We start from the raw sequence: 59,929 nt of genomic DNA, 5'->3' as shown, positions 1-59,929 counted from the left end.
CTCTCTCTCTCTCTGTGTGTGTGTGTGTGTGTGTGTATGTTCCTTTTCTAAATGCTAGCACTTACACCTAAGAGTGAGAGACCACTTGCCCATGACGACAGCTGATCTTCAGTACCTTTGAATAAGCTCATCTGTATATGGATTGGAATCATATGTTGAAGTTTTGCCCTCAACAACCAACCACCAAAGGGCAAGCGGTGAACATGATTTCTCTTTCTTCATGACTTTCTTCTATTCAAGGTGAAGATACTTTCTGCCAAAATGATGTCTTTTGTTTTCGGTTCGTGTCTGGATAGAGATGGTGAACGGATTCGCTCCGGGTTCCACATCTCCTTTACCAGCATTCTAATTGGCAGAGCCCAGGACAATGTGCCCTTCATCTGTGTTACAGGGCAGAGCTAGACACCTTTAGACCTTTCCACTCTTAATTAGCCCTGGCTCTCTCCCCTTCATAAATCGTGATAAAGATCTGAGTGGACCTAGCCGGGTGTTCTCAAACACTCTAAGTCACCGGGTGGAAACAAATGTGAAGATTGTGCTGGCAGTGGGGAGTTTCGTCTGAGCAGATCTCCGACGTACTCATACATTGCCTCACGCATGTGTGCGGCTAGGCACTGACAAGTCCTGTGTAGGCAACAGGTGAACAATTCCTTCTGCAGCACCTTCTATGTCCAGACAGCGTTAGAAGGCGGGGGAGTAGAGTAATTCTTAAGATCTAGTCTGGCTCGTCCTATGTAGTCATGACTTGGGAGGATGTCAACCTGGTTTGGAGAATAAAGACATCCTGTAGGAGAGAGAATGTTTATGTAAGAGGAGTGGGAAATGACAGTGGAACTAGGGAAGTACGAAGGAAGTTCCAGGAAAAGGAACATGATCTCCAAAACCCTTAAGGCAGAGGAGGAAAAGTCGCTTTAAGGACAGTGCAGGTCATTCACTGAGGCTAGCCCACGGACAAGGAAGCCAGAGCAGCCCATGCTCTCGCAGTGGAGGGAGCCACCCATGGAAGGTCTGGGAACCCGACTTTGCTCTGAAGACATCTGTATTTATCATCTCATCTTTCACCATGAGATTCGCCTTTTGGGAGGCTCATGAGTCTGCGTCACAAGAACAGACGGAAGGATGAGATCAAATGAGCCGGAGTGAGCCTCAGCTTTCCAGGCAGAGAGACGGAGCCCCCTGGAGAGAAGGGAGCCGTAAATTTGGAGGGAGAATCCAGGCACACTGTTGCTAAAGAGGGGGACCTGGCGGGTGGCTGTGACATGGCTGAAGGTGGCCTTGGGCGGGGTGCTTGTTTGGGCATCCAGGTTGTACCCATCTCTGATGGTGGGAATGAAGGGACGGCTTTGAGAGTCTGTTGGGTTCGCTAAAATAGGCATGTCTGATATCAGAGTCCGGTCTGTGATTCCTTCCGAGAGGTTTCTGAGCACCGATTAGAGAGTAGAACCACACACGGGTATATGGCAATTTAACCCTAGCTCCGGCGAGGATCGAGGATAAGAGACTATATCATTTCCAAGGCATTCATTACGCTGACAAAGTAGACTATTTGTCGAATTCCTTTTAGTACCTCCCCACCCTACCCCAAAGGCATGGCACGGATCATAAGATACATCTCCAAAGCACACTGCTTCCTGAAAGTTTCAGAAAGCATTTGGGAGCAATAAACTCAAACTACTCTCATTAGGCCCCTCCTAACTGCAGGCAGCCCGTATGGTTCTGGGTGCAGAGATGAAAGGTACGTGAGGCCTGCCTCCGCAGGACCTACCCACAGTACGACGAAAATTAACAGATGCTTAGCGCGATGGGAGTAGAACTGAAAGAGAAAGGCTTCAGGCGATTAGGGGAAGCTTCATGGAACTGGCCACCTTCGAGTCTTAGGAGAGATTCATCGGGCATTTAGAGACCTGGAGATGAGAAGAGAAACATACCCAAGGGCACAAAATGGTCTCACCTATTTTCCATTCAGAAAGCAGCAGGGAGTTGAGGATGCCTGGGAGAAAGCAGAGCTGAACGGCTCCGTCTTAACTGCCCTGCTTGACCACAGCAGAGAACAGCGGCAAAGCCTGTTGGGAGGTTGCAGACCGAGGCAGGAAAACAGGTGCTCCTTCTAGAAAGACGCCCGCCAAGACGAGGAAAGCGGAGATGACAATTTTAGATGTGAGCCGAAATTAACACTGCAGAGCAGCAAGAAGAAAATGATCTACATTTACGCTCCTTACAAACTTGCACATGAAGTTAGAAATGCCAGAAATGGCATCTGAGCCTTTGAAATGATGGTGAGGTCATCTAACTACGTCCTTCTACAGGAGTTCTGGGAACCCTGCTGTCAGTGGTGGGGCGGGTTGGAACTAACGAACAAAGAGATTATCTTGTAGTGTACTAGAGTAATATGCCTGATCCTTGGGGCATGGAGGATGTGCGCTTGAAAACTGGCTTCACTTGATGACTGTACAATTTTGATCTCAAACACAGAGTTAACGTCATATGGGTGAGGATTGTAACATTCTCCGGACCTTCAGGGACAGGGAAGGGTATGTGCGCATGCGCTTGCGTGAGTGCGTGCATGCGTGGGTACGTGGTACGTGGGTGTACTTTTAAGCTGGATAAGACAACAGTGAATAGAAAGCTTTTCTTATTTTTCCAGGGAGTTGCTGTGACACGAAACCAGCTTCCAAGTCCGTAACAGGGAAAGGCTCACACGTCCTTGTCCATCACTTGGCAAGCATTCCACCTTAGTCAAATGCCTATAAACATTGCCAGGCTGGCTTCAACTAGTCAGCTGTTTTGGTTACTTTAAAAACTGAGGTTGGAGGGTGGATACCAAGCAGTTCGTTCACTGAAGGTTCTGTAACAGAAAAGAATCCTAAATGATTGAGTAACAGAAGGGAACTGAGAGTTTTCCCAGGCCACACTTAAACCTGCGTTCATTCCTGCAGGAGGCCCTTGGAAAACTCCCAGGTCACCCATAGAAAACATAGACACACATTTTCCAAATTGTTCATATTGCCTTCACCAGATTCTGCTCTCAACAGAACCTACTGCCTCTAAGTCCTTTACATTTCCCAAGAACTTAATGACATCTATCATTCAGAGTCTGAAAACTTACTGATGCTAAACATACACACTTGAGAGCATACGTCCAGAAATAACATGTGGGAATACTTCCATACGTCCATGTATGCATGCAGGCAACTGTCATACAGGCATACTTCCAAACAGATGTATGTATGAATGCAGATCTATGTACATATATGAAGGCATATTTCCACACATACAAGAATACATGTTTACATACATACAAGCATAATTCCATACATATGTGCAGGCATACTTATGTACATATGTGCAAGAGTACCAGCAAATGTATGTTCAGGCAAACTTCCAAACATCAATCTAGACATGCACACACACACACACACACACACACACACACACACAGATACACACACGTGTATATATACATGTGGTGTATGTACATACACATTTACATACATGTACACATGTGTATATACATATATGTTCACATGATGTGGTATGTGTACATACATATGTACATGCACCTACATACACATATACATAAATATATATACATATATGTGTATATATGCATCCTTCCATGCAGGCATATTTACAAACATGCCTGCAGACATGCTCCCATATGTACATGATGCATGCTTCCAAACATATCTACAAACATACTTACAGGCAAGCCTGTAAACACACTTTCATATACATACAGGCACGCATATATTTCTGCACGTTTGGAATCAGGTGTCTCGCCCTTGGGGCTCGTGGCTGCTTCTCCCCCACTTTCGCTTGTGCTCTTGCATCACTGGAGCTGGTGTTTACCCTGAAGCTGACATTTCCACGTCATCCCACCAGGTGTCTAGAGTCGCCTCCCCCATGACACTCCTGTAACAGATGGTGCAAATGGTCCAGCACGTGGATTCTAATTCATGGCAGGAAAGCAAACTGCCAGACGGCTGATAAGCAAGGAAGAAAAAAAAGCAAGTGGCTGCTTTAAAAAAAATTATGAATTATCTGTCACATGGTGACTTTGCATTTGTCCCTGCTTAAAGATGATTAGTAATTTATTTAGGCAGATCACGAAAAGGCTTTCAGAGGCCTGCGCTGTTCGCAAGGCCTTCCACTCGTGGCAGGAATGTGTCAGCATGGAGCGAAAAACAAACAACGGAATGCTCGAACAAAATAACATTGAACGCAAATTGATTTTTAAAATTTAAATTAACACGTGGGTTAGTAAACATGCTTATATTTTTTTTTCTGATACGAGTTCCAGATCTCTAAAACCAAATGGAACCTTAGTATTGCCAATAGTCTCTGGAACTAGAGAATATTTCCCAAAGACATTTGCAAGTTCATTATTTTGTGGGAAGGGCTTCATTTTTGGCTCTTTGGGAAAGGCTATTTGAAAAGATGATAGAATTCTGCTGGGCAGAGAAGTGGGTGTTGTATTAACAGAGCCTTCCAGTTAGATACTCAGTTTCAGACCACGCCCATTATGTGTGCTACTCTTGCTTTGAATCACTTTGAGAGCTGAAAGCTCTCTTGGATCTTTCTAAGCAGCTTCCTCTACACTCACTTCCCCTCCTGTAGCACAGAGGCTAGGCTGAGCCACAATGGCAGCAAATTAAGGATGTGCTGACTTAGTGCTTACCTCTCCATTGACTTAGTGCTTACCTCTCCATTGACTTAGTGCTTACCTCTCCATTGACTTAGTGCTTACCTCTCCATTGACTTAGTGCTTACCTCTCCATTGACTTAGTGCTTACCTCTCCACTGACTTAGTGCTTACCTCTCCATTGACTTAGTGCTTACCTCTCCATTGACTTAGTGCTTACCTTTACATTGACTTAGTGCTTACTTCTACATTGACTTAGTGCTTACCTCTACATTGACTTAGTGCTTACTTCTACCATTGACTTGGATATTGCCTTAAATCCTCCCAACAGTAAACCATTTCCAGGCACTCTGGATTTTAGAATCTGTACAGCAATAGATAAGCCCATTACAAGTTGTCCAAAGTGCTCAGGGTCCCACATGATTACCACCAGACTATCAGTAATAGAGAGAAAATCTTCAAAGCAGCTATAACATTACATATAGAAACATGTGAGCACACATATGTGCACACACACATACATTCACACACACACATACACACATTCACACATATATACACACTCACAAACACACACACACATACACATATACACACATTCACACACACATTCACACACACATACACATACACACATATACACACATGCACACACACAATACACACATCCACATGCACATACACACATATACACACACACACATACCCACATTCACACACACATACACACATTCACATACATATACACACTCACACACACATACACACATTCACACACATATACACACATGTACACACACATACACACATTCACACACACACACACACACAGAGCAGGGGGAGGAGAGAAGTTAAAAAAGAAGAAAATTGGGAACAACAGATTTTCTGTTAGAGAAATGTGAAGGGTTTGGTTGGGAGCAATCTCCCCATCCTATAAACCTTTGGGTTGCAGAAGGCCTCAGTGCATTCCCAGAACTTGGTGGCTAGACGTCCCCCCTGCCTTCATTTCCTTTGCTCTGATCCTTTTCATATTAGCCACTCTCGAAAGACTATGAGGTCAGACTACAGCCAATGCAGAGAAACCCACAGTGACCACCCACGTGAGTAAACCTCTGTGCCTCTGTGACCAGTTTGGGTTCTGATGACCTTTTCACAAAAATAACTGCCTTGTGGCGTTCCTTCCATTTTGTCCCTTTGGGTTATACTGAGAATATTCTATTTCTTACAGAAGGAATATAAATAAGAATTAGAATTCTGTGAAAATATCTTTCAGTAACAACAGTGAAAGCGGCCATTGCAGCCTTACGTGGAAAGTGCTTCTACAAAGATGTCTGCCACCTTTCAGGTTTGAATTGACCCCACCCCACTATGCTAATCACTTTCCCTTTGAAAATATTGTCTTTTCTCAGCAGCCTTCCATGTGTGTGCATATATATATATATATATACACACACACACACATATATATATATATATATATTCAAAGCGTTTTCTCAAAGAAAATACTGACACCAGTTCAATTTCACTGAAAATTAAAAGCTTCTAGTCTTGATGAATAAACCCATGAAAAACATTCTCTATCACTGGTCACTAGGGAAACATAAACCCATAATAGCACACTACTTACTGTACATCTAGCAGAGTGACTCTAGTTAGGGAGACTTAGCAAAAGAAAGTTCTGGAAAGGATATAGAAACTACAGTGCTCACCAGTTGCCAACAGAAGTGTAAAACTATATAATCGCTTTGGAAAAGAAGTTGGCAGTTTCACAGAAAGTTAGACACACCTATTCATTCTCCTCCTAGGCCTTTACCCGCGAGGGAAGAAAGCACACGCTCCTTCCTATAAAGACTTGAGTACTGACGCTTACTACAGCTCTATTCTAGACACAAAAAAGCTGGAAACCTGCTAAGTACTCACCAGAAGATGCATGGATCAATGCTTCATCCATAAACCATTGTATGACTCAGTGGTTAAACGGTAGTACAGCATGGATAAATCGCAAAGTAATTATTCTGAATAAAAGAAACCAGGTACAAGGAAGAATCCATACATTCTTCTTTCATTTACATAAAACGGTGGAAAATTCAAACTAGAGTCTCTTGGCAAAAACAAGTCTTTGGCCTGCCAATGCCATAGAAGGTGGAGCGAAAGAAGCTCCGGGGGTGATAGACACATTATCTTGATTGTAATGGTGTTTTCATGGTGTGCATGTGTCAAATGGATAAGAGTGTGTTTCTAATGTCTGTCAAAAACACACAAAGCTATTTGGAAACAAAATACTGATATACCATTGTCTGCTATATGGAAATACTACAATCCTATTTATCAAAGATATCACAGCAAATAGTTGTGTTTTGAGGAACTGAGACAGACATTATCTCCTTATCTGCACTGTTACTGATCCAGAAATGCGGGGTTAATAAGGGCACACAGCTAGAAGCTAATAGACATCTGGATCACCTATCCTCTACTATCTCAAATATCCATGTACTTTTCTTGGATTCCTCACACTAACGTTGCCAAGTGCAGATGTTTCCCAATGTCCAAATCTCCATATAGGTAGGTAGACTATCCTAGACGAATCTAGTTGATGAACATTTCCCATCCATGGAACCTTGTTGTGCAAATCATAAGAGGTTAGCAGGGTGTAGACTATATTTGGGGATTCATTTCTCCAACTGTGGGAAGTTAAATTTAGCTAAAACAAAAATGCTTTAAAAATAAATCGTGAAAAAATATGATAATATAGGCTAGTGGTAGCTAGGTATGGTGGCACAACTTTTAACCCCAGTACTCGAGAGCTTAAGGCAGGTAGATCTTCTGAGTTCCAGGACAGCCTGGTCTACATAGGACAGCCAGGGCTGTGTAGAAAAACCAAAAACCAAAACAATGAAAACTAGCTGTGGTGATGATCAGAGGCATTGAAGTCAGACAGTTTCAAATTCCTCCTCCTATGGTCCCAGTGACAAACAGAGGCAAAATTCCACAAAAGTTGATATTGGGAAACAAATTAACTTGTCGTTTACTTACAGAGCAATGGGGGACGGGTTATGAGCAGGGGTGTAGGTAATGTTAAGGCTGCCATAGATATGGGAAGGAAGGTCTTTATCCACCGTGGACAGTGACTCCCCCATGGTGTTGTAGGGAGAGTCACGTACCCAAGTGCATTCTCCACCTAGATACTCTAGAGCTGTCACAAGACTCCAAGGCCATCTGCAATTAGGGCAACACTGCACGCAACTTGTTGGGAGGGATGGCTGAGGAAGAGTGTCCATGCCACTCCATGTCCTTTCTTTCTAAGAAGGGACGTAACAGTCAGCAGGCTCAGCTATGGTGATCTTGGTGAGCAGGTCAAGCCCAACTCCTAAAGGTGGTGGCAGTGCAGCTCAGAGGGTAGCCCTGTGCAAAGTGGCCGTGGGGGTTAGAAAACAGAAGACAGACGTTATGTTCCCAAGAGTGGAGCGGAGAGAAGGCACAGATCAAACTGGACCTGGAGTACGAGGAAATGTATTTCTTCTTGACTTAGAATTCTCTTTGTTTCAAGGAGAACGAAAAGTGAATAACGAAACTGGAAACAGACTTTTATTTCATCCCTAAAACTTAAAAAGTAAAATGAAAACTTAAAAGTATCTAGGAGAACAGATTTCTCAGAAAGTAAAACCCCGTTGTACTGAACTTCTGAGAACTTGCACTGTTTTTAAAGAACAAAATACCTAGATCGTGGAGCCCCTATGGAGTACAAGAGCCTGACCTTCGGGTCTAGATATTCAGCCAGTTATCTGTGAGACCTCTCCATGCTGACCAGTCCATATGAGGATGCCCAACCTTGAATCCTTTGTCCTTAGACAGTCAAAACTACCTCCACAACATTCACACATGCACACACACACACACACACACACATCACACACACCTACACACACCACACACATCACACACATACACATAAACACACATTAACACACACATCACACAAACACACAGATCACACACACCTACACACACCACACACATCACACACACATCACACACTTACACATAAACACACATTAACACACACATCACACAAACACACACATCACACACACACATATCACAAACACATACATCACACACATATACACACAACACAAACACACATCACACCCATGCACATAAATACATACATTAACACACACACAGAGTTCTCTCCACATTGTTACACCTGTGGCAGCTTCTGTGGGACAGTGACTATTTCTCAACAACAGAAAACCAGAGTCAGCTGGATCTCTCCTCTCGGCAGTCTCTGAACTGGCTCTTTGAATTCTCTCCATTTCCCACTTCTCTTCTTTGCTCTCCTCTATCAGGTCTTCTTCATTCTGGAAGTGACCAGAACATTATTAAATATTATTAGATTTCTTAAATATTATTAGAGCAGATTAACCCTGTCTTGCTCTTCACCGAATCAGCTTCTTTGATGCTTAAAAATCTCTGCAAATTATAAGGACAACCAAGGCACTGTACTGGTTCAGTCACTTAACCCTGTCCCAGTGCCTGCAGTGTAAATGTCCTCACAGAGTCTACTACGGAGAAATTGAAGTATTCATTTATGTTGACTGTCTTGGGCAATCCTATCAGGACATATTTATGTGACTGTCTATAATACTCAACTATCTATACCTCAAGTGTGGAGACTGAGTCTTTTTATTGACATAGCCTCATTGCCTAACTGAGCGCCTAACATACGAACTTAATTTAATATGACTGACCAATCACCCCTGGATCCAAACATGTGAATAAAGATAATATTTTTGGAGGATCTATTCTAGGAATGTCCACATGCCTTGGCTACGGTGCCTAATAGAAATCACTTTAAAACAAAACATTCAGGATCTGAGGAGATGGTGGTTCAACTGATAAAGTGCTTGCCACACAAGCATGAGGACCTGACCGACGTTAGAGCCCCAGAACCAATGTCAAAGCAGGGAGACATGGTGACCAACTGTAATTCCCACAGTTAGCTTCACACGCACAAGCGCACACACAAATATGCACAAATACCACACATATGCCAACAACCCTCTTCAACTCTTTAACCCATGGATGGATGACACTGCGAAAGATAGCATCTAGGTACACAGCCCAAAACGATGTCCCTACTAGAGTTCCTGCTGCAGGACAAGATTGTGCCCACTCTAACATTATAAAGACGGCAGGTAATTTGAGAAATTTGGAATTCACTGGTGTCGAGATATTATCGATCAGTCCGTGGCTCTCTATGGCTCATCTCTAAAGGCTCTGTTGAGATGAGTCCAATGTTTACTGCACTGAATCAACAGCTCTAACTCCACTACTGAATGCTAACAACACATCACTAAGGAACAGCCCAGCTCACCTGACTCCCTGTGGCAGTCAGCATTGCTCTGGGAACATTTAAAGGTGCTGTTCCTAAACCAAACAGGATAGGCATGGCATCAGTCAGCTCCTGATCTCCTTTATTACAGGCCGTGACTGTGTAATAAATTCTTTAAATGCTCCCAGCATTTCCTTCACCGGCTTTAAGGATGGCTTCTTTCCTGCTTTGACTTTCTGAAACGTCTTTCCTCTCTCAGTCTTAAGGCTGAGGGAGACATGGGAGTTTTTATGTAAGTTCACCAAGACAAAACAAGTTAAAACTTACTAGCATGGAGGGATCCTTTCAGGCCAAAGACTCAGCCACTGGAGTCGATGCGATAGCAAGAAATGCCAGTTCCTCCTACAGGGCTTTGATTCGTGAACATGTTCTGTGAAGGGGACACTCTTGCTCCACTCAAAAATCCAGTCCTGTGTTTCAACAGGAAGATCTCTCTTCACTAATAGAGTCCAACATTTAGCGAAACCCCTCGAATGGGATTTTCTGTGACAATGGGGAAACTCCCCAAAATGGAAAAAAAAGGTACCCTATAAGAGAAAACTCTACCCAGATATTTCATGAGAGACCGTGTGGCAGGTCATTCACTAAACTTTCACTTGTGAGGACCGTGGTGTGTTTAGTCCATCTCCTGCAGCACACTGTGTAAGCCACATTTTATTTTAATTCCACTTCAGCAGAACCCTTGACCTGGAATTCAGTACCTGCACCCAGGTGTTACTCAGCAAGCAAAATGAATGTTCGATCTAGGAGAAGACACAGGGGAAACTGAACACGTTGCCAAGCGAAAGAAGCCATCAGAAGGATGCATCCTATGCAGTTCCACCTGGAAGACATTCGAGAAGAAGGCAAGAGAGCTCAGTGGCCAGGAGGAAATGGAGTTGAGCTATACAAAGCACAGACACTCCTGGAGGGACAAGCACCATAAATGCAAGGTCATTCATTACATATGTATGCATTTCTCCCAACACACAAGATGTTCAATATCTTAATTTAGAACTCTATGGCAGGTTGGTCTCCTCTCCCCTTTCTTTAACATTTTCCTAGAGATCAAGACGGAGGCAGGACAGAAGCACCTTGAAAATGAGAGGGCGTAAGAGGAGTGGAAAACTCAAATCCTATCAGTATAGTTGAAGCAAGTCAGGCAATGGCTGTTTAAGACCTTTCTCCTTTCCCAGCTGAGAGCCTGAAATTTTCAAGGCATCTCAACAACAGCAGCCCCATTTCCAGTAAAGGGCATGTCTTAAGCCCCTTGGGCAATCCCAGAGGCTCCTGGTTTTACCTTATCAGGTTGTTATCCCTTCTGAGGCATCTCCAGAGCCATCCCATAATCTCCTTTATCAAAAATAAAGGAAAAAGCTTCTTAGCAATCTCTGGGTTGTAACGTCAGAGCCACCAAGATAGGATCTATCTCTACTGCTAAGGCACTTACTTGTGACTCTTCCTGAGAAACACACATGTGTGCTTGGGTAGGTCCCAGCTCTTCTCCACGTGTCCCTCAACAATTCCTGTGTTTAAAGTCTAGGTTTAAAAGGTGTTTTAATAGGCCTCGATTGCTTTGAGAAGCCCATCCCATGTTCTCGGATGTAGTTTCCTCTTTCTCTAAGGGCTCGTCTTTCTATTTAAAACAAAACAAACAAACAAAAAAAACAAAAACAATAGCAAAGATCTCTAACTCTGCTCCAGACTGACTTACCCGGAAATTTTTTTCCCACCTAAAACCAAAGAACCTAGATTTATGTGACTTGAAGCCCTTGACATTGATAGCGTCGGGGTGCGCCTTTGTCTGCGTTGCTCTGACAAACCTCGGCACCCCCTCTACGTTGGAGAGGCAGCCTACCATTGAACTCCATTCTAGCCATGTGAATCCACACATTTGCTCCCTTAGGGACACAAGGTAGCCCAGGTTGACCTTGAACTCAAGATCATATAGGTTTCACCACCAGGATACTGCTTTTCCCTTACCTGTGCACTGCTACACACAACTGGCGATGGGTGTGATAATAGTGGTGACGGAGTATGTGGAGGGCAGGATGGGAGATGGAGGAATCTCTATTGTGATTTGGTTTATTTTTTTTGTGAACCCCGAATTGTTGGAAAAAAAAATAGAGTCGGTTAATTTAAAATGTTAGGTCCTAGTCCTCTGCAGCTGGTTGTGCAGGGGGAATCTGTTCCCTCTTTTTCTAGATCATTCCACAGCCTTTTATGTAGAGAAGAGTCTTAGAATATCTCCCCAGATTTCTACCCTTAATTGCAATAATGTTTCTCATACCTGGTCCCACACAGTCCGAGTATAAGAGCCAGGGCTAGACTAAGAATAGCTCAGGCTTGCTTGGTTCACTCCCTTTTCAGAGAGCGGTGCGTCTCCAAAGAGCAGTTGTAATGGGATTCCATTTGAATCCATATAATTGTTGCTGCAGTGGTACCAAACATTGCATTCACAAATACAAAATTCATAGAATTTTGCTGCAGAGGGAAAAAAAAACTCTTAAACCAAATAATACAGATTTTCCCAGCGTGCCACAAATGTTATCAGGGCTGCACACACCGTTTCTCAGAGTCTATGCACCCATCGTAGAGCCAGATGCACTTTAAATCAAGATGAAACCCTCAAAGGCGGGCGAGCTTTCTTCTACCCTCCACCTCGGGCTCACTGCAGCACAGTGAGCCAGCTCGCTGCTTTCTCCCACACTTCTCCTGGCTTGTATTCAGCTACAGAATAAAACCTTATTTTAGTAAACCATAAAATTAACCGAAACTCTTAGATGCATCGGAACTGCATGCAGCGGTTTTAAAAAAAGTATTTTTTTCCCCTAAGAGATCTGAGTATAAGCAAATTTGAGCCAATTCCTTAAGAGTTTTACAAGGTTGCATCTAATGCCTTTCCCAGCAGTGCAAACTTGATGTTGCTGGTCTCTCAGAACTGAGAGAGTGGAGGCCCCCTCATGAAAGACAGCAGAACACTCAAGCTGTTTTACATGGGCAAAGATTTCCTAATTATTTCCCCACGTGTCCTCTGATTTTGTAGCTTTCATTGGAGCAGGTAGGGTGGAGCCCATTTCCCCTCTGGCAGGCCTTCTGCCCTTCTCAGGTAATAAAACTCGGACCTCCCTGATCGAGGCGCTCCCTCCATGTTTCTCACTGTGCAGCAGCCCTCCCGAGAGAACAAACACACAGTTACTGTTATGGGTTCCTTCTTATGCGCACAATGCAAATGCTCTCCTACCACGCATGCGCGGTCACGTAGGCGATTTTTTTTTTTTTTCCTCTACCATCAGAGATTTTCATAGCCAGGAAGCACAAAAGTATAATGGCAGTGTTCTGAAGGTCCAGGGTGTGAGGTACAAACCAAATGCTTTGGTTAGACGATTGTTTATCTTCCCTCTCTGGTACCAACTGTCTGTGAATAGTTAAGGGACCCAACAACTCTACCTTGAGCTTGTAACTTCTCTGTGGCATTCTTGGACTCCTCGGGAAAGAGCTGTCGCCAGTGCTGGCAGGCAGCTCTGGGAACGGGTACCCCAGGTGGTCCACACCTGCTTCCTAGCCAGTAAATCAGCAGCTGTTATTCTAGGACTCGGTCTGAGTGGTTCAAATTTGGTTGGTACATTTCCATGGGCCCATTTGTGGCGCAATGTTTATAGCTCAAGACCATGTGAATTGCTCGTATTCAGCATACTACCTTCTACAGCCTAAGCCCACTGGCCTAGGAGGGGCACGGTCCCTGGACTCTGGACTCTCCCACACACCCTACATCAAGAAACTACCCCACAGACATACCCATAAGCTAATATGAGAGAATCAATGTTCCGTTTTTCAAGGTAACTCTGGTGTATGTCCAGTCCACAAAAACCAATCAAGACAATTTGGAAGAAGGCAGCTACAGACATTTGGAGAAAATAAATAAAGGCGACTTGAGTCAGGTTAGATTTTGTTGTTCTTTAGTTTGGGTTTTGACAGTGGGCCGTCAGTAGGGCTTCAACGGGGGATTACTTCACGGGTGTAGCCCGTGGGCAGCAAGCATAGGAAATTCCAGCACAACGGGATCCCCAGAAAGCCACCACAGCTCACAAGTATACTGTTTGAGAGTGTCATCAGGTGCAAGGCCGTTCGCAGGCTGATTCCCCTCTTCTGAGAAGCTGCCCATGAAGGGGGAGCAGAGAGGAGGAGACTCCTCCCCAGGTGGAAAGGGATGGAGTCCGGGGAGCATGTGACAAGGTGTATCACAACTGTTACCATGTTGGAATAACGGCAAGTGGAATTATTTGCTGACGTATCTGATGGTTGCCTTGGGCGTATCATCTGTGGTATAAATAGTAGGTTCCTATATAAAGAAGAGGGTAGGGAGAGGGAGAGTGGTAGGAAGATAGGAGAATTAGCAGGCTCAGAAATAGCAACTGTGGAAGTGGAAAGAAAAGGAAATGAGAGAGATGCAGTAGCTTCCGGAAACCGAGGCTCTGTGACTCCCCACAGGCCAGATGCACGGATCAGAGGAGGTTATGGGGCTTCTAAGCCATCTTCCTGTTTGTAAGAAAACTGTAAATAGTCTACATCAGGAATTAAGTGGGGCAATATGGAAATGGAACTCAGAGCACTGTCTGAATTATAGGTCAACGATTCTAGCCCTGGTGATAAGTTACAGGAAGTGCTGGAGGCCCAGGCAACAGCTATTTTAAACCTCCCAAACACCTCTTATCCAGAAGAACACAAATACGTTTGGTTCTAAATTTCTTACTCTCCCTAAATTTAATGTGTGCTCCATTTTCTATCTGTTCCATTGATTAATTCATGACCAGCTCCTGAAATATTCTAGCGCACAACAGATTTGAATGAATTCTGCCGAGGATGTTAAATTAACAGCAGTAGACTTGGTATGCTCTCGAGATGTGGGTCACGACCCCTTTGGGATCACATGTCAGATATTCTACACATTTACATTACATATTTACATTATAATTCATAACAGTACCAAAATTATAATTATGAAGTTGCAACAAAATTATTTTATGGTGGGGGCCACCACAACACGAACTGTATTAAAGGGTCACAGCATTAGGAAGGTTGAGAGCCAGAGCTCTAGACTATATCCTCCTTGAAAGGCAAAACTGGTGTTTCTAATCCTATATTCGCAAGATCCAGAGGAGACTGGACTCAGACAGCAATCAATACAGGTCTGATTTCCAAATGATTAAACAAATGAAATCATTTGACTTCTCCCAGCCTAGGGCTCCTTGCTTCTAAATGCTATGTGAAGAGGATCCAGAAAACTGGGCCTGGTAACACTTGCCTGAAACTCCTCCTACACAGACAAGGCATTGTGCTACAAAGAGAGTTCAAGGATGGTGTAGGCAACTTAGTAAGACTGTCTCAGAACAAAAGTTACAAGGGAGCTAGAGGTGCAACTCAGTAGCAAATACTTACTTCCATATTCAAAACTCTAGGTTCAATCTCAAAGGAGGGAAAAAAGAGAGGGAGGGACAGAGGGATAGAGGAACAGAGGGACAGAAACAGAGAGATGGTTCTAAAGCTTAAAGGAAATGACAAATTTAAAGCGCTCAATCCAAAACCAAACACATACTGGAGGCTTCTGGTGGCTTCCGTTTCCTGTGTCCTGGAGAATAGCAACCATGGATGACACACTCAAGATCCAGTGTCGTCTCACTAAGCCAGTAAATTGGAGGTTTGGAAGAAAGGAGAGGTTGTTCTTACTCCCTAAATCTATATTCCCATTGGTGGTTGCTTGAATTAGGATACCACTGTAGGCTCCTATATTTGAATAATTAGTCACCAGTAAGTCGAACTCTTTGAAAGGATTAGAAGGATAATAGGGGAGTCACTGGAGGTGAGCTTTCGATCTCAGCTAATTCTTTAACACCATCTCTGCCTGTGTGCCACCATGCTTCCCATCATGATGATAATGGATTGAACCTCTGAAATTATAAACAAGTCCCCAATTATTCCTTTATAAGAGTTGCCACGGTCAGGGCATCTCTCTGCAGCAGTAGAACAGTGGCAAAGACACCAATTCTGTCCTCTGTACCTCTACAAGCCTTGGTTTATAGGTGGCCATGTGCTGTCCATGACTTGCAACAAATTTTTTCCAGGCCTCAAATCTTGTTCATTTTAAGTAACAACTCTATTCCTAATTGTTGCAACCGGTTTCCCCAGTGAATTCTCAGTTGCCTCATAAAAATCCCAATGGCAGCAAACTTCCCAAACTCAGGCAAAGGTGGTTACTCCCTATATTCAGAGCAACATTGTAACCAGTGACTGCTGTAGGCCTCTGCCTCGTCATTCAGAAGTTAGGGGATCTTGAATGAGTTTTGTTCTTTTTATATATTTTGAACTAAGCATACACACACACACACACACACACACACACACACACACACACACACACACCACAGGACCAGAATTCTGAAAACTGGAAATCTTTCAAGCCAAACTGCAACTGTATCAACAAATACAAATTAACCTTCCTTATCTTGGCTAGGTCCTTTGTAGACAGAGTTAACCTAAAGCCCAGTGCTATGGAGTCACCTCCTCTGGAACTCTAAGCTACACTCATTCCTTCAAGCCTCCCAAGTTATGAGCCATAGATAGATAGATAGATAGATAGATAGATAGATAGATAGATAGATAGATAGATAGATAGATAGCTGGATAGATAGATAGATAGATAGATAGATAGATAGATAGATAGCTGGATAGATAGATAGATAGATAGATAGATAGATAGATAGATAGATAGATAGATAGATAGATAGATAGCTGGATGGATAGATAGATAGATGGATGGATAGATAGATGGATGGATGGATAGATAGATAGATAGATAGATAGATAGATAGATAGATAGATAGATAGCTGGATAGATAGATAGATAGCTGGATAGATAGATAGATAGCTGGATAGATAGATAGATAGCTGGATAGATAGATAGATAGATAGATAGATAGATAGATAGATAGATAGATAGATAGATAGATAGATTGAAAAATAATAATTTTCCAGGTGTTGTCTGATTTCTCAGTCTCCATCAACCACTGTCTGAAAATTTCCTGATCAGTCATCTATAATTTCTATTTTGATTGACAAACCCAGTTTAACATTCAGCCATTTCTCTTGTATATGACCTACTATAGTGACAGGAACTGTATCCCACAAAGGGATGTGTCCAAATCCTCACCTCCAGCACTTGGAAATGTTAGAACTTTTGCAGATGTAACTACTAAGTTCAGAGTGAAGCCATCTTAGATTTAGTGCAGTTCCTGGGCCTAGTGACTACTATCCTTGTAAGGAAAACGTATGTCGGGGTTGGGGATTTAGCTCAGTGGTAGAGCGCTTGCCTAGCAAGCGCAAGGCCCTGGGTTCGGTCCTCAGCTCAAAAAAAAAAAAAAAAAAAAAAAAGGAAAACATATGTCTTTCTTGACCTGGGTCTGAGAGGTCTTACATCCAAGATACAAAGGGAAGGGCATGCAAAGAAGGGGGAAGAGAGCTGAGAGAGCATTGCCATGAGCCAGGGAACCACAGAGCCATCAGAAGCTGGGTCAGACATGGAAGGGTTCTCCCTGAGCTCTAGAAGGTAATGTTGTTCTACTGAAAGCTTAATGTAGGATTTGTACATCCAGTGCTTTGAGAGAAGACATTTGTGCTATTTTAAGCCTCCAAGTTTATGGTGATTTATTATAGCAGCCACAGGAATTAGCAGGCTCTTTCTTAGTTTTCGGGACAGCCCTCATTTTCCACTCCCCTCCCACACAGTCAGTCTCTCCAGCTTCACTGACTCTGCTCTCCTTAATCCCATAATGGAGCATTCCTGCAAAACTTTGTTCTTGGCCAATTTTACACAGCCTGGACAGTTCTCCTGAGTTACACAATGTCTTGCAACACTACCACATCTGTAGCGGGCAATAATTCCTAAGACTCTTGTCTTCTCTGAGAAGCCAAGCACCTCTTCCTGGATCTCCTACAGTCAATCAAACTGAGTATGTTGAAAGCCAAAGTCAGGACTCAGCTCCACAGATTTCTAACTGTAATTTTGCTATAGTTATGAATCGTAATGTAAATGTTTGTGCTTTCCAATGGTCTTAGGTGATCCCCGGGAAAAGGTCATTTGACACACAGGGGTTGAGATCCACACAGGTTGAGAACTGCTCATCTAAGTCAATCTCATCTGTCTACCACTCCAAGCCCAAAAGACTGCATCCTTGGTGCCGTGGTCTCTCTCAAAGATGTTTCTTCAACACTCCTCATTTTTCCATCCTCAGAGCTACAGGATTTACTGTGGTCCCTAGATCTGGAGACTAACATCTCTATTCACAACTGCTGCTGATTCTGCCCACAGTGCCGTAACACTCACAGAGGCAACCACAATTTTTTGTTCGCAAAAATTACCTTGAAAATCCAAACACTTCTCCTTTTTGCCCCTCAATGTTGACATTTTTGCTGGAATCCTATTGCCCAAGCAGTGGCTCTCAACCTCTTTGCTCCCTGGTGTGAAACAGAGATTGATTCGGAGTTCACAGGTCTACACAATTCACTATAGACTTGCCCCTGTTACCCCAAAAGAGAACATATCCACGCACAAGTGAGGTTCTGGGGAGCTTGCTGACAGTGGACTGCCTCCTTGTTTCCTGCTTCAGCAGGAGTTTTCTCAACTGTAGATTTGCTCTTCTGTTTTACCTGCCATGCCCTTCCAAGCTACTGCAGCTGCATTGCTCATTAAGATTCTCCTTCAAGAGTTCCTTCTCCAATACCACCCAAGCCTCCTCCAGACAAGCTGCTTTTGGCTCTATCCTATGCAGAACTTTCTGCACAGACACTTAACAACCTAGTTGGCTTGAAACAACAGAACCTTGTGTGTTCACAGACAGAAATGGCAATTGTTAAAAATCAAGGGGCCAGTAAGCTGGGCATTTTTCTGGAGACCCTGGGCTTTTTCTTTGCTGGTTTCCAGATTCTTTGTATGATTTGCCTTCTTCCCAGTTTGAAACAGCCTCACTGTGCAGCCTGAGCTGGCATCTATCTTGAAGTCTTCCTGCCTTAGACTGCTCAGTGCTAGGCTTCCGTGTGCCTGCAACTGAACTTGGTCAATCCTAGCTTTTATTGTTATTCTATTCCCCAAACCAATGAATACTGATAAATAATACTAATCACGTTAATATGCTTTGGTTTGGGGTATAGCTACAATCTCTGACCCCCCACTCTCACATGCCTTCTTTCTCTGTGCCTCTGTGTCTCAAATTTCCCTTCTTCCTCTTCTAAAAGGATTCAACTGGTGGTTTAGGGCTACCCAGAATCGAGGGTGAGTTCATCAAAGAGATATTTACCTTAATTACTTTTGTAAAAATCTTATTTCTAAACATGTTTACGTTCACAGGCTTACTTAGATTGTTGGAGACAATTCAATGCATATATATACACATATATACACTATTATATGTATTATTACATATGTGTAATATCTACTAGTCTATGTAGTAATAAGTTGTGCCTGCACCTACCTCCTGAACCAGATTATAGGCTCTTTGAGGACAAGAAGTAAGTTCCATAATTTTTTCTTGCCTGTGCTCCACAGTTTACAATAGCCCTAACACCTAATAAATGTTCAAGAAACAAGTCGGTGAAGAAAAGAAAAAATTAGTAAGTTCCAAGAAAAATTGGCCATTTCCTTTCCATGAGGCTCTTCTCAGCCTTGAGACTTCCAAGAACCTTTCATACCGATACCCTTAATGAAAACAAAAGACAAGTCCCATCTACAGACCACAGAGGGTGGGGCCGAAAGTCTCCTGTCTGTCCCCTGAGCTGAACACTGGACAGCCTTCTCCTGAACTGTTAGGTTGGCCTAGAATGTGGAAACAGAGACTGAGGAGGAGCGTCCGTGCTTTAAAATTCAGCAAAGATGGGTTTTTAAAAGCTGCTTCCATGACGCCATTCTCCATAGCCCTCGTTCAAAAAGAAGCAAAAGAAGCAAGAGCTTGCCTGGGTCATCCTTCAACAGATACAGTTCCCAGGTCCTCGACCTGCTGCCAGCCATGCAGGGGGCCCAGGAAGTCCCTTCTAAAATCTACAGCTCTTGGCCTAAGGCAGAGCACCAAGCTTTCTAAGGGCTCCTCTGTGTATTTCTGAAGTTCAAAGATAAGCATCACTCTAACTCTCAACCAAAAAGCAGTGGATCCCCAGATTAATTACCCTGAGAATTTCCATTTACAACTGGATAGCTAGTAATTATCCACATCTTCCCTCTTCACTCGGGACTTTCAGACTACTTATGAAAGGCCGAAAAGTACAATTGTGTCTCACCATTGCAGGATTAAGTTTCATTTCTTATCCCAGAAAGAAGTCAAAACAAACAGGAGGGGGGGAGAGAGACACCTCTAAGCCATGCATAGTTAAGGATTTGGTTTCAGATCGATGTTAAAAGGCAGGGATAATTAAAAACATCATATGATTTGTGTACAACATAAAGGCTGCACCGCTAACTGAAACCATAACTGACCTAATTCTGCTGAACGTTCCGAGGAACAGGACAGACATGCACAGAATGAGATGTAACACGAGCAGTGGATGGGCCACATTTTCCCCTTCGGCTTCAGAACATTTCTCAGCCCAGGGACAATGCCAGCAAGTCACTCTGGCGAGTGCAGACCCTCAGAGGGCCAGCAAAGGCTTTCTCCACATCAAAAAGCCCACAACCTTGACCCACTTGACCCAAACAGATTTTTTTTGTAAAGTCAAACCACGGCCTCTCAGAGAACAATAGAGAAAGATGATTCAAAATCTATCCGTCAGGGTTGGAGTGATGGCTCAGTGGCTTAAGGCAGCTATGCCATTCTTGGGGAGAATCCCTCAAGATCAGTTCCCAGCAATCACATCTGGTGACACACAACAGTCTCTAAGTCCAGTTCAGGGGGATCCTATGTCTTCTTCATGTGAGTCAAGTGTCTCTAACTGCATGTTGAGATGGCATCCGTACCTTGACTCCCCAGCAGCCTGTTGCACCTCCATTGTCTCCTCTTTTCGGCTGTTGTTCCATGGAAACCTTCTGGTGAGAAGGGTGTGCTTGGTGATTATCCCAGACCATCTGTAGGCCTGAAATCTACCCTGGCATTTTTTTCCTTTGCTTTGTCCAACTTAGAAATCCTTCTTCGAGCTCTGCTTTGTAAGAGGTCAGACAGACTGCACTGTCTTCTTTGTGTGTGTGTGTGTGTGTGTGTGTGTGTGTGTGTGTGTGTGTGTGTGTGTGTGTGTTTGCGCATGTGCTCACATACATGCTCTTGTGTTTTACTGAATCTTGTAGGCAAATGTTAATGGAGTGATGGAGCCTGGTTAATAGTGTCAAAAAGAGTCATTACAATGTCAGGAACAGCAGGACTGGGGGGAATCTGAAGAAAATTCTTGTCCACAATCAATATGGCTGAAAACACCAGGAGATTGGAAAATCTGCCTCTGACACATCTTATCTCTACCTAGTCAGCTGCATTATCTAAGGGGCTTATCGTCTGCTTGCTTTTAAGTCAGGGCTGGCCCTGCATGCTTCATTCTCGGGCTTCAGCAGCAAAAGCAGGAAGGATGCCCTCTGCAGAGGTGAAGGAGTTTACTGTGCATACGCACAGCTCTTTTATTAGGAAGGTGCTGTCTCCACGGAACTGCAGATCAGAGCAGTAGTCCGTTAGCCTGGTGATACATCACCTGTGTGTGACCCTGGGCAGTCAGGCCAGGCTTTGGCCAAATTATCCAATGGTTGCCATGGTCAACACTCTCAGGACAGAGGAAGTAGGGATTGCAAAACCTGGATTTCAGAGGGTTTCTAAGGCTAAGTAGCTCATCAATGGAGAGCAACTCTCCATGAACGGGACTTTTGTCTTTGTTTTTGTTTTTCAGAAAATGTCCCATAAGGGATTTCAATAAAAATTGATTTACCTAGGACAGACATTACCAGACAGTGGAGGACACCACAGTGAACAGAAACTATGCTTTGGCAGTGGGCCCGGGGAGCAAGACTCATAAGCAGTCTGTCACAGTCTTGGAAGACCAAGTCTAGAATGTTCCCCAGGCACTGCTGGGCCAACAGCCCAACAGGCCTGGGTTCTACCCAGTCCCCAGCTCACCACTTCTACTCATCAGAGACAATTCTAAATCTCATCATTCTTAACAAAATAACAAGAATGGCTCCTGTATAAATTCATTTTGGAAAAAAAATAGTGAGAAAACGTATTTAAAGCACCCACCATAGGAGACATGCAATTAAAGCTATTTTGGTTGCTTTAAACATGAGGCATTAGACTAGTGGTTCTCGGCCTCCCCAATGCTTCAATCCTTTAAGACATATTCAATACCTCGTGTTGTGTTGACCCCCGACCGTAAAATTATTTTCATTGCTACTTCATAACTGTAATTTTATTACTGTTATGAAGTGTAATATAAATATTTGCTCGGCAGGATATCTGATAGGCTACCCCCAAGGTAGTGTCAACCCATAGGTTGAGAACCGCTGCTTTAAAAATTAAAGATGAACACTGCCTCCCCTCCAAACAGGACAGCTTCTGCCGTAAGGGAAGCTACGTGATCCAGGTCTCAAGAGACCTGATCTCATGTATTCATTTCTCTGCTGTGCTGCACTGATTCTCGTATTGTCTAAAAACAATTGTTTGATTTTACTCTTGACCATGTTGATCCTGAGCTCAGGACAGGGTCAAGTAGGTAGTCCACACGGTGTTAGTTGAAACAGCTGAGGCCAAAAGATCCATTTCTATGGTAGTTAAACTTCTCTGCCAACTTTATGGGATTAAGCTTCACTGGAGTTTAGTGAAACGTATCAATAGGTATGTCTTAGTTAGGGTTTTACTCCTTTGAGCAGGCACCATGACCAAGGCAATTCTTATAAGGTCAACATTTAATTGGGGCTGGCTTACAGGTTCAGAGCTTCAGTCTATTATCATCATGACAGGAGCATTGTGACATCCAGGCAGGCATGGTGCAAGAGGAGCTGACAGTTCTACATCTTCATCTCAAGGCCACTGGGAGAAGACTGTCTCCCATGCAGTTCGGAGGAGGGTCTCAAAGCCCACCCCCCACAGTGACACACTTACTCCATCAAGACCACAGCTCCTAATAGTGCCACTCCCTAGGCCATGCATATTCCAACCACTACAAGGTATTTCTGTGAAAATGTCATGAAAGTGGATTAGCTGAAAGGGGGAGACCCACACTGAATGTGGGAGACGCCATCCCACAAGGTGTGAACCGGAAGGAAGGAAGGAAGGAAGGAAGGAAGGAAGGAAGGGCAACAGGAAGCAGGCATCTTCATCTGTCTCTGTTCCCTGGCCTCTGATGTAATAGGCTCTTCCATCACTTCCTTTACCCGACGATTGATCAACTCTAAAACCGTGGACAAAACTGTATTCTTCCTCACTTAGGTGTTTGCCAGGTGTTCTATCACAGTGACTAGGAACTAATGTAATCAATACCCTTCACTTATCTCTTTGGGTCCTTGTTTTTCTTTGAGTCTCATTCTCACATATCATCTCCTCTCCCAAGATCTTTCTGGGTGTCTTGGCTTTCTCCCAGTCATGGCAGCCTTGGGATAGCCTGACCTATTCCATGGCAGCCAGTTTCCTCCAGAGCTAGCATTCCCGGAGACAGGAAGTGGAAGTCTTTAAGACTTGAGTTGGTCATAGTGTATTGACGAGTCACAGGGCCTTGCCTGACGAAAAGGAAGCAGGTTACGGATGTAAACCCCATCTCTCAATGAGAGGCAATAAGACTTGAGTTGGTCATAGTGTATTGACGAGTCACAGGGCCTTGCCTGACGAAAAGGAAGCAGGTTGCGTATGCAAACCCCATCTCTCAATGAGAGGCAAAGCAGAGACACCTTTCATCTCTCACAGATGTGTGGGGATATCACCAGCAGAGATGTAGAAAACCCAGTGCTGGAGCACAGTCTGTGGAGATGGAGCCTGGAGACGAATTCAGAATTTCTTTCTCCCAGCTTAGAGTGTGAGGCTTGCAGGTGGGAGGAGAGAAGGCTGGAGCTACCTCCTTGCTTTGTTGAAAATGCAAAGTCATCTGTGTAGCCCGAAGAGGTGTCATTTCCTCGCAGAAAAGGAAACCGAGCCTCTCATGTAACACTTCTCATCCTGGAAATGCTTTAGATATGGATGGGGAAGTCTTGTGGTCAGTAGGTACAAGGGAAGCTGCTTTTGGCCATTCTTTCTCATTCTTCTGTGTTCATAGAGAACCTTTGTGGGCTCTTTGCAGTCCCCTGGGCCACACCGGTGAGGGTATTTGTTCACTGTTGATGTTTCCTCTTGACACCATATACGTTTTCTCACCTGAGTTCCCATCCAACTGTGAGCAAAGGCTAAGCACCCATCTTCCCATCTCCTGCTGCCAGCACCCGCCCTTCCCACTCTGCTTCAAGAGTAGTTTCTGTTGCTGCAAAATGTGATGGCTTATATGTAGAAGTTATATCCTCAAAGGACTTTCTCATGTTGAAGCATCATAGAATAAAGGCAAACACCACAGTATACAAGCAGCAAAGACCATGCTGGTCCAAGAGATGAGCCTTAGACATCAGCTGGTCTTTAGGCTATCACATGATCCTGGGTGATCTCATAAAAGCTTTGCAAACACACACACACTCACACTCACACACTCAGAGAGAGAAGAAGAGACAGAGACAGACAGAGACAGAGAGTAATTAAGATACAAATTTAGAAGAGAAAAACATTCTTTGAGCAACTTTGAAAAGGAAGGCATATGTTTTAGGGGCGTGACATATGTTGACCATATAAATGAGACAACTACTAAGTCTAAGTGTGTCCTTTCTTTCCTGCTTGCCTTAAATGATCTTGCAGAGGACTGAATCAGCGACCGGTTGCCTGACTTAGCCACTGTCCCTCCCACCCAGTCCTCCATCCTTTTAACTATCGTAGCTAATGAGTTTTGGACTCAGCTTGGCACTCTCCGCCAGTCAAATGCACCCCTTTCCTGCTCAACCCACCCTCAGATTTTCCTTAGTGTGAGATCATCCTGAGTGTATCATGGAGAAAGTTATCAGAGGCAGAGGGAGGGACAAGAGCCAGGCTGCCGGCCCTGGTGAGCCGCCCTCACGTCGTCCCACACACTCTCTCTGACTTCACTATTTTGCTGCCGACTCATCTGTCATCTGCTCCAAGCACCCTCATAAATAACACCCAAGTTAGCTCAATCAGACCGTTAGAATTGCTAGCTAGCACAGAGGGAATGGCCCGAAGAAAATTCCCCATCGATGCATTACTTTGTAGAGCAAGAACTACATTTAAAAACGTATCTCTCCATGTCACAGAGACAGGGATCCTGATGCCATAGTGACAAGTTCCAAAGAGAAAGAAGGCTGCGGCCTTTTTCTTTCTGAAGATTTTTTTTTTCTATTTTTAATCATGTGCATTTGTGTGCGTCTATGTGTAGGTGTGCACACATAAGTGTAGGTGTTCCAAAGATCAGAAGAGCTCATTAGATCCCTGGGAACTGGAGTGAGGGTGGTTTTGAACCATCCAGCATGGTTATTGGCAACCTCACTTGGGTCCACTACAAGAACAATGTGTACTCTTAATAGTTGAATTGTGTACCCCTCTCGCCCCTGCCCTCTTAACTATTAACAAAAAGGAAAAAAATCACAGGAATGTTACTTTAAATAAATGACTCATCCCACCTCCTTGATTACAAATGGCCTGAGAATGTCACAGATTTCTCCAAACTCAAGGAAAGAGGCTACAAGTGAGGATTTTAAATCAAGTCAAGGAAGACAGGGAGAAGTGGCCAATCATGAGAGAAAGAACATGGTGTGCTTCCCAGGGTCTTTCTGACCCACAAGGAATGTTTACCCACTGTTTTGTACATGAAAGTAAATGCCTACTGAAAATTCACTGTAAGAATAAGACATTTTGGGGCTGGGGATTTAGCTCAGTGGTTAGAGTGCTTACCTAGGAAGCACAAGGCCCTGGGTTCGGTCCCCAGCTCCGGAAAAAAAAAAGAACCAAAAAAAAAAAAAAAGAATAAGACATTTTTTGTGTATTTTCTTCTGGGGTCAAATTCATGCCTTCCATAAATAGGTAGCGACAATGCAGATAAAAATGTGTGAGTATTGAAGGATAATGAAACTTTAACTGTAAAAATATGGCTTTATTAACATACAGGCAATAGCCCTGAACTGCTAAAAAAAAAAAAAAGACAGTTCCTCTTTAACCATCAGAGAGGAAACTGGCTTACAGAATGCCAATTATACAATTAGGAAAACTATAATAATGTTTGCCTGTTTTGCTTTAATAACTGTGTTATTATTGAAACAAAATAGTACTTATGTTATCCTCACATCGAAGCCAATAAAAATTATAAGGCAGCTGATTTTGTTTAAAATGTCTATTTATTACAGATTTCTTTTAGATTTAGCCACCACAAAAATGATTTTATGGACTATAAATATGGATGACCAGATAATTCAATACCAAATTATCTTAGCCAAATCAAATCATAACATATTTGACTTTTAACTGCCACATAAGTAATTTCTCTTTAGCTGGTTTGTTCCCCCCCCCCCCTAAGCTTTCTTGATATATTCTGACAGTTGGCTGTCTAGCTTTTGGTCAGTAACCACAGTCATGCGCAGTGACATTACGGAATGCATGGGGCAGAAGCCTTGCAGTGAAGCATAAGACATGTGTAGGGTTAAGGAGTAGGACCAACAACGAGCTGGGGCACCGTTGGTTGTGGCAAGCTGATGACAAGCTCATAGAACGTAAAAAAGACTTTTCTGTTTTTTGGGGTTCTGTTCTTGTTTTTGTTTTTGTTTTGTTTTGTTTTTACCGGTGTCTGTTGTACTAGGTTAACCCTCCCCTGTAGAGAGCACAGGAAAGACTGATCTAGAAAGAAGATCCATTATGACAGAATATCCTTTCTTCTCTCTGCCCAGCGACCTGTGATGAGTCCCTAAGAAACATCTAACAAATGGTAGAAGGAATCAGGAGGTGTGGCTCTTCCGTGGCCAGTCCAGCTCAGGAATGATGCATCTCAAAGGCTTATGGGAACAGTCACAATCTCCATAATCCCCATCTTAAAGTATTATTTGCTACAAAAGTAGCCCAACTCATTGATTCATGACTGCTCTATAATCTATTCATCTCTTCTCTGAAAAGTGTCCCCTAGATTTTATGAACTGGCATGCCTATGTCTGAACTTATTCCTTCTTTTTCTTCTTCAAAAATCACTCATTATTCAGCCATCGAGATGTCTTGTCTTCTCACTCTCCGCTCTCTCTAGGTTGAACCGTATCGCAGTGTGCCTCGCCTGCACACACATGATGCGTGTGTCTCCCCGAGTCCTATCATGTCATCTCTGTTGGGACAACTAAAGAATCTGTGATTGTGTTCTTCCCATCTGATACCCCACCCAAAGGTGCTTTAGGTATTTTTGTTGTTTTGTTTTGTTTTGTTCGGTTTTGTTTTTATAATGTTTTTTGTCTCGTCAAATGACAATGCTACACACAAGTCACTCTTGACAAGATCCGCGCTTTCATTTTCACTTTTGCATTCAATATCTTGAGAGCATTTCCCCCCTCTATTTCCTACACCTCATCCAAGATAGCATCATCAGTCACTCGCATTGTTACTTTGCCTTTACTGTATCCACTACCACACTAAGAAAACCCAGGATAGAGTAGAATTGTTCCCTTCAAGTTCAATCAAGGCTATATAGCCAAGGAATTAAGTAACACGTTCAGCTTGTCAAGGGCTCCCAAAAATGTATACCAATACCTAAGACTTTCATTACAAGTATCATACACGATCTATGCATCAGACAGGTCTCACTCTGGTCCTGGATAATTTATTTCATGGCCATCATCCTTAACCTTTCCATTCATCTCGACTTACAAACTCCCCGGTAAATTGTTTAATCATGTGGTGGTTTGAATATGCTTGGCCCATGCAAAGTGCTACTATTAGAAGTTGTGGCCTTGTTGGAGGAAGTGCATCATTGTGGGAATGGGCTTTGAAGTCTCCTAGTGCTCAAGCTCTACCCCCTTTGGGAGTCAGTCTCCTCTTGGCTGCCTTTGGATCAAAATGTAGAACTCTCAGTTCCTTCTCCAGCACCTGGAGACTGCCAGGGACACACCCATGCTTCCTACCACGATGATAAGGGGCTGAACCTCTGTAACTGTAAGCCAGCCCCAATTAAATGTCGCCCTTTATAAGAGTTGTCTTGGGGGGCTGGGGATTTAGCTCAGTGGTTAGAGCGCTTACCTAGGAAGCGCAAGGCCCTGGGTTCGGTCCCCAGCTCCGAAAAAAAGAACCAAAAAAAAAAAAAAAAAAAAAAAGAGTTGTCTTGGTCACGGTGTCTCTTCACACCAATGGAAACCCTAACTAAGACAAATCATAACGATCACATCATGTCCCTCCTATCTGTATGGGATAATATTAATCACATTAATTGAAGTGGAGGAATCTCCCCACTGCGGAGAGCACCACTCCATGACTGAGATCTTGTACTACATAAATGGAAAAGGAGCTGGGGCCAAGCATTAGCTTGCATTTATTTGTTTTCTGCTTCTTGACTGTGAATGCAGTGTGGCGGGCAGCTTCAGTTGCCCGCTGCCTTCACGTCTTTCCCATTCTGGGCTTGAACTTTATAAAACCTTACCTCTTAAGTGACTTTTATCAAAATACTTCATCATAGCTCCAGGGGCAGGGGGAACTACGGTAGTCTCTCAGCGAGGGCCCGAACACACTTCCCTACGGGCTGTGATAGAGCTCATGTCTCTGTCTCCGCCTGCTCAGAACCAACCTGAAACAAGAACCCCCGTGGGGTTAATTTTTGTGCCACAGTACTTCAGAAAGGCATGCTGGTGTGGTGGACTTTGGGCTGTGTTCTGGTTGGCTTTTGTCACAAACCTAAACATATCTTGGAAGAAGGAGTCTTAACTGAGAAAATGCCACCATAAGAAGGAACCATAAGCAAGCCATCAGGGTATTGTCTTGACAAATGATTGATAAGGGAGGGCCCAGCCCATTGACGGTGATGTCATCCCCAGGCAGGTGGACCTGGAGTTTATTAAGAAAACAGACTGAGAAAGACATGAGCAAGCCGTTCGGTGAGCATCCTTCTTCTGCAGTCTCTGCTTCAGTTCTTGCTTCAAGTTCCTGCCCTGGCTTCCTTTCAGGATGAGATGTAATCAAGACATACCAGCTGAAGCAAACCCTTCCTTCTCCAAGTTGCTTTGATCGTCTTGTTTTATCACAGCAATAGAAGCCTAAGACAGGCTGCCAAAAGCAAAAAAACAAAACAGAAAACAAAAAAAAATACCAAAAAAAACAGAAACAAACAAACAAAAAGTCGGATTTAAGCACCTGCTCCATCACTTGCTAGTTGAGGGACTTTGGGGGATGCTTCTTAACCTTGGAGATTATTAGAAGTTTGAGGACGACAATATAGATCATCAAAAAGGACGATGTGCTGTAACTTAAGATGCCATCACACTTTACAGTCTGGGAATTTACCTTCAGGCCTAGATCTGTTGCTTGTAAAACTGAAATTTCTCTGCACCCACTCACCTGAACTTCATCACCAATAAAACAAAAGACAATCTTTCCTACGTCACAGAGGGTTAAATCCACTCAGGACGGGTGTGTGATGTAAAGATTGGCAGTGAGGCGAGACTGTGGGTGGTGGGGTCGGGGGCTAGGAGTGGGAGAGCAAGAGGCACAGCAATGAAAAACAAAACAAATTAGGAGAAGGGGCAGAATATAGCACACAGTTTCTTGAGCAAATGAGGAAACGGGGGCTCACATATTTAAATACTTGCCCCCTAGTTGGTGGACTATTTGGGAAGGACTATGAGGTACAGCCTAGTTGGAGGAGGTATGTCAAGAAGTGGGTTCTGAGATTTCAAAAATCCACACCATTCCCCATTCCCACCCATCCCCCCTCAAGATCTCTCTCTCTCTCTCTCTCTCTCTCTCCCCCTCTCTCTCTTCTCTCTCTCTCTCTCTAGCTCTCTCTTTCTCCCCCTCTTTCCCTCCCTCTTTCTCTTTCCCTCCCTCACTCCCTTTCTCTCTCTCTCCCTCCCTCACTTCCTCTTTCTCTCTCCCTCCTCCCTCACTCCCTCTCTCTCTCTCCTTCTCTCTCTCCCTCCCTCCTGTTCATGGATCTGGATGTAAGTTCCCAGCTGTTGCTACAGCACGGTGCCCACCTGCCTGCCTCCTGCTATGCTCACTGCGATGGGTTGTTGGAGAACAATTCTAATCATTGATTCAGTCTGGAAATCTCTGTGTCCATATGCTGAAGGTCCTTTTTCCCAATTGGTTTTTGATTGGTCAATAAAGATGCCAATGGCCAATGGCTGTGCATAGGGCAGGACACTTAGAGTTGCACAGGTAGGACCCAGAGAGGAATGAGAGCTTCACCAGGACTCGGGAAAGAAGAATGGATGGCAACCGCAGCAGGAGATAAAGCCAACCAACCGTGTGAGATTTCAGGTACATGGCCACTGACCACTTCTCTAGTTGGGCCTGGGGTAGCAGGGGAAGATATAGGAATGCTCAGCCTTTGAGGTAGCCAAGGCATTTAAAAATAAGCTAGTGTGTGTGTGTGTGTGTGTGTGTGTGTGTGTGTGTGTGTGTGTGTGTCTTTCATTGTGGATGCAAAGATAGATAGACCCTGGGCAGCTACACATGCGATCAACTAGGAGCCAAAGTGGTGAGGCCAAAATTCTCCCAACAGTGAATTCTAATCTTCTGGAACTGTAAATCCTCAATTAAAGCCTTTCTTTTATAAGTTTCCTTCATCATGGTGTCTCTTCACAGAAAGAGAAAAGTAGTAAAGACAAACATGGAAAAGTACAAAAAGTGTAAAGAACCATCACTACCAAGGAGACCAGGCTGACAGACTGACAGAATCCTCCACAGGATCCTGGAGCAGAGAAAGGATTTAGGCAGCAACTACAGAAGCATGCATAAACTACAGACCCCACTAACTGTTGGTCAGTACAGCCCTATCAATCACAGCAAATAATCTGCACCAATAGCGATAAGAGGGGAGAGAAGGTCGTATGTCCTCGCAATTTGTCTACAAATCTAAAGTAATGCATACTTTTTTTTTCTTTTTTCTTTTTTCCCCGGAGCTGGGGACCGAACGCAGGGCCTTGCGCTTCCTAGGCAAGCGCTCTACCACTGAGCTAAATCCCCAGCCCCATACTTTTTTTTTTCAAAAGTGACTTTTTCCCTCAAACTGGACTTAGGTCTGACAGAGAAGGCGCAAACCGTTTATGGGTAGGCCAGATAGAGTTTTGGCTCCAGCACTAGCTAGCTGTAGGACTGGCCTCAAGTAAGTTGAAAGGAAAACAGAAATAAAAGGAGGATGTGACTGGTATGTCATCATAGAGGAATGGCGGAGGGGAAGGTTTATTGTAGATAAAAGGGAGACGACAGCCAGAGGTAAAAGCATCTGGCTGCCTGCTGCTGGGCTCCCAGAGTGGATGTGACCAGCAGACTGAGTCAGACCATGTAAGGAGAAGGGGGAAGAGGGGAAAGACAGGAGCCAAGAGGCCAGAACATCAGGAGACCAAAAAAGGCAAAAATGACTATGTAGCCAAAATGGCTGGGTGATGTAGGGCCCAGAGGAACTGACAGAAGGAAAGCCCACCCCAACACCTGGGCTAGAAAATTTAGGGTCAGGAGAAATCTGTAATAGGAAAGGACTAAGGGATGCTGGAAGAACCTAGCAGCCAGAATCTGCTTTAATATGTTGGTGAGCACCTTAGCTGGCCAGTTGTCTCAGGTTTGAGAGCTAACATCAGTTTGGAATCATGAGGTATCTTTATTCTTCTCTAAAATGGGCAGGATATGCTGTACAGTTTGCTAAAAGGATTGCATGTTTTACTGTGTGAACAAGGTGAGCACGCAATAAGAAAAGTTATGATTTCTACCCTTCTCATTATTATTAGTTAAAGTTGTATCACTTAGCAAATGACAAGTAACTAACACGCATCCATTTCTTTACCTGCTCTTTTGTGTATCTGCTCTTGGTACCGCATGGACACACTACCTCAGAAATCGAGAGACTGCACGTCTCTATACAAACCATTTAAGACAAGCATAATATATACTGCACGGCATAAAAATCACAGTGACACTCAAGAAATGCTCAACAATCTTCCAAGTGTCTGGTCCCTATGTGTCATTAGCTGACTTCTGTTCCTTTAATCTTTCTCAACAAAAGCTGGAATGGCCTCAAGTTTTGTCTACTCATGGTCACCACATGGTCAGGATCTCTACACCCCACTGGATAAAGGAGGCAAAATAGGGTATGCGGAATAATACATTACCAAGCCCACTCATGAGATCTGAATGTAAACACGGCATGGCAATTTCTTTAGAGCTCACATTCTACCAGAAGTCTTAAGCGTAACCCCTGTATTACTCAAAATAAAAGGGACATACAAGATTAAGAAAGTCACATTCGATATTCTTTTGTTTAAGAGAACACACTTTCATGTAAACACAAAATATGCTGTCAACTCATTCTTATTATACCTATTAATCATATCCTACAAAATATACATGAGCCAATGAAAAATACAAGTTGGAAGAGTTCATACTCCCCCATCTTAACTCTGGTACTTAAAATCCTCAGCGTGACTCTATTTTCTAACAAAAGACAAGATTTTGCTGGTTTTGTTGCTGCTCCAGCTCTACTAACTCAAATACAACTCTATTTCCTCTCATTGTGCCACCTCTGGGAGTATGTACAGACTTAGAATAACACCGGGTCTTCAGGGACAGAAAAGCACAAATGTGCAAGTTGTCTTCAAGTGACTTATTCTACAGCAGAGGGAGTGAAACCTGGAGATAATTATTACCTACACTTGCCCAGAAGACAAAGTACAAGAGGGACGCTAAGTCTAAATTCCATTTCAGTACCAAGGGGATTGAGGAACTGGTCAACAAGATGTGGTACAACACCTCCTAGAGAAACAGGAAGAGGATCCAAGGAGGGACCCAAGAAGTATCAGAATGTTCCTGAAATCTGTAAAGGTCATCATGCAGTTTAGCCCTAACCATTAATTAGTTAAATTTCACATCAGCAGCTTTTACTAGTTATTAAACTATTTAAATTGCTTATAAAGGGTATATCTCGACTTTGTGAAGGTCACCCCATAGGATTCTTTCTAATCTAGTGGGATAGCTAGGTGACACCAAGCACTCAATGCTGCTATGACTCCTGGTGAAATTCTTTTGTGGAGGAAATGTGCAATGTCACTGCTGGTCCAGGTTCAACATTTGTTTGTGTGAATTACTCAACATGACTCAGAAATCTGACTTTTAGAGAATGAATACCATTGTGGAACAGGCATGGCACGCTCACCAGAGTGGCCTTGTTTAGCAGGATGCTTATAAACTGGAAAAAAAACTAAAGAGTTGTCTTCACAAACACAGTGCTGGGTGGGGAATGGGGATCAGTGTTCTCATCCTCACCTATCTAGGATTACAGTTCACACAGAGGTTCAACTTTGAGTTGCAGGATATTTTAATTAGCTAAAACATAACCTTAGACAAAAATTTTAGTAAGCCACCCCCCCATACTTCAGTTTTTCATAGGCCAGTCTAAACCAATAATTTTCAATGTGTGGGTTTCGACCGCTTTGGGAGGGTCTCATGGCCCTTTCACAGGGATCATCTAAGACCATCAGAACACACAGATATTTACATTAAGACTCATAAGAGTAGAAAGATTACAGTTATGAATTATATGCCAAATTAATTTTGTGGTTGGGGGGTCAGCACAGCATGAGGAATTATATTAAAGGGTGGCAGCATTTGGGAGGTTGAGAACCACTGCTCTAAAGTGTCAACATGGATCAAAGCTCTAGAAACTTCTGAAACCGCATGTTTGGCGGTTGAATCTTGGGAATTCTATAAGATGTGTTTGGAGAGTGTTGAAGATTTCCAGGCTTCTAAAAACCATGAAGCAAGACGTGAGTATTAGGAATTATTCAACTAGAATCTAAGTAGTCTATAAAAGCATGCTGTTGTCTTTGGGATAGCCTAGGGTAGGGGACTCTGGCTAAAGCAAAAACGCTGGAGACAAGAGTCTTAACACTTTCCAGCGTCCATGGCCCCATACATCACCCAGAACTTGGCACAACAGGGATCACTGAGCGTAACTGATTCCCATAAGAGTTCTGAGCTGTGCATACAGGGTTTCTAACCAGAGTGCTATTCCCTGTTGCTCCTGCTAAGATAGGTCAGTTCCTGTACTCTGATAGCCTGGGACACGGGGATATTCCTTAGCAAAAAGGAAGGAAAAGGCTAGCCCTGAGGTTTCTCTCCTCTCCCATGGTTTTGAATGAACCTAATAAGAAACCAAAGGAAGGCAAGCATAGATGCTGGGACTCTCAAGCACTGTACACAGAGTATACTCTTTCCCCAGCCCTTGCCTATCTCACCTAACCCCACCAAACAGTCATAGCAGAGAAGCCCGAGGCACAGCACTAAATACCAAATGCTAAGGGTAATTGCATTTACCTTGACCTGGGCACTGTAGAAGATTGTATTCTTGTTCAAAAACCTTTTCTCTTCTTCCGTGAGGGAGAATGGTATTTCCCTTCTTCTCAGGAGGTCAGCTTGACTGCGTGGTTTGGTTTGTCATGAGGTATAAGTGGAAGTAATTGTTCTGAGGAGCTTTGAGAGGCAGCCTGGGGCTCCATACTGTGGCTCTATCAAGAGGATTTCAACATTCCGTTCAAAACTTGCCCTACACCCTAGGTCTCAGATGAGGAGTCAGTGAACTCCTCCCTATGCCGACCAACAGAGGACAAACAACATCAGGACCAACAGAGAACAAATGACATGGGCAAGAAAGTAACCCTTGGTTAAAATAAGCTGCCAAAATCTGAAAGCACATCTTTGTACTGCGGCAAAAACCCAGCCTACTCTATCTGATACAAACATACATCATAAAACCGGGAAGTGTGCTGGATGCTATAGTACAAAATTAAATCACGTAGACCCTTCCCTTGGGATGTTCCAGTTACGCACGCAGCAGAACATCATCTGAATTAGATCGTGACAGACTTAGCATAGACTGACTCTGGTAAACGTTCTTCCAGGAGGAAGTGCGTCCGAGCGGAGCTGGTGGGATTACATCATCATGGTGTGTAAAGGATGAGCCTAAGCACCACGCTGCCTAGGGGAATCTGCACTGTATTTGCCATTTGCTGCTTCATGCTCAAAGGTCCCATGCCCGAAGCTCCACATTTCCAAGAATAGCTCTGCTGGCTTGTTGCCCCAGTGACACTATTGGCAGGTTTTCCTTTTATCCTCGAGTCCCTTCAGTGGTAATAAATCGTATTAAGAGTAATGAGCATAGAGCCCACCATCTGCTAAGAATGTTCAGCGTGCAGACACCATGCTGGACAGGATGGGGTTATCAGACAGGCCGTGTGCAGCAGTCAGACTAAATGTTCTGGTTATACCCCATACCTGAATCACACTAAGAGGCCGACTCAAAGGCTACTCTACTGCTCTATGGCCCTGATGGGCCTTCATACTCTGTCAACATCTGACTCAACCTGAAATAGACAACACCGGACCATAGACATTGATATGGTTTGGATAAATGTCTGACCCAAAGTCCCCGGAGGCTTGGCGTCCAGCAATGGAAGCTTTATGACGTCACTCTTAGTGAGACATATTAGGTCACAGTGGGTGTGTTCTTTAAGGGGATTTAAGACCCCAGCCCTCTCCTCTTCCTCTGTTTTGTATCTTAGCCGTGAGGTGGACGTTGTTGCTTCTCACAACTACCTGCCATCACCTTCAGGCTCCCCTAGAAAAGGCCCAAAATCAATGCCTGCCTCATATGGAACCTCCTGACCTAGAGCCTGAAAACCTCTTCTCTCTATAACTTGTCTTGAGTGTGTGTTGGCAGCTGACAAACACTGACGTAATACGGCCACCAAGGACCGTCAGCCACTTCTGGGGTGGTGCGCTTTAAAACTTGTCCATTCGTTTAAGAAATGGTTACCACACAACTGTTCTGGGCCAGGTCCTCCATGCTGAACAGTGAAGGACCAGCCACCCGCAAGCTCTGCTTAAAAACCTGACAATGAGATGCACTCATGAAAAGAGTAACACTTCTGAGGTGATGAGAGGCCACTGGGGCTGCTGTATTAGCCCCATTTCTCACTACCACTGAATGCTGGGAGGAGGTAAGGTAGCCTATCTTGTGGCAGCTGCAATGGCTTAACCTACCTCCTGTTCCCTACAGCATCCCTAAAGCCAACCTTCATCCGAATTAGCAAGTCAAAAATACAGGATGCTAATTCATTTGGATGCCAGGTAAAGTGTGGTTAGTTTCGCATGTTTCCCGTGTTACACGCGACAAGCTTACACTAAAAATTATTCGTCGTTTAACTGAACTTCAGGTTTCACTTGGTGTTCTGGATTTTATTATCAGGACAGGCCACAGGCGGATGCAAGTGTCATAGTTAGACACGATCGCTATGATAAAACACCACAACCAAAGCCAGGTGGGAAGGAAGGGGTTTACCTGGTTTATGCTCCCATGCTACAATTCACCACTGAAGAAAGTAAGGACAGGAACTCAAACAGCACAGGAAACTGCAGGTAAGAGCTGAGGCAGAAGCCATGAAAAAGTGCTACTCACTGGCTTGCTCAGCAAGCTTTCTGATAGAACCTAGGACCACCAGCCCAGGGATGGCACCACCCACAATGAGCTGGGCCCTCCCACATCAATCAATTAGGAAATTGCAGTACAGGCTTGCCTAAATCCTGCTCTCGTGGAGGTGTTCTCTCAGTTCCCTCCTCCCCGATAACCCTATCTTGTGTTGAGTTGATGTAAAACTAGCCAGTACACAGAGATAGGCAGGGTGTGTCAGTAGGAATATGGTAACAGCAATACAAATGGCTAAGAGATTCCATGCAAGTCAGACCGGATGCTAACTCCATTTTCAACAACCGCAGCATATCACAAAAGCCTCTCCCCTTGATTACTTCCCCAGGTTGACCTCTGTTTCTGAAATCAGGACAGCTCTTGGCCCACCATTCCTTAATTCTAATTGGTCATCATTAACAAAAAGCCTCTTGCTGCCTGTAGATAGTGTGTTCCTTGGAGTCTTGGTTGTGCCCACAAGAGTCAAAAGATCAACTCCTCAACCGTATGTAGGCATCAAACACTTCCTGTCTGCTTGTTTCCCCATCAAATTCCTGCCTCATGGTGCTCAACACAGGCCTGTCCGTCAAGGAACTCAGGTGAGACGAGGAATACAAGAGTCAGAAGCAAAGAGAGGTCCAGAGTGACAAGCCTGGGACCGGTGCGGAGAACACCTAGCCACGCGCTTCGCTCCTGACAACTGCTCACAAGTTTTAACTGAGATTGTCTCCAGGGACAGAGACCTAGTGACTCTCACATCCCCCGTGTCTCAACCTACTTTCCTTCTCTCACTTAAGGGTTAATATGATCTTCAGGCCCACAGAGAAGCCTCCCTGCCCGGTCTCCCTAACATTTTGGACCACTCCTTCAGTCTTCCTTCCTCGATCCCTGGCCCTACTGGCCTGCCAAAGCCTCTTACTTCCTGTTCAGCATCCTTGATGCCGACCTCCTACCCCGATGGCTGGCTGTGACCCAATTCCATCAATCTGTCTTCCAGAGCTCACTCATCCACAGGAGACCTGTCCCAGCCTTTCATTTAACCAAAAAAAAAAAAAAAAAAGAAAAAAGAAAAAAAGAAAAAAAGAAAAGAAAAGAAAAAAAAAGAAAAAAAGAAAAAGAAAAGAAGAGTAAAAGAAAAGTGCCTGTGTCATATAAAAGTTTCCGTTTTTAGGAAGCCTGTATGCATGCAGGTAATCACGCTGGCTGACAGGCATGGCATCGATGTTAAAGATTTATAGCAGTGTCAGAGATGGGAATAATGAATGACGCAGCTTTTCCAAAGCCGGGAAGTAGGTTGGTTGATTACAGCTACCCCTTTCATTCTACCTCAGCTTCCTAGTTTCTGGGTTGGCTCAAACAATGTCCAAACCGGTGGCTGCCGCACCAGCAGCTTTGCAAGTAGAAATGTCTGTACAGATCTATTTCTGCGGCGAGTTCAACAGCAGGCGGAGTTTGAGGTGTGAAAAACAAAATTGAGGCTCATGGCTGTGCATGGGGGGGGGGGGGGGACACAGGGTTCCTCCAGAGGCACCAGGACCCTCCTCCCAACCACAGCTTATTACAAACAGGCCTCTATTCCAGCTCCTGACACGACACACCAAGCAGAAAAAGAGGCAAATCATTGTGGGAGTTGACGGTGTTTGCTTTTAGTAGCCAGTACCGTCCGTGCCAACCCTCCTGTCTTCTCACCAAATACAGAATTACAACACAGAGGAAACTGTCTTTGCTGAGTGAAGGACTAGCAGTCTCTACCAGTGAACTGGATTTTACTGTTCACTGAGAAGCTCAATGTGGGAGAGACAGGAGAGCTGATATCACTCTGTGGGTCACACACTCCTCATGGTGTGCCAGGCACCACGAAGGAAGATTTTAGGCAGTTGTTTTTCCAAACTAAACCTCTCCAAAAGAACTTTCACCAATAGCTAGGGCCTTGCATCAGTAGGTAAGGCTTAAATGATCAACCTACCGAGTTAGTATTTATAACGCTAGGAAGTCTGTTTTGGGGGTGTGGGTTCTTCATCCTGCAAGACAATCTATCCTGGCCCCTGTCCAGGACAAGGCTAGTGAAACTCCATCCCGCTCCCTCTCACCATCCATCACTGATGACTTTGGCTAGTCTTCAAGACGGCCCAGAAGCATTAAGAGCCCCTTACTATACCATGTGTTCTGAGACACATGAAGGAAACTGACTGCTCCTCCAACAAGGAGCAAAGAGGTCACGGTGGAACTTAGCTTTGAGACTCAGCACAGAAACAAGCTGATCTTCCTTTCCCGGGGGTCTGCTCTGGTATGGTAGTCTAGGATAGCCTTTTTGGATGCTTTGCAGTGTATGACTTGTAATTTCCCTTCGTTTTTAAATTACAGTATGTGTTTACCTTTTCTTATGATAATGATCATTTTCTGACTTTCCTTACTAATATGTTAGCAACATTCACCATAAACCATGTTTTAGAATCACAACTTGTTTTCACTGGTCACGATTCTTTATTGATTCCTAACTCCTCCTCCTCCTCCTCCTCCTCCTCCTCCTTCATCATCATCATCTTCTTCGTCTTCATCTTCATCTTCTTCCTTTATTCTCTTCCCAACCCATCTCTGTCTCTCTCTGTGCGTATGAGAGGCAGACAGATAAACAGACAGACGGACAGACAGATAAGCATATGTGCATATGTAAGTCCACACCTATATGCTCATGTGCAGAAGAGTCAGGCATTGGACGTCCTGCTTTGTCGCTCTTCACCTGATTCCACTGAGACAAGGTCTCTCACTGAACTGGAAGCTAGGCAGGCAGCCAGCAAATCCTGTGATCACTCTGTCTCTGTGTACGCAAAGCACTGAGATTATGAGCTTGAGCACAGACCTAGCATTTCACATGAGTGCTGAGTCCCAAACCCCTGCTTGTGTGGCAAATGTTCTTACCCGCTGAACCATCTCCCTATCCTCTGAGACAATCTGGAGGGGGACAAGGAGAAGTCCTATCTGCCTCTGACAAAACTGTCAGCATGAAAGGGAGGTGATATCTGAAGGCCTACAGAGCTAGAAGATTTTCAGGTTGGCAAAAGACATGAATTTTTAAATTTCAGATTGAGACCCAGAAGAGATTTTCACCAAATAAAAGATATAAATTCTCCTGTTTAATAACCACATCAAGGGACACACATAAATCCAGACTTCCACCTTTATACATGATGATTACATTCCAAAGGCCAAACACACACACACACACACACACACACACACACACACACACACACACACACACAATCTTAATAGCAACCAGAGAGAAAAGACTGGCTGTCCAAAAGAGAAACAGTTGTTATATGATTGGCCTGCTTCCTTCCAAAACTAATCAAAGCCAGGCGATAACAGGCAAAGACTTTTACAATGCTAAGAGCAAAGAAGGATTCTAACTATACCAGATAAAGGGGGCACAGTTAACCTTCATACTTAAAGTAAATCCAAAAAGGGACTAGCTGCCAATGCCCTTGCAGGGCTCAAAAAAAAAAAAAAAAAAAAAAACAAGGGTTGGGAACCACCACAATGTAACTTCTAACCCTGAAGAAACAAGAGACAAGCACTAGACTCTGCAGAAAATTGATGAGAGAAACCAGCAGTGCCTGCTCTACAGCCAACTGGTGACCAGACCGTCCATCAGAGAGAATGAAGGGAATTTGCACTCCACACATTCTCCTCACTGCGGCCTACTCCTGTCAGTCTCCCTCCCATTGGTCAACCTGCTAGAATGTAGAGATGTTGTTCTTGCCTAGTGAGTAGACAGAGCAGGGGAAGCGAGTCTGGATAAGTTAGAAAGACAATGTCCAGTACCATCTGCACCACTGATGTCTGCACAAACATATCTGCCCTTCAAATAGGAGGTCAGTATAAAGACTTTCGCAAAGATTGGGAGATCTTACAACACCAGACAGCTGACAGACCTTCTGGAAAGGCAAATACTTGACTTTTTTTTTTTTTTACAAAAAATAAACCCAAAGGTGAATGATCCATTCCAGGAAATTGTCAAGCACGAGCCTTTTGAATTGTAGGAAGCACACAGAGACGGAAGGACAGTGTTAGTCAGGATGAGTAATAAGACGTGGGGTAGAAGTGGCACTCAGTGTTGGATACGGGAGGCTGTAATGAATGAAATAACAATGCCTGTTCTGGTCAGGGGAAGGAAGGAGATATGGGTTAGTTTTCACTTAACCCTTCCTGTTAAAAACTGTAATTGTAATCACAAAATTAACATAATGTACTCTGGGAAAGGGAAAAACAGAAAATGATAAAAATCACTCCACTGAAAATTGAGCAAATGGAGGAAATGTGGTGAACCTAGAACACAAAAGATCATAGAAATAAATTAAAATGCATAGCAGAAATAGTTGGGTAGGTTTATGACTTAAGCATTAAAAAAATAATCTTTCTGGTTTAAGCAGGATCCCTTCTATGACTCCAGCTCTCTGGCCATACTCCTTTTGTCTCTCTGTATTACATAAGATCCTTTTGATCACGGTAGAATTCCAAGCCAAACTTGCTTAGGCCAAAAAGGGAAGGTGAGACATTTACTTGCTCCCACAATGTAGACTAGAGAGAAAGATGTAACTGACTCCAGAAACTCAAACATCAGCAATTCATCCTTCCACAAAGCCTTGCAGTCCCTTCTCCAGGGCTCAGACCTTCTTTTCAGGGTTCTGCAAGGGTCTTCCTCCATGGATAATGTTAGGTTTTGTTTGTTTGGTTGGTTGTTCGTTTTTTATGAGCTAGAGTTCCTGCTCCAGTTAAGCAATCACTGGGTCATCCTCAGTGTTACAAGTGGAGTGCCTTCTGAGGCAGAGAACGGGTTGTCTGTGGGAATGAAGGGAAGGAACCTTTCCTGAGAAGCTGACTTCCAAATGGGAAGATCTCCTAGCATAATTCCAGACATAGCCGAGAGTCACTAAACGTGTAATACTTTCCAAACTGCGTGGCTCAGATAGTCCTTATTTCTACCTGTGCCCTTCCTGCCCCACCCCCACCCACCCCCACCCCTGCTTCCCCCCCTCTTTGTCTCTTTCTTAGGGACAGCTCACTTAATTTATTTCTATCGTTGGTCTGCAGCTTTACATGGAGAAGACGCTTTGCATATCCTGAATAATACCTATTAAATAAAAGGTGACGAACTTAGTAAGTTTTTCACATCTAAGATAACTACTTTAGAAGAAACGAAGTTTGATTTGGTACAGGCTTCTCTGGGGCTTCCTGGACGTGGTCTGTTGTCTGGTCCTCAGATGCCTGTAGCAGTTCCCACATCGTGGAGGGGAGTGAACGGCTGAGCAATCATTAACTCACATCCGTGAAGAAGAGAAAGAGAAAGAGAAAGAGGAGAAAGGGTCCACAGAACCCTTCAAGGACACACCAGCTGTGATGAGAAATCTGCCTGTAGGCCCCATTTCGTGAAACGTCTACCATCTTGCAATCATTAAAGCTCGGGCTTAGCCTTCAACCCACAGGCATGGGTGGAACAGGCCAGACTCCAACTTTACCAAGGACCTTCTTCCTCCATTTGAAATGAAACTAGACTGTACTGATGAAATGTTGCGTCTGTCTTTTTGGACTTACAATTTCAGGGGTGACCCTGCAGTCCATACAAACGTCCTTTGTGTCCATTGTTGCTGTGGTCAGCAGAGCTCACTGGGTTTTAGCCACAGTAGTTAGAACACCGTGGTCCTCCTGCATCTATACCCACAGCAGCATGAAGACCAGCTCTTCACCACTGGGCAATCAGTCCTCCCTCACTTCAGAGGCATTCTCTACCATAACATTTTGGGGCAGCATCTGTAATTTTTAATGCCACAGCGTGTCGATCATGAACAAATCATTATCCATTTACCCTGAGACCATTCAAAGGAGGACACCGATTGAGCTCGACAGCATTTAAAGGGAACCTTAATTTGGAGGATTAGCGAGAGTAATGACTTTAAAATAAAAAAGGGCATCAACTAGTGGAAATACAGTTAATAATATAAAATGTTAACACAGGTAAAGGATGCACCAAGTATAAACAAGATCAGTGAGGGAAAGCTTGTCTGGTAAGCAAGTTCTTCCTCTCTTCATGCCTCCAACCCTCTATTAGCTACTAAAAGTGCTGAGTTAAAAGCAGGGAGGAAACTTTTGTGAGGAAGAATGGGGTATATACCCAACACAATTGCAAATTGTATACATGTTCCTTCTCCCCTGTTAGAATGTCCTACCTGTGAAAGCTTTTTCTCTTTCCCTCCAAGCTTGTCAAGTTTCAGAACCCTCAGATCTGTCAGGCAGTAGCTCTGCTCGCCCATCCCCCGACTGCTCTTCTGGGCCTCCGGAAAGCACATGCATTTCCATATGTGTCTTGTGTGACTCCTAAGATGCATTGCTCCTCTCTGAAAAGTGAAGGACACACATGGCGCTTTGTGAGACAGCGTCTCCCACAGCAGAACCTGTCGAGTCTACATGGCTGACACACTGCCCTTCGGGTGGTGGGGGTTGTGCTGCTCCTGGTTTACACAGGACTTGATAGCTCAATTGTGCTTAATGAATGAAGAATATGTGTTTAAAAATAACAGGGGAAGGGATGCCAGTATTTTACACAGGCCAAGTTTAGCGCTTTCAAATTGCATAACCCTCCGGAAGATGAGAAGACTACACAGTTTTACCAGCTTCCCTGAATTTTTCCAAAACCGGAAGTAAATCCTTATCCAATATTTCCACCCTCCTTATCTGCAGCTATATTTACCCCCACGTGGCTCTTTCTCTCTCCCCTGATCCTAGCTTGCTATCTGGTTCCCATATGTTAATCTCTGCCCCTTCAGTTGTCCTGCTTCCAGATTGTCTGTATCCCACTTTCTTCTAGTTAAATCCCATATCCCCCATTAACTCTTTTCTTTCTGATGCTTGCAAGGCATCCGCTTTGCTAGAGTCTTCCCTACCTCATTGGTCTCTTGTCCTAACTCTGCTAGTTTTCCCTACTGCATCCCAAAGGCGTTTCAAATGCGCTCACCGAGCTGCAGACTGATTACGTCATTTGCCTACATGTTACATAAAGCCCTCTGGAAACAGAACTGTGGTGGCGCCACCGTGAAGATATTCCACTAGCAGCGCTGTTTTGCAGATGTCAGGAAATATTCTCCTCTCCTTCCAGACCGGCCAGGAACGCTGGTCTGAAACGCAGTAATTAATAAGTCTGTTAAGCAGAAAGCCCCTTGAGACTGCCGTTGTCTTGCCGCGCGGTATTGGAGACAAGTTAAAGCTGCCCTTGGTGAGGAATGCTGAGAATAGAAGGCTTTCTCCCGGCTCCATTCAGGGTGGTTTCTCTCTCTCCATCCCAGAGTATTTATAGCCCGAGAGCCTCTCGGCGGCTAATTACATCCTGTCTGCAATTATTATCTGATTATTTTGTGGTGCATAGGTTGTCTCGGTGGTTAAATTCTAAGTTCTGACAAAGCAGTTCTGTCTTTGTGGGTGTTACCTTTCAGTGAGTGATCTCTTAAGACTCTACCGTTATCTGGATACCTGTCATGATGGATAGCCTTTTCCTACTGGGGCAATTGAGGATTGCTATGCAGTCCTGGATCTCATTTAAGTCTTCATAATAAGACATAGTCCCTTCCACTCTAGATCCAGATTGTCTCTCTAGATAGGGGACTGATTGCCTTCAGAGTACAGATCCCAAAGGTTCTCGACAAGCCTGACTGAAGGCAGCATTTTCTACCTCCTGGGTTTAGCGTCCTGCTCCTGCATGACTTCTCATCAGGACTTCCCAGTGGACCTGCTAATTTGCTCAGCTCCTTGGGCCTTGCTCTGCTCCCCTCATTATAAATCCTCAGTGGACACAGAGTCCAAACTAGACATCATGCGTACTGCCCACAAGGACCTCCCCCCACCCCACCCCGTCCATGAAAATGACTACACCATGCAGAGTCCCAGGGAGCCAAAAATCCAGATAGCTCCAAGGTTGGACATATTAGACAATGCTTTTCAAACTATGTTCCCTATGGAGTTAATGAATTACACAATTACACAAAAGTTTGCTACACACAAAATCTGCCATATGGAAAAATAGTTTGTTTAGTTCAGACAGTGCTAAGGGAGTTTTATTAGAAGACTTGACCTGAATATTTTACATGAAATGATTGCATCTTCAAAAAGGATGGTGGTGCATACAGAACTCACTCAGCCACAGAAAACATCTTCCAGTAGGGTCATTCCCAGAACTTACTCTAACAGATGTTACAGAAATGGATCTGTAACTACGATGGTGTTTTAAATGAAAATGTAATTTCTCTGATGCTTCTGGGCAAAGGAGCTTAACACCAACATTTTTCCTATTCCTTGGAACTCAATAGGCCACTTCATTTGGATTCTGCCTGTTCAAAGTCTCCTTCCAAAGCTATTAACCTGTCATGTTTGTTAGCCATAAAAACACATAACGGGCACTGGAAAAAAATCAGCATTTCATAAGTGCTTTAATAGTCAAAAGCACCTTTTTAACCTTTTGGCATCTCTATTCTCAAGACAGACCTTGGCAACTGGTTCTCTATCTAGGGAGACAATCTGAATCTAGAGGGGAGGGACAGTGTCTTCTTACGAAGACCTAAATGAGCCTCAGGATTACTGGCACCCTTCAGGTGCCCCAGATGGATAAGGCCTCTTGTGTCACTCTGAAGAATTCAGCTACCATGGGTGGATATAACTGAGAGAAAATCGCTTCAGAATGAAGATGAGATTGAATCCTTGCTGTCCAAAAGCGGAATAGAGTTTATGTGTTACCTTTTCACAATGTAATTAAGCAGGTCACTGCTTCTGAAATATAACTTTTCTACATCTAGGAAGCTGTAGAGAAGTATATGCATCTTAAATGACTGCCTACCAACCATATGTTGTCATCACAGCAATAGAAGCCAAGCAAGTATGCTTTATAAATGACGCTCTTTATCAAAAGTATAGAGAGGCCATCGCTGTAGCATGCAGATCATGTCGTGTAGCTCAATGCATGGGACTATATGGAATATCTAGCTTTGGGTGCTAATTTTCTCACTGAACTCCTCATAAGACTGTCCTCATATGTGCCCTCATATGTGCCCTCATGTATGCCCTTGTATGTGCCCTTGTATGCACCCTCATACGTGCCCTCGTATGTGCCCTCGTATGTTCCCTTGGATGCTTAAATTGCTTTTTAAAAATGCATATGAATGCTTGCCCATATGCATTTTTGTGCACCATGTGCTTGTGTGCCCACAGATTCCAGAAGAGCCCTTAGATCCTCTGGAGTTGGGGTTATAGATAGGTGTGAACCACAACGTGGTTGTTGGGAACTGAACCTGGGTCTTCTGCAAGAATTCTTAGTCACTGAGCTATCTCTCTGGCTGTTCAAATAACTTCTTTCTAGCAGGCTTTAAGAATTCTTTACGATTCACTCCCTTCCCCTCTCCAACCTTTTCCTCCCTCCCTATCCTCTCCTCTAAGTAAAATGGCTTCCTTTTTCTCCAGCCAACTTTGTTAACAAAAACAAAACAAAACAAACCAACCTACATTCCAGCACTGACCAGTGCCTCCAGACCAATCCTCCTCCTACCTTCCCGTCCGTCTCCAGTCTTCCTGCCTACTCTCAGGCCCCCTCACGTTCTGCTCCCCGCACACCTCTCCCTGCATTTCCATTCTTCCTCGTTCCTCACCCAGCCTCGTTGTGAAGTGAAAGCTTTACCACAGAATTGTGAATTCAGTAAAGAACCCGCAGCAAAGCGGCAGAGGCTGAGGCAGCTCCCTGATAGGCATCACTTTTACCTCACGTGTCAGCTACTGACGGACGGTAAGTGAATGCCTTGGGTCATCAATCAAGCAAAAATTCGCTTACAGAATTAACTGCCTCGCTTCTGATTATCTCTCCGTTGAACAGAAAAAAAATTACTCAAGTTAAACATATATATTGACTCACTGCATACTGTACAGTTTACATGTAGTGACACTGAAGGACTTGAAGTGATTTCAAACCTTTTTTACAAGAGTGTGTGTGTGTGTGTGTGTGTGAGAGAGAGAGAGAGAGAGAGAGAGAGAGAGAGAGAGAGAGAGAGAGAGAGAGAGAGAGAGCGCATAGAGGTCAGAGACAACTGTCAGGAGTTGGTTTCCCTCCCCTCTCTGGCATCCAGGGATCAAACTGAGGTTATCTGGCTTTCAATGGTGGCTGCCTTTATACTCTGAGGCATTGCAGCAGACTCTAAGGTGAATTTAAACTAAAATTTCGCTACAAATGCCTTAATTAATACTTTTAAATGTAGCTATAATTTACACTACATATTACTCCTATTCTTTGGTAATTCCGTATGTGGACACAACGTGTTTTGATCGTACCCCTCATTACTTCGTTCTGACTCCTCCCTGCTTCCTCACACATGCATTCCAGATTCATGTTTTCTGGACCTGATACTTGATCCACTATAGGATGTATTTTTCTGCACCGATCCACAATGCCGCCCTCCCTAGATCCATGACTAGATTTCAATCTAGATGAACAGTTGATTTCTGTTAGTTCCACTCCCTGCTTTTTTGTGTGTCCATTCATAATTACCAATTGTTTTTAAGTCCTTCTGAGCCGATGAGAGACACTGACACGGTCCAGACTGGCAGCGAGTTGAAGCTGAGTCCTCCATCAGCATGGTCAGTGCCTTCCCCGGAGATCGCCACTCCCTGGTTCTACTTCTAGTTCTTGGGAGTCATGTTCCTGCTTTCCACGAAATGCTTTGATCCCCCTTTCTTCATTTATAAAACTCCAACATGTCTGTCTTCTCCCTTTGTGACAGACACGTTCTTCCACCAGCATTTACATCTCATACCCACTCCTGCTCCGTCCGTATTGCTGTGTCCCCATTTTGTATCTACATTTGTGGCTCTTGTTGATTACGGAGGTGGCTTCGTATCTCTGAGTACTATGTGTAAGCCTTCTCGTGACAGTATCTATTGAACTGAATCTAGGCCATCTAGGTAAACACACGATGCTTACTGCCATTGTTATTATTATAAGATCTGCTTTAAAAATTGGTGAAATTCATCTGGAGACAGTTCCTTCCTTTATAAGACCTTATACATAGAGTGTTCGGTAGGAACGGAGCGGTAAGCCCTAGCCTTTGCCCTTTTGAGACAATCTACAGCACTAAATGAGAAGATGGTTATGCTCACAGAGAGCCATAGCTACCAACTTTAGGGCGAAAAGAAGAGAAATGGTTGTTGATATAGAGCCCTCTGAACAAGAGCAGCCGGGAGTTCACAACAAGAAGAGGAGGGTATGGTTCTTGCACCACTCCTGACAGAGTTCTGGGGGGAGGCACAAAAGAAAAGATACATTTATACATTTAGAACACCCATCTTTGACATGTGACCACTATCGCCAGACTCTATGGATTCAGGAGCAACGAGTCAATAATGCAATAGTAGGACAATGGTAAAAGTAGCACCATGTGTTGCTATTTTACATGAGATTAGGACTGGAAGCTACCTCAGCACTGATATGCTGTCCTTGGGTTCATTTGTGCATGCAGCCCCCTTTGGGTCCTCACATCCTTCCTGCAGACTACCACTAACAGGCAGAGAGCTGAGGAACAGCTAATCTCTGACATGCATGCCAAGCTCTACACAGTGAGCAGGAAGGGATTCTATTACCTACCTGGAGCACTTGTAAAGTTTAAATTCTCAGGTTGTAAAGTAGAGCCCATACAGCTTCCTTTCCCCTTGCATTCTTACCTATAAAATGAACAATATGTGCCCCTCCATGCTGTCCCAGGCTATCACCTGTACGATGACCCACTGTCCAACCCATACACCTTGCTGGGATCGGAAAGTCAAGAACGTCTCATTTCATCTCAGGAGCGGTTTCTACCTTGGAAATTTTTTTTTCAAATTTTTTTCTTCTGTATTTTCTTCTGCTATGCCTAGGTATTGAACCGTCATTTTGAGACATTCTAAATTCAACATGGAGTAGAACACTCACTAGATTGATCCAACCCATCCCAGAGAATTCATATTTTAAGGACTGAGACATCCCAATCTTTGTCATACGGCTGTGGGTTTCTGAGTAAGTGTGTCTGTACTGGGATCATAATGCCATAGGATGTAATGGGACTTTGTAGTTTGCTCAGGGCTTTCCTGTATAGTGTCTAATTTAATTTTCATTAAAATCTTGGGATTTGTTCTATATATCCTACACATACACTGAAACACTGCTGTTAAGAAACATAAAAAAGAAAAAACTCTAGTGAAGAACAATCATTGGTAAAGACCAAAGTTCCCATGGTTAAAAACAAACACACAGCCACACTCTGGTTCCTTAGGAAGATGGGACTCCATATACCTCAAGATCCAGCTCATTGGTCCTCTACCTAAAGGACTCTGCATCCTACCACAGAGACGCGTGCTCAACCATGTTCATTGCTGCTCTATTCATAAAAGCCAGAAATTGGAAACACGCTAGATGTCCCTCAACAGGTGAATGAATAGAGATAATGTATATTTACACAATGGATATCACACAGACATTAAAAATGAAACTCATGGGTAAATGGACGGAACAAAAATCATCATCCTCAGTAAGGTAACCCACTACTAGATAGACAAGTACAGTATGTGTTCACTTATACGTGGATATTAGCTGTTAATCCGGTGATAACCAAGCTATAATCAGTACAACCACAGAGACAGATGGATCGTGTTAGGACAGGGAAGTTGAAGCGGACACTTGAGGGTTCTTTGGAAAGTCAGTTGGACGGTGTTTTGCTGGGGCAAACAGGTGAAGGAACATTTCACTCAAGTGGACACAGGTGTGAAAGGCTAAGGCAGACTCGTGAAGGAAGATTTGGCTGAAGCAGACACAGGAGAGAGGATGCTCTGCCAAAGCAAGCACACGGGATGAAGGATTCTTTGCTCACAATGCGCATGTATTGGTCTGTCTTACGCTGGGTAGGTGACCTCCATTTGTGGGAACTCCATACAGAGAAACTCACCAAAAACTTCTGGCGGTATGCTGTAGTTTCTGGTCCCTTCCTTGGACTTGAGCTGGTTGGATGCACATGCTGAGGCAAGATACAGGCTGAGTGAGGCAAAACCTATGCTGAGGTAAGGCCCATGGAGGACACGTGATGTTTGGAGGGTATAAACAGGACTCCACGGAATGACAGAGATTGGCTTGCCGGTACGGCTAGCTGTGCAATGCTCATGGGTCTTGAGTCTCCACTGATCTTGACTTCCCTGAGAGAGGCACAGCCAAGAACTTCTTTTGGTGTTCCTCCTAGACTGTCCTGCTGACTCACTCAAGCCAAGGCTGTCTCTGCTAGGTCGAGACATCATTGTTGCTAACCCGATTCTACCAAACTAGACTGCTAGTATGTCCATGAACTGTTTTCAAATGGATCAAGCTGCCACTGCCTGCTGATCTGTGAACTGAACTGTCCATTTCCAGACAACACAGACGGGAGCTGCTCCAAAGAACCTTCCAAACAGGTCCACTTCCCCACCACCACTACCACCATATCCTTTCCTTTCCACTACCTCTGGTGGGTGGTGGGCAACAAGGGAGGTTAAAGCATTTAAGAACCATCATTTAGGGGGCTGGAGGGATGGCTCAGTGGTTAAGAGCACTGACTGCTCTTCCAGAGGTCCTGAGTTCAAATCCCAGCAACCACATGGTGGTTCACAACCATCTGTAAAATGGGATCCGATGTCCTCTTCTGGTGTGTCTGAAGACAGCTACAGTGTACTCATATATAATAAATAAATAAATCTTTTTTAAAAAAACCCATCATTTAAAATAGAATTTGAAAACACTTAAAGTTACAGGAAATAGAATAGACAGTTATGGATGAGTAAGAGGAGGGACTGGAATGGGAGAAACAAGTGGTGGCAGGGAGGGAAGAGGAGGACAAGGTGGGTGTTACAGAGAGAAACAGCTAAAAGTAAAGGCCATTTGAGGAGTAGTATGGAAACCTAACAGAGTATAAACTTCCTAAAACATATACAAAAACGAAAATGAAGTTGCCGATAATGGGAGAGACAGAGCCCATCTGGCCACTGCTTGTCACCAGAGGAAGCCTTCAGTACCAGTATTATTTACATCTAATTTAGTTGTTGGCCAAAGGGGTTCCATAGGAATCCCCAAGCAACCCAGGCTGTTACCAAGACAATTCATTTCTCTCCACAAATTGATGGCAAGGCCCCCATTGCTGAAGACAATACCTACATAACTCAGTGAACATAGGAAAGTCAACTGAGACATACATAGAACCTTCATCCCTACATGCTAAGTTATGGGAAGGTACCGTGCGTGCTATCAAAGATAAATGTTAACACCAATCCAGTCACAACTCCTTTGATCTACAATGGTGTCCTGCCTGCGAGATACGCTAGTTCAACGTTTGTGGGAATAATGAGACAAAAATCTTACTTCACTTAAGAACCACCCCACAAAATGGTACCCATACCCAACACTGCTTGGGTGACCAACAACCTGAGATTAGATCGCCAAGTATCAATAAAATGACTCATTTTAGAGTTGCTATTGCTATAGTAAAACACCAAGTTGGAGACGAAAGAGTTTATTCAGCTAACGCTTCCACACTGCGGTTCATCATCAAAGGAACCCAGGACAGGAACTCAAGCAGGACAGGAACTTGGAGGCAGGAGCTGAGGCAGAAGCCGTGGAGGAGTGCTGTATACTAGCTTGCTTCTCGTGGCTTCCTCAATCTGCTTTCTTATAGAACCCAGGACTACCAGCCTAGGGATGGCATCATCTACCATGGGCTGGGACCTCCTCCATTGATCCCTAATAAAGAAAATGCCTTTCTGTAAGCTTAGGCTTTTCAAAACCTACTTTAATAAAGGTTCTCAAATGCTTCGACCCACCCCCTTCTAGCTCGCCATCCAAAGGTAGAAGAGAACAGATGATAAGTAGGTCAAGGGGATGCGGACCTATTTAGAAGTAGTTCTTTGGGGACAATTCCAACCTCTGTTGTCAGAACACCAGCAATCCAGTTCAGCAGTGTGAGGCTATCAAACACAAATCAGCACCAGTGGCATGATCAGCCAAGGCCTCCACCGAACCGGCCAAGTCAGCAGAAGCAACCAGAATCAGCCTGGAACCCGGGAGAAGTTCTCTGCAGTGCCTCTCTCAATGAAGCAAAGGTCAGGGAAGATGGAAGGCCGATGAAGTGTTGCAAAACTAACAGTGCAATCACGGGTCCTCCCACAGGCCTTGCCTCAGCAAAACAACGCACGAGTCCGCATCACATGACACAATCAGAAACCTCTGATTACACACAAAATCAGCCAGTACAACTCCTAATGACATTCTCCTATGCTCATGGATGAGTGCCTTGCTCAGCCATTATCAGAGGAGCGTCCTCCTGCAGTGGTAACAAATACAGAGACCCGCAGTGAGACACCACACAGAGAGTGAGAGACCTCGGAGCACTCAGTCCTGAATAGGATGTTGCCATCAAACTCCTCTCTTTGGGCCTTAGGGAACTCCTCGGAAGAGGAGACAGAAAGAGTGTAAGGGCTACAGGGGATGGGAGCCAACAAGGAAATAGGACCTTTAAATCCACAGGACTGATGTTTGAATGAACTCAGAGACTGAGGCAGCATGCACAGGGCCTGCACTGCTCTGTACCAGATGGGGTCCTAAAGCTAAAAGGAGAAGTGGACACCTCCATCCCTAACCCAGGAGCTGTCTCCAGTTGATCACCACGTGCAAATGAACATTTAGTTTTCTCCAAGGACGTCTCGCTGGGGAAACAAACTACTCCTATAAGGCTTCGTTGCACACGCAACAGTAGACAGCCAACAGAAAATGAACTCAGCCGCATTTTTGGAGGTCCCTTGTCTCATAACGCCACGTCAGGGCTTGCTTTCCCTCTTTTAAAATTTCTTTTACTGTTATTTTATTTTTATTTCTCTCTTACTACCCCACAGGTTTTTGCATATATATAATGGCTCCCAGTTTTTTCTGGGATTCCTGAATGTGAGAACAACTGTGTCTCTGTATCTGCATCTGTTCCTTATGTCCTTTCTTCTCCTTTGATTTGTTTTGTCCTATTGCAATGTATTTCTTTTGGTTTTATCTTATTGTTTTATTTTATCATCATCATCATTATCAATTAGAAGCCATTTTTGATGAACAACAGAAAGGGGGTGGATCCAGACAGGAGAGGAGGTGGAGAGGGGCTGGGAGGAGTAGAGGGAAGGGAAACTGTAACCACAGTATCTCATGTGAGGAAAAAATATGATTTTCAATAAAGAGGAAAAAAAGAAAAGAAAAAAGCCACACTGTGTATACACACATATTATATCCAAAGCTGTGAGAATGACAGGACCACAATCACAAAGAAGAAGGAAGCCCAGGATGGTGTCTCCAAACTCCGTACTGGGTTTTCCTCAGGCATTTGCATATTCTCATGCATCTGAGCGCTCTCACACACTTGTGCACACACCTCTATTAATGTCCTCTCACACATCTGGGTGGGTATTCTCACACATGTGGGTACTCTTGAGCATTTGTGTACTTCCTGGTATTTGTGTACTATCACAGATCTGGGTACCCTCGTGGGTTATGAGGTGCTAGAAAAATAAGCAAAATACATACATACATACATACATGCATACACACATATATACATGCATGCATACATACATGCTACACAAATGCATACATACATACGTATGTACATACATACACACATACATGTATGCATACTACATAAATGCATGTGTGCATGCATGTGTACATGCATGCATACATACATGCATATATACATACATGCACACATACAAGCACACATACATGCATACTACATAAGTGCATGCATACATACATACATGCATACATACATACATACATACATACATACATACATAATAGCCAAGAAGCTGAAAAGCAGAGCAAATTCCTTAGTTTTGCAAGATAGAGGAACAAAGTTTGGTATTCAAAAGGAAAGTTTCCACTCCCACCAATGTCCCCCATCTAGTTTACTGTATGCTATGGTTATTGCAGGTTAATACACAGATTCACATATTCTAAGCTGCAATCCACATATTGGTGAGAATACGCAACATGTGTCTTTCTGGGTCTGAGTTACCACATTTGCTCAACACAGGGCTTCTCGGCTCTATCCATTCACCTGCATGGTAAAGTTTGACAGAGAGAGCAGCGAGATCCACACATCCCATGGAGATTTCAGTGTGGCGAGGGATGAGGGGAAAGACAGAGGAGAGGGTACGGGGTGGAAATAACTAGCCCTAAGGATATTTGGAAAAGCCCTATGGAAACCTACTTTTTTATAAAAATGTGTGCATGTATGTGTGTGTGCGTGCATGAGTGCATGCGTGTGTGTGTGTGTCTGTCTGTCTGTGTGTCTGTTTGTCTGTGTGTGTCTGTGTCTGTGTCTGTGTCTGTGTCTGTGTATACATAAACTATGAAGGAGTTCAATTTGAGTTACCCTACACAGGAGATGATGCTCACCCAAGAAGCCAAAGATAACTAAATAAAAAGTCCAGTGACAGGTGCAGGGCTCCCACCCTTCACTTGAGGGTTAGGAGTGTCATAAAGACCAGCAGAACAAACGATTGTCATTGCTCTTAGCTGTCTACCAGAATTTGGTGGTAAGGCCCTTTTGCTAAAGGCCCACAGCACACTTTGGTCCAGGATGTAGAAAAATCCTGTAGTACTCCTCACTATAGGCTAGTATTTAGGTGTAATAATTGCATGAACATTAGAGGGGCCTGCTGGTTGGCTGTTGTTAACTTAACATAAACCTAGACATATCTGGGTAGAGTGAATCTTACATGAGAAAATGTCCCCATAACATTAGCCTGTAGGCAAGTGTGTGAAGTGTTTATATTGATTAATGATTGATATGGGAGGGTCCAGGTCACTGCACGTGGTGCCATATATGGGCAAGTTGTCCTGGGTCTTGTAAGAAAACAGGCTGAGCAGGCCATAAGGAGTGAGATCATAAGCAGCATTCTTCCATGGTCTCTGCCTCAGCTCATATTTTCTGGTTCCTGCCTCAAGTTTCTGCCTGCCTTCCCTCAGTGAAAGAGTATGGTCAAGTTTCTGCCTATCTTCCCTCAGTGAAGTTGTATAATAAAACAAACCCTTTCCTTCCAAAGGTGCTTTGGTCACTCATTGTATTCTATCACAGATACAGAGTCTTTAGTATGGGTAACCAACCACTTTCTGAGAAAGGCCCACCCCGGTGAAAGGAAACGCCTTCCTGGTACTGCAAACCGAGCCAAGAACCTTTGGCCGGAAAAACTCATAGGTCTGGGGTGAGTCTACTACAACTGTTTTGCTAAATGAACACAGTAACTACTGCCCTCTAAAATTGTATCTTTGTACCCATCGATTGGAAACATTCTCAGACCTCCTCAGAGAAGTTTCTTCTCATAGCAGTGGTTAACACAGAATCTCACAACAAAAGACAGAGAGGAAAGACCTGGATGCTCCGTCATAAATCAGACACCCATATCACATTCCCCTGACCCTAAGGGTCAGAGAGCATTTAGAAAAACGAGGCTAAAAGGGTTGCAAGAGTCAGAGGTCATGGAGTAAGAAGCGTCTTCTGGACATGGCGGAGTGAATAATGCACTCATTATCTCCAAGCAAGTGTGGCTGTCTACTCAAAACCTACACGGGATTACAGCAGCCAGCATCCCATCATGGAGTGGGGAAGGAAATCACACGTTTCCAAGTCTCACTGTGGAGCTTTGGATGGCTGGGTGCTTGTGGAGGAGGGACAGCCAATTTTCTTTAAGGGTGCAGTTTCCAGTAAGAAGACCAAGCTCTGGTGTATGACCCCCATACCCACCACGTATATGGGGAGCACAGATTGAACTCTGTAGATTATTAAAGAAGGAGGACACAAAGCTGGGATGTGATATGACGTAAGGGTGGGTCTGGCATGAGTTGGGAAAGAAAAGGGAGAATGAATATGGCCAAAAACAAAACAAAACAAAACACACACACACACACACACACACACACACACACACACACACACACACACAAACTTCTCTAAGAATTAATTAAGATATTGTGTTTTTTAATGAAAGGAAGCTCCAACACTAAGCTAGACCCTGGTGCTTTGTTTTGGACCACAGAGAGCCTCGGGGGACTGTGGGTGTGGCTCAGTGGTATGGTCCGTGGGGCAGCACTTGCTTGGTATACACCAGGCCAGGGCTCATGCCAATACCATGAAAAAAGAAGAACAAACTAATCAAAAATTTAAAAAAAAAACTATCCCCCACAAAATAGTTTGCACAAATTTGCATTAGCTCAGTTCCTGAGTAGGTTAAGATGAATTTTTGCTCTAAGAGTCAGAGTCTCTGGGGATGTAGACACCATCCAGAACCTTCATCGTAGTCTTCCCTGATTCATACCTGATGTCCTACAGTAAATAGACTTCTATTTTAGAAAACAGAACCCTCTGACCAAAGCCAACACAAACAAAACAGAAACAGAAGAAAAGAGCATGAAGTTATCAGATATGTGCACGTTTTAAATGTTTCTTATTATGTTAGACATCAGTTGAAAGATAGGAAATGTTATCTTTTCTGTAAAAAGAAAAGATGACTAAGTGGTGATTCTAGAAGTAAGTGATGCATTGTCTGAAATTGAAACAAGAGAAAAGATACAGGGATGTGGTTAATGAATGGAAAGATCAAAATAGTCAGACTAGAGCAGAGAGAAATCCAGGGAGGTGGGGTGTAAGACATGTGACATTTCTGCACAGTAGGACTTGCAGTCCCAGGGCGGGGGGCAGAGAGCAAGCAGCTCCACAGGAACTTTGAACAGACAAAGGCAGCAGAACTGACGGGTTACGCCCATTCCAACATGTATAGCTTTAAAGAGCAGCACCCCTAAAGCAGTGTCAGCAAGTCTGCTGAAAGGCAAACACGTGGAGAACTATGAGGTAACCTAGGTCAGGGATGGGGCATTCTCTTCAGTGACATCGGTAAGGCTGGGTGCTAACTGCTTAGCAGAAAACCGGTCCAGAAGACAGGAATGAAAAGCTCCCATGATGAAAGAAATAGCTGATTCTTCAGTGTCAACTGAGAATCCTATTTCCCCAGAAACTCCTTCACAAAAGACAGGTAGCAAAAGACATTGTCTGACAAATAAATCCCCTGTAAATGAAATTCTGATTAAGAAGAAAAGACAAAAGGATGGCGGAAAATGAATGAAGAAATGAAGGGCCCTATGTAATGTCAACATATCAGTAACTAAGTGAATGCTATTCAAAGTACCAATGACATGTTATGGATTTAAAGTATACAGTACTTAAGGGTATGGTAACAATGTATCAAGTATATGATAACAATGTATCAAGTATGTGGTAACGAGGCAAAAATAGGATTAAAGTGTTCTGAGGTCTTTTCTATATAGAAAATATAAAACTAACAATTTCTGTTAGACATTATCAGGCTACATGATAGAATCTTTTAGTAAGTACTAAAAGAAGATACACATACACATACACACACATACACATATAATATACATATACACATACTCATATACATATACAATACATACACATATAATATACATATACATATACACATACTCATACATATACATATACATATATAGTCAAGAGGAAGAAATTAAGTAATATAAAATTTATTCAAAAAGATGAAAACAGATTAAAAGGGAAGGAACATAAAAGAGTTGTGGGATAAAAAAATCATAAGTTTAAATACAATTGCATCTATAAATGACTATTAAAATAGAAAGTATAGTTCAATTGAATAAAAAATTGAAAAAACTTTATACTTTTCATAAAATATTAAAATATTAAAAAAAAAGTAATGCTGTCTCTGGCTAAACATAACTGCATGCAGATATAAATAGTACAACCGTAATACTTACATAAAACTATTCAGTTTTAAACCAAGATATAGTATAGAAGAAAAGATGAGAAAATCTCAATAATATATATACTTCAGTTCATCAAGAAAGTATATGAATTTTTAATTTGTGTGCACCTAATAACATAGTTTCAAAGCATGTTTTAAATGCTAAAACTAAAGGAACTAAATCCAAAATCATAGTCACAGCTCTTATCACACTGTTCTTTTTTATATTTTCATTTTCATCCTGGCTACAGTTTTCTCTCCCCCCTCTCCTTCCAGTCCCTCCCACCCACCACCTCCCTTCTTCCCTTCCTCCGTTTCTCTACAGAAAAGAGAAACAGCTACACCACTGTGTAGCAAGTTGCAGAAAGACTAGGCACCTTCTCTCCTGTTAAGGCAACACAGGCAACCCAGTGGGAGGAAAGGGTCCTAAAGCAGGCAGCAGAGTCAAGATGGCGCCTCTTCCCACTGTTAGGAGTCCCACAGGAAGACCAAGCTACACAAGGGTAGCATGTGTCACACAGCTCTTAACAGTGGATAAACCACACCGATAAAGTCGTATTAAATACTTAGTCGCTTGAAATGTAAATAGTAACCTAACTAAGTGACGGTGACGCTTAGGTAATAACTGTGCCCACCGGTGACAGAATTCACACTACTTACAGAGCTCGTGGAACTAGGTAGAAAAACGAGCCACACGTGGAATCCAATATGAAGGCTCGAGGTATCTCCGAAGTCTGAAAGCAGGAGTCCAGGGCTACCGAGGCAGGCCGTGTTACATGCCGGGAGAAAACAGACAGAGCAGGAGGCAGAATATTCTCCACTGTAGGAAAGAGATTAGAAATCGTAACCAAAAAAAAATATATATATATATAAAATATAATATATAACAATATATATAATATAATATATAATATATATAATATATAATATATATAATATATATGTATATATATTATTTTTTAAAACCCGAATAGGAAAGTTAAGAAATTGATCTTCAGAAGTCCTATGGATCAAAAAAAATACGATGGAAATTAGGGGTAGGGGGGATGCTTTGGGCTCATTGATAAAAGACTGAGAAAGGGTTTTCAGGATGCAGCCAACATGGTGTAGAGGGAAAGGAAGGCTGGAGAGAGCACAGTCCTAGCATCCATTCTGAGAACTTGGAGAAAAACAATCCTGAAACAGAGGGGCAAAGGTAAAATACAGAACAAACAAATAACAGAAATAACCAAAGACGAAAGTTTGTAACATTAAAACAGGGCTGGTGAGACAGACTGAGAAAAATAGACGTTATAACGCGCTGATGGGTTGAAAGTGAGAAGGAGGTTACTATGAATCCCGGGGAAAATACTATAGTAAAGGAGTGTAACTATGTCAAGTCAATGGGTTTTTTTTTTAAGTATTTTTAAACAGAAAAGTTGTGGAGCGTCCCTGCAGACACCATGGGATGGGACGCAGGGAAAAACATCAAGAGAAGGGAAGCATCAAACTTGGTTCAGCCTGATTTAGGGGACCAGTGCTGAGCCAAGACTTCAAGAGTCTGACTCATTGTTTTCTTACCATATATGTAAGCATAGCGCAGCTTAGAGAAAAGTTTTCAGATAACAATTAACTCAGTCCTGTGAGCACGGCCAAGCTATGGACCTGTTTACATGGGGGCTCTTTACAGAGTGCATATGGTTTCTTCCATAAGATGGTTCTGTTGACTCAGAAACAGTGCTCCAGATAAGGGACCAGGGAGTATGGCTGAGGTCAGCAAGAAGCCTGTGGGTGTCAGGATGTGCCTGGCCCGAAGATAACACAGAAGTCACTTAGGCTGTTATAAAGCACAAGTGACATCTCTCACGGGGATGAGGTTTATGGCCTGGAAGTAATACTCAAGGTTTTATTTGGGAAAAGTCTGGCATAAACAAACAATATTTGGGGGTGGGAGGGATAGGGGCAGAGCCTGGATCAACAGGTGGCAAAGGATTACCAGGTTGTAAACTACATTTTCCCTCCTGCATTCTCAGAGGAATATGTGCTGCCTTGGAGGGATCTGCTGTGGATTTAACTTTTCCTGTCTTCTCTATGTGCACAAGGACCACTGAGGCCCTCTAAACACACACACATGCGCGCACGCACGCGTGTGTGCATACACACACACACACACACACACACACACACACACACACACACACACCACAAAATAACATACACAGGGAGGTGGAGAGAGAACAGTGCTGCTGAGCGTAGATGACTTTACTGCAAACCACAAGAAAGTGAAAGACAGGCTGGGAAGC

The 59,929-nt window shown here is 43.7% G+C and overlaps 1 long non-coding RNA gene across 4 annotated transcripts; it reads right to left on the bottom strand.

Annotated features, from left to right (window-relative positions):
* Positions 1–8,207: 8,207 nt before the first annotated feature.
* On the bottom strand, positions 8,208–35,754 carry LOC102553542 (uncharacterized). Of its 4 annotated transcripts, none has more exons than XR_010053511.1 (4): positions 34,595–35,754; positions 28,713–28,856; positions 10,305–10,860; positions 8,208–9,003 (listed from the first exon to the last, which is right to left on the bottom strand). It is a non-coding gene; the product is annotated as an uncharacterized LOC102553542 (long non-coding RNA). The 4 variants fall into 4 exon arrangements; XR_010053510.1 differs by having other exon boundaries at positions 10,739–10,860; positions 34,595–35,753; XR_001839014.3 differs by lacking the exon at positions 28,713–28,856 and having other exon boundaries at positions 34,595–35,753.
* Between the last annotated feature and the right edge of the window lie 24,175 nt (positions 35,755–59,929).

The sequence above is a fragment of the Rattus norvegicus genome, chromosome 7 (assembly GCF_036323735.1).
Source record: "Rattus norvegicus strain BN/NHsdMcwi chromosome 7, GRCr8, whole genome shotgun sequence".
Taxonomy (NCBI): domain Eukaryota; kingdom Metazoa; phylum Chordata; class Mammalia; order Rodentia; family Muridae; genus Rattus; species Rattus norvegicus.
The sequence above is the reverse complement of the archived record's forward strand: the minus strand, read 5'-3'. Positions and strand labels throughout refer to the sequence as shown.